Consider the following 72,089-nt stretch of genomic DNA (forward strand, 5'->3'; position numbering starts at 1 on the left):
GTGAAATTTGAGCGGTGACCGTAACAATATATGGCCGAGAAATTAAGATAAAGGTGTAATGCAAGATCCTTAAGTGCTTTGAAGAATCTGTACTGGTTGTTTTACGCCAAAAAATTACTCTGAAAACACGTCTTTTAGCCATTTTAACTCTTCTAAAGATAGAGTTTAAGAACTTAATCCGAAATCAATAGTTCTTTTCGGCCCTCAGAGAACTCTTAAATGCTTTACGTAAGCAAGATCCACTCGGATATCTTGAGTAGTTTGCAATCGCGTCGTTTTTGCTGAAGCTCTGCGCACCGCGTGTATGCCCGCGTAGGTAGGGGCCTTAACACGAGACAGACCTGCTGGCCCGCAGTAGCTTGAGCACCAGTCGCGGACAGGATTCCCGGCACAATCACACTCTTGCTTTTCATGAGCCATGCAATTTTGTATCGCATAACGTAAACGTTAATTAAACACCAAAGCAAACACGCGAGAGGCCGTCTTCATCGGCCCGTGTTTGCCACATCGCGTCGCGACCAGACATGTTCATGCGACCGTGTCCCGTCTCAAGTGCCCTACTCCTCCTCCAACGTACAGCCAAGCCCACTCAAACCGCGCGCAAGCTAAAAGTCCGTTAACGAACTTCATAGTGTCCAAACATGAACATCTTAAACCATTTATATAGCTATCCTTACTAATATTATAAATGCGAAAGTAACTCTGTCTGTCTGTCGCGCTTTCACGCCAAAACTAATACACCGGTTGAAATTAAATTTGGTACATAGATAGCATAGAGCCTAAGAAAGGACATTGGATACTTTCTAATGCGAAAAAATTGTTGAAAGGGGTTGAAAGGGGGGTATAAAAAGTTGAATGGAAGTATCGTCATTTTTAGAGCTAGAAGATTGCAACTTATTTTTTAGGCTGTTGATTCGCTATAAATATGACATTCAAAGTTTGTAAAAGTTTTACTCTCAAGGGTGTAAAATAACAATAGGGAATAGGGGATGAAAGATGGTATGGAAATATGTAAGGTTTATGTGAATGTTTTATAAGTTTGCGACAAGAGACAAAATATTAGAGCTATTCTAAGGTAACTTTCACAGAGTCATTGCAAAATGTGAAACTGAAGTTAACGCGAGCAAGAAACTTGCCAAGCAACACGCCGTACACAATGAGCGCTGTGCAGCCCTGGGGGGGGGGGGGGGGGGGGTGGAGCGCGGCGTGGTACGGCGTGGTGTAGGTGGGAAAATATGCCTAAGTGAGCTTACCCGAACGGGCAGACACGTGAAGGCAGACGACTGTGCCACACACATGAGAATACTAATTTTTTTCCGCTGCAAATTCTTTATTATTCACTGCAAATTGATTACAAATCGATTTGCTTACACGATTTTTTCGTTTATTTAATAAATGTTCTTCGTGAAATACAAATAATTTTAAGTTTATTGGTTAGGTTATTAAATATATATTTTTTTTAAATGCGTCATTTTTTTGTTCATTTCATTTGTTAAAAGTAGATAAAATTCGAATTTAGTTATATGTTATTACGTAATTATTATTTGTCATTATAATTATTCTTTATCATTGGGCATGACGCAGCTCAATTTAGAATTTTTCTTTATACCTTATGTACTTATATACTTAAAGAATTAAATAATCTCTTTCTAGTGAAACACTGCAAATACCTCATTAAAGTATTTTTACGTATGTGTCTTATTTGTGAAATAATTACTCTAAATAATTAAAAATGTTACCCAAAGACACTATTCCACGCGGACAAAGTCGCGGGCACGGATAGTTATAAATGATTAAGCCTTTTCTTTGAAAATAACATTAAGTAAATAACTGGTTTCACATACGGCCGATTATTCTCAAAAATTCTGGAATGGTGTTGATAACTCAATGCTATAAAGAAAGAAATTAAAAAATATTTAAGAAATTACAAATTGAAATAGAAACTAAAAAAAATTAGTATGTGGCAAGTAAGCCACGAAACATACAACAATGTTTTTTCCTTGCAGGGTAATTGCGACACGTAGTAAAATATTACGTGAGAAAGGATTTTAACCCCTACCCCAGAGTTAAGGTCATTAGAGATTTTATCAATTCCTCCCTCCCTTTCGGGACACTTACGTAGTTAATGACCGGCCCCTTATGGAATGGAAAGAAAGAAAAAGAAATATAAATTTTTTACATGCTTTATATATGAATTTATGAATAAATGAAAAGAAAATTTTATATGTGTATGCTAAATGTTTTAAAAATGCTTATTATAAAAACAAAATTTTGTTCAAAGTAAGATAAAAATTTGATTATTATATTTTTTTAGTAATTTATTATAACTTAATTTAATTTAACTGGAAACGTGGAAGTAATTATAATCTACATTCGAAAGAAATATATTTTTATTTACAACTATTTAAAAATTTGTGGGAAGCGAGTTTAATACATTTCCGAATACACTAAAGAGGGAAATAATATATTGACACACGTGATATTAGTTAAAAAGAAAAATGCGTTTAATCCTTTACCATTTGATAAATTCAAACTTGGAATTATTTTAAGTCACTGACACCTTGAATACAATTAGTATTTTATTGAATAAATAATTTTGCTTAAAAATGTATTTAATAATCTAAAATAATGATACTAAAATGATAATTTAAAATTTTTTGCGTCGGTCAATACACGGAGGCATAGCTATAATTAAATTTTTTGGAATATTTTGTCACAAAGAAAACGATGTCATGTGCTGTGCATGGACAGAATTTAATTTTATTGCACAAGCTATACACAGGTGTGTAAACTGATTTTTTTTTCTTCAGAAAAAATGGGGGGATGGAATCTTTTTGCCAATTGTATGACTTTAAATATTTTCTTTTTGTTGTTAGTAATGAATTTTTTATTTCGGGGTGGGCACATATCCCTCCCCAAATGCGTACACCCCTGGCTATAAAGCATCTAGTATATAGATTCAAATACTTCCTAAGAAGTAATGTTTCGCCAAAAATATTAACGTTATACTTAAGTGCAGTAAAATAGCAGTATTGAATACATCGTTTATATTTTGTATTTTTAATTAAATTCAAGGGCAAACATTATAAAACTAACAATATATGTACTTATATTAAAGGTTTTGTTATTATTGCATACCAAGTTTGAAAACTGATCCTTTATTATACACAAAGATTTTCATGGCTTCATGAAAACATTTCAATCAAAGCATGGAAATTTTCCATTCTAAAGAAGAATATACAATGAGTATTTATATATTTTAAATCCGGGTTTTCTGTCATGAAAACCATTAAAGAAATATTAATTATTTGAACTTTGAATCATTGGCCATGGAATGATTAGACACAATTAGGGGTAATAAAATTAGTATCGTGACACAAACATGTCGTTTGCGTTTCCGACTTACAAAAACTCGTGTTTTGACCCCGCAGGAATAGTCCCCTGATAACATTTGTGGGAGGCAAGTGATATGGCTGCTCAACCACAGACGCAACCAAAGTTGTGTTGTTTTTATCCGTCCTTATACACGTTCCTGTCAATGTGACGTTAAACTCGATACAAAAATATAACACTGCCTCTTTAAGCTATCCATTGCTCGCAACACCACAACTTGATCATGTTGTGCAATCCTCTCCACCCATCACTCACAACCCCAACCCCCTACCACATTTTTTCTTTTATATCCAAACTCATGGATCTGCGGTAGTTTTTCTTGTAAATCTTCAGAAACGCAACAAAAAATTACATCTCTATTTCTCTGGCACTCACAAGCAATATCTCTTTCCGAACTCTATCATCCTTTTCCTGCTTGTGACGACATGAAAAATATTCCACTATAGCTACTATGTAGAATTGTTATTGAAAATCATTTTTAGACTATGAACTGAATGAAGCCGAAATAAAATTATAGTTTTGTTAATATCTCTTCTCGAAACTTGATTTTTTTTTCATTAGAGAATGATCACTTTAAGTATTATATACTATATCAGACATGGGCAAAATTTTAAGGGAAGTGCTAGAAAATAAAAATAAAAATTATCTAGGCAGGCCGAAAATATTTAAACGAAACTCCTTTCTTTATAAGTTATGAACTTTATTTTTTGTTTTCACATTTCACAAAAATTATATTATATGCTACTATTTAAAAAACTTCGAAAAGTTCACAAAAATTTATTAATGTTTAGGAAGAGTGTGAAGGCATTTGTGACATATGAAACTGTGACTCAGCTTCTAAAAGTTGTTCATAATCTGGTAGAAACTGAGATAGCTTATTCGCATTAGTGAAGCTAAAAAGTGGTCAGTCAATAAGTTTCTAACGCTGTTTATGCGAAGCTTCATAGTAGAAAACACCTGTTCACAGATGTAGGAAGATGCAAACATCAGAATTATCTTCTGCGCGTGATATTTTAGGGTTTGGAATGTTTATTTTGACCGGTCCTTCTAGAACATTTACATTTTATAGACGTTTAGAAATAGTTGCTTCAATTCAGTGTTACATTGCAATTTTATCAGTTTTAACTGCAATTCTGGTTTGAGTGATTCACAATTTACATTAAATGTGATGCTAAAAATGTCCAGGTACTGTTTGATAACTTTGAAGTTATGGAATCTTCGTTAAAATTTTCACGAAGACATTTCACGATTTTCTAATAGCACGTAGTAGATAAATTTGTCTTCCCTAAATGCAATAGTTTTTAGACTTGGAAAATGGGTAAAGTTTTTCTTGACAAGTTGTTCGGAAAATATATTCGATTGGAATGTGAAATTCCTGATATGACCCCAAATTTCATAATTAATTGATTTCTTCCCTGGAGTTTAAGGTTCAATTTATTTGTGTGACTGAAAAGATCTCTAAATACTGCAAGGTCCAAAAGCCATACAATATCTTTCAAATGTCCACACTCGTCCATTCCTTTTTCTTCCATGAAAAAGATTATTTCGTCTTTTAGATCCCAAACTCGTTAGAAAACCCTTCCTACGCTGAGCCACCTTACTTTAGTGTAGTATAGTACATCATAATATTCAGACTGCAATGACTCAAGAAACTATCGAATTTGTCTCTGATTGAGTGCTCGTGAACGAATGCTATTAACAAGCTTAATATAAACATCAAGCACACATTAATATCTAGAGCAGATTTACACAGAACGTTTTGATGTATGACACAATGAAGAAATAAAACTTCGTTCCGTGGAACTGATTCGTAAAAATATGCCTACAAAACCAGATTTTGTCCCTGTCATATTCGGTGATCCATCAGTAGTAATGTTACAAATATTTGTCATAGGTACTTCCAAAGACGTAATAATTTCTTGAAATTCTTGAAAAATGTCTGATTATTTTGTCATTCTCTTTAACAAACCCATGCAAACTAATTAAATAATTAACACAAAAAATGTCATCATCACCGCTTGCAAATAGTAACTGAACTGTGTCAGTTATGATCCTATTTTCATCCAAACCAAAACAACAGAATTTAAACTCGCTAATTTTTGACTCTAGTTGTGAGAAAAACTGCTTATAAATTACTTCAATTATAGAGGTAATTGTTTTTCGAGACAAACACTGTCTCAAAATCATTTGTTTTGTCAGGACACAAAATTTCACATACTTGGATCATACAAGTTTTTACAAATTCGCCATCAAAAAATGCTTTGTTACTTTTTGCAATGTTGTATGCTAGAACGTAACTGGCTTGCTTGACAGTTTTTTTACGTAGAGCTCATGCTTTTGCTTCCGTTCTTCTTCGTCATAGTTTAATAAGTGGCGTTGTTATGTTTTGCCATGAAGTGTCGTGAGATGTTGAATTCCTTGAATACGGCTACACCTTCAATGCAAATGAGGCACATTGTCCAAAATTTGCATGAAAAAGTATTTCCTATTCCACTCGTCTTTAAAATCACGACATTCTGAATCAACTTTACATTTTTTAATTGCCATTGTAACGATCGAAAATTTCAAAAACCACTACCAACACAGCAAAACTATAGAAAAACAAGCCAGACACACAGCCACAGAGGTGATTTTACACTGACTTCGTGACTGAACTGCAGTGACCTTGAGGACAGACGAAACTAAAATGGTGGCACCCGATTCGTCCCGAACTTAGCCGAGCAACACCGTGCACTCTACATGCCAGGCACTGTAAATACACCAGTGTGAACTCTGCCACACGCATTGCACTCCACATCGCAATGCTGCCGATCTACAGACATCTACATGCCAGGCACTGTAAATACACCAGTGTGAACTCTGCCACACGCATTGCACTCCACATCGCAATGCTGCCGATCTACAAACATCTACATGCCAGGCACTGTAAATACACCAGTGTGAACTCTGCCACACGCATTGCACTCCATATCGCAATGCTGCCGATCTACAAACATCTACTAGCCAGTAGTGATGGGCAGAACGGATCTTTTGACCGAATCGGTTCTTTTGGATCAGTTCCGTGAGATGATTCGTTCATAACGATTCGTTCATCTCGGTCAATTCGTTCTTTTCTGTGTATCGGATCTGGCTCTTTTATCAGGTGTCGTAACTCGTTCATCCTTTAGAGTATTACGTACGTGTTTTTGTATTTGAATTTGAACATTGCTTTCCGTAGCCAGTGAATCACAGTTGCGTATATGAAACAAGATTATTTATATTTTATTACTTTTTAAGTTACAATATTAATATATAGGCTATTTACACTCTAGTGACAGTAAAGTGTTTACATGTAGACCAACACATTTAGAGAAAAAAGACAAAAATTTAATACTACTGCAATTCAGTATGAAGAGAAACAAATAAAGTACATTAATTAACCCAAAAATGGTAAGTGTGAACATTTGTAGTTACTTTCCCTGTTATTTTTTAATTCATACAGTTTTTTTTTTGTTTTTTTAGTTTTTTATTTCCAAATTTGTGTATGTGAATGTGAAAAAGCAATTTTAAACCACTACTTAACAGTTGACATTTTCAGGTATAGATACTTTTCATTTTACCCTATTTTATTTGATCAGTTATCGTTTGCTCTTGTGAACATGCGCACGCTGTGATTGCTAATTCTTCAAACTCCTGACGTCATGAATCATTTTACGAACGAATCAGACCGGGCGCGTGACCGGTTCTCTCATCTCGTTCTCTCGTTCTCTCCGCGTTTTCGTTCTTCCGAATCTTTCAAGGTACCGGCTCTCAAAGAGCCGGTTCTTTACACCGCGAACGAATCGCAAGATTTCGTTCTCTCAAAGATTCGTTCTTTTTGAACGAATCGTTAACGAACGACCCATCACTACTAGCCAGGCACTGTGAAGTCACCAGTGTGAACACTGCCACACGCATTGCACTCCACATCACCATGCTGTCGAGCTACAGACATCTACTACTGCACTACGCCTACACGCGGTTGCGTGCAAACTTAGTTAATATATATTCGGTAATACCATACTTAAAACGCAATGAGAAGAAAATAGTTATGCTATTCTAGCTACGCAGAAAATACATTTCATCATATGTGTAATTGTAGTGGTTATCGAAACCGTGTCGCGAGCTGGATTGACTAGCCCGAAGAGCCACACTTGGCCCGGGGGACGTACTTTGCCAATAAATTCACTGGATAATCACCCGTTACTTCGCTTGTGAAAATTACAGAACATTAATTATATTTTATCTGGTCAGCTGAGTGAGGTACGGGGCTGAGGCGGAGGCTATGCTGGGTTGGTGGCCCCAGCCGCTGGTCATTGCCGAAGCTCTAATACCCTCCCGATCAAACAACAGGGAGCGATCCCTAACAGTTCTGTTTTAAATAAGTTCTGGAATGTATGTCAAACGAACTGGAAGTTTATCCCACCCTACCTTGATAGGGCGCATATGTGGGAGGGGATTGTAAGAATTCCGGCCGTAGGTCGGAATAAACTGGCATTGTAGAAAATAATCTGATCAAATGCAAACTTCCTAATCAATGCAATATATGTATTAAAACGAAAGAGATTTTAAAAATTGTATTTATATTCAAACCATTCGCAGTTAAGTTATTCAAAAATAGTAATGCGTAAGTATTTTCACCTTTGATAAATAATTATTAATTGCGCTGATTCTCATCTCCCGTATAAGTTTATTTAGAAAATATTAAAACTTAATTAATTTGAAAATAATTACACCAATTCACTACCTATATGGATGACAATATTTTTACAATGAATAAACACAAGCTTATTTGGCATTTTCGAAAAAAAAACTATTTTTAAATTTTGTTGTATTTTTTTTTAGCTTCATGCTTAGAAAAATAAATATCAAATCTCTCTCCATTTTACATTATTTTTAAAAACAAACTTGTCCATGACCAAACCGTTAGTCATATTGTCGAAATTTCCGTAAATGGTAAATAAGAGAGAGCAGTTTTAGTAGCTACGCTAATTATTATAACCAGACCCAATCTCAAACATCATTTTGATGTATTTTTTCTTCACCTATTATATTTGACATTGTATATGATAAAACAATATTGATACACATTAAAACTTTTCATCCATTTAGGGATAGATTATGGGAAGTTAGTAACAGGTAATTGAGATAATTTATGTTTATTGTTCATACCGAATGTTTAACTCCCATTTTAAGATTTTCGGAAATATTTCTTGAAATAAAACCAAAGTTACCGCCTGCATACCTCTATTGTGGTAAAATATCGAAACAAAGAGCTACATTAATAATTGTAAAATTATACACAATTTTAACCCTTTATGTGTTATTTAATAACGAAATGTCCACTAGTTTTTAAGATGGTTAAATCATTACTTATAAAGTGTTTCATCGAAATGCACTTACTTTTTTGAATAATGCTAAAAAAGTACACAAACCTTAAAAACTATATTTTTAAGTATTAATAATTTAAATAAATTTTTTCCATTGGTTTTGCCATAAATCCGTTCAATGAAAATACTTTTTAAGATCAGTATATTATATAAGTTTTAGTTAAGTTTAGTGTAAAACCAATATGTTGAATACTTTTTTTTTTTTTGTTAACTGCCCTTAATTATGTTCTAATAACTATGTGCTGTTATGTTTTGAACAAGCAAAAATAATAATAATGTTTAATATTTTACTACTTAAAATAAATACATATTCGTTAGATAGCTACAACCTGTGTAATGAAAGAGAGAGAGCATTCTTAATATTGGGTTTCTTGGGGAGCTGTAATGCTGTGGAAGAGAACGTACAGTACGAAACTATTTTCATTTCTCTCCAATAAATAATTTCCATAACAAACAGCCACGCATGCAAATGGCTCGCCTTTATAAGTCATTCATGTCGCTCAGGCAGCCAAGCTCTTCTTCTGAAAACAAATAAGAATAATATGAAGGGTAAAATAGATGAATACTGAAGGAGCCTACCCTTTCTCGGCAGTATCACGTAAGCAAGACAAAAAAAAAAAAAAAGAAATGATAATGCACAAAATTATATTTGCATCTCTCAAAGGAACATTAAGTCAAGCCGTAAATTTCATAAGTATTGAACTGTACTTACTTTGTATTATTAGCAATTGACAAGGTTGAAGTGTTGATTGAACTATTCAAAAAAACATTCAACTATAAAAAGTTGAGGTAACAAAATTAGTACAGTGGCATCAAATACAGTAAATATACGACATTTTCTATGATGAATTTAACTCCAATAAACGAAAATTATTCGTAATTTCAATTAACTGAATCTTCTTAGAAACTATGACGTTTTCGATTTTCAAATTATATTTTTCGAGTAATATTTATCGTTTTAAACATAATTAAACACACACGTGTACAAAAGATTGTTATTTCTGTATAACCAACCATTTTTTGAAAGGTTTTCTCTACATTCCTAGAATATTCTTTTGGATTCATGTTCAAAGTAAGTTAATTCAGGTTCCGAAAGTTAACGAATATAGTTGTAAATTTACGAAGATCCCAGGATAACTTGTAACCGGGCGTTCTTGGTAAATTGAAGTTGCACATTTTTAACAGGTTTCTTCTCTGAAGGCGTAATCTTATTCGTGATGTGTCTGCTTGCTTGTTACTACATATTTTTTTTTACTTTAAAATTTGTAAAGGAATCAAGAACTATTGTTGTGGATCCGTTTAAAGGAAGATTACTTTTAAATACCTCTTTGTTAGTACCTTGTTATGACCAACATAATGTTAGTATCATATTATTTTTATTTATATGTAGTAAAAACTGCTGTACCGTGACTATATTTTTAAATATATGTGTCCGTACTGTTAATATAACTCTAATATTTTCCAATTATTATTGACTGGAGAGCTTTGAATAAACAAAGTATAAACAATACAACACTGATCAATATAATAGTGCGTGTGATGGTAGGCCAATGTACTGTAATAGATACAGTAAATAACAATTTATTTAAATTAAAAATTAAAAAAAAAACATCAATTTCAATGAAAATATTTTATATTAAGATTTTAAATTGAGCAAACAATAAATTAGACACTTAGTGTAGTACTGAACATCAAAATCAATTACTGTAACAAGATTTGACATATTGTCTTTCCTAGATCATTATGCAACATACTTCAAATGTAATATATTTAACCCATAATAGTAATACACAAAAACGGAAAAAAACATAAGTATCCTATTGGCTGAACTACGGTTTTTCATAGTTAAAATTCTGGATAAATGTTAAAATGCAATCGTTTATTTAATGCAATAAATTTTATAAGGCTTTCAAAATAACACAACATTGGTAACGTTTTACAGAAGTATCAATAATGGGGTTTATTAAGCTTAGCTAAGGGTCAGTGGTATTTACAAAAAAGTTTAAAAAGGACCACTGAGTGAGAAACTGAATATTACATATAGTGTTCGACTCCAAAGATTCTTTAATTAAGTCGTTTAAGAATGTGTTAATTAAGTCAGATTACTTAAATAACCTTCTATGAGTAATGTTTTCCTTTCGTAATACACATATAACAGGTAATGCTGTTTACCCAAGTAGTGTTACTTGTAGTCTATGTCCATATAAGTGAGGGAAAGCTTTGCAGAACATTGTTCTCACTTAATATGACACTCACTTTGAAGCAGTGTGGGCACTGCACAGCATTCCTTCCCTTCCTTTCCCTCCCCCACCCCTTTCCCCTTCCTCACAACCTCCCCTTATAACCGCCCCTCTACCTCCCTTCCTAATCGCATGCTCTGACGAGTGTTTTTCCCGGCCTATATATACCCGGCTCCCAGCTTATTTGTCTTAGTCGTCGGCAATCGTCTCTCGGGGCGTGCGCATCTCACTCGCGGGCCTGCGGGCTGGGTTTTCCAATTTTTCCCAGCATCTTATACCTTTGCTGGTAATACATTATTTTCATTCTTTGCTTTATTTCCCCCGCTCGTAGCAGTGTTTACGAAATAGCTCCAAGAGCTGGAGCGTTTGAACCCAACTGTTGGTGGTGGGATCGTGTAACTTACACGAGTGAGTACCTTGCTCAATAGGTGATACTTGACTTGTCAAACCTTTTAAAAAAAAAAAAAAACACCTCTCGCGGGCTGTTGGCTGGGAGTTCCCTGCGCCCTATTGGGTGACCGAAGGCTGGCAGTGAGTGCGGGATTTTCCTGCGTACGGGAGGCGGCCTAGCAGCGCCATCTGCTAACGACCGCGTCCCGCGGGTGGCGGATACGGGAGCCCAGCTCGAGAGTTGCAATATCGCTGGGGTGGCTGTGAATAACCAATAGCAGTCCACGGACCAATGGCCGGCCTGTGGAGTCGTTATCACGGCTGTCGGGGAGTAAAGTAGCATGAATGTAGCTCGGCGCGCGGCAGAAAGCAGCTTCGTCGGCGAAGGCACCGCAGGGGAGCTCGATGTGCCTTAGTTGCGAAGTGTAGAGAACTGCGGGCTGGAACTTGCGGAGCTGTGGACTGCCGCGCGCGCAACGGAACTGAACAGCATCGGAATTCTGAAGGAAGAGATGGCGGCGCCTTCAATTTGGGGCCCTGTTGGAGCCAGTGTTAGCCTGGGCGGCGTGACCTTCAACCGACCCGGGAATTTGGTGGGCAAGAGGGTCCGACTCGCAAGATACTTCATTCGCCTGAACGACTTACCCCCACCCTGGCTTGAAAGGTCGTTGGCTGTTCACTGGAAGTTGAAGATGGCACAATGTCAGGCTGCCTTTCGCTCCGAGAGCCAGCAGTTCGAGCCGGTTTACTGGCTCGTCTGCCCACTTCTGTTTTAACTGTGGCTGCCTGGGCAGCTGTGGCTGGGCTAACGCGTGAAGTCGCCCGCCCCTGGGGGCGCATGCGCCCCTGGTTAATAATAACCCAGGAGCTCCCAACTTTAAATGCGGGCCGCAAGGCCCAAGCACCCATGTTATTTGATCCCCGCATGAACCGGCCCAGGGTTTTCCCTGTGTCTATTCAGGTTTTACCTGGGTCACATTAGCTGGCTTTTAAGCTAGGCGACCAATGGGGCGTCAGCCATGGCGCCAATTGCTGCCATGGCTGGCCAGTAAACCCCAATAGCACACGATGCAAGCGCCCTTGTCCCGCATGGTTTAAAACCCGCATGTTATAGTGTATAGGCTTCGGCCTGAGACACACTTAGGTCCTCCCTTAACCTGGACCCTCCCCTACACACTTAGAATTAACTTAGGCTAGGAAAGAAATTGTCTCAGTCGGCGGTTGTCTCTCGGGGCGTGCGCATCTCTCTCGCGGGCTGTTGGCTGGGAGTTCCCTGCGCCCTATTGGGTAACCGAAGGCTGGCAGTGTGCGGGTGATTTGTGGGCGTACTGGGGGCGGCCTAGCAGTGCTAACTGCTACCGACCGCGTCCCGCGGGTGGCGGATACGGAAGCCCAGCTCGAGAGTTGCAATCTCGCTGGGGTGGCTGTGAATAACCAATAGCAGTCCGCGGACCAATGGCCGGCCTGTGGAGTCGTTATCACGGCTATCGGGGTGAAAGGTAGCCTGAATGTAGCTCGGCGCGTGGCAGGAAGCAGCTTCGTCGGCGAAGGCACCGCAGGGGAGCTCGATGTGCCATAGTGGCGATGTGTAGACGAACTGCGGGCTGTAACTTGCGGTGCTGTGAACTGCTGCGCGCGCAACGGGATTGAAATGCATCGGAACTCTGAAGGAAGACATCAGGAACCTTCAGCTGGGGCTACTGTAGGTGTGGCAGTAGTAGCCTCGAGCGGCGCGACCTTCAACCGTCTCGGGGATTTTGGGTGGCGAGGTTGGTTCCCTCCCCCCACCCTGGCTTGAAAATTACTGCTGTTAACCTGAAGAAGGAAGATGAAGATGGCGCAACGTTGGCTGCCTTTCGCTCCGTGCGCCAGCAGTTCGAGCCGGTTTACTGGCTCGTCTGCCCACTTCTGTTTTAACTGTGGCTGCCTGGGCAGCTGTGGCTGGGCCGACGAGTGAAGTCGCCCGCCCCTGGGGGCGCATGCGCCCCTGGTTAACAATAACCCAGGAGTTCCCAACGCAAGGCCCAAGAACCCAACTCCAGCATGGTTGATTTTTCAGCCCCTTCAACTCTTCTTACCTGGACCCTTCTTCCCTCTTGTCCAGTAGTTACTTGCTTGCTTAATGCATGATATTTGATCCCCGCACTAACCGGCCCAGGGTTTTCCCTTTGTCTATGCAGGTTTTACCTTGGTCACATTAGCTAGATTTTAAGCTAGGCGACCAATGGGGCGTCAGTCATGGCGCCAATCGCAGCCATGGCTGGCCAGTATACCCCAATAAGCACACGATGCACGTGTCCTTCTACCTCATGGTTAAAAATCCGCATGGTAGAGTGTATAGGCTTCGGCCTGAGACACACCTAGGTCCTCCCCTAACCTGGACCTCCCCCTACACACTTATAATTAACTTAGGCTAGAAAAAAAAAAAAATTGTCGCAGTCTCTCGGTCGTCTGATTCGAAGGCTGTCACTGTGGGACCTGGCGTCGCGTTCTGGTATGTACTCGGCTGTGAAACTTAGCGTCTGTAATCAAGTTTGATGTATTATTCTTGCCTGCGCGTTGTGGCCACGCTTTCACCTTTGTATCTCTGCCATGAATTGTAATGAATTGTATCTGCTATCTCTGTTGGAACCTTCAGGTCAATTTTGAATTTAGTTTCCTTTGCTCACGCCGAGTACTGCCTGTAGCCTTGCATAAATGTTCTGCGGTTGTATATGGGCACGCCACGATGGCATTGGACACTTCTTGTCACGCAGCGTCGTATTTGTAATTTCTTTCTTGCTGTTGCCTAGCGGCCCACATTATTTGTGCTACTTCTAACGCTTCGCCAGCTTCCCCACTTTATCTCCACATTTTTTTAACTTTCTATGAATGATTGTCTTGTACGTATATTCCGCGGGAATGCCTGAGGAACGCATAATTATTATTTTTTGCTAATTTGCTTGTAATCAACTTATATACCTATGCATGTTATATGTTTTGGCTCTATATATTTATAAATAAATATATATTTTTGCACATGATTTATTTGTTACAGCACCAGTCCACCATTGCCGTGGGTTTTATAGGAAAAACCCCCTCCCTTGTTTTCTCTTTTTCAGTTGTTTAAGGCCGATACAACTTTGATATATTGAAGATAATAACACTGTGTTTTCATAAAAACACTTTAGACGTTTATTAAATAACTGCAATATTTTTTTTTTTTGGAATGCAGTGGATTTAACACCACGTTGCACAGTCTTGCTAAACCATTTTTAAAAGGTAAAACATTATTTTTTAATTAATTTAAAATATTCTTAGATTATTAAATGCTGGTTCCAGAATGGCTGGAATTCCGTGAGTTTAAACGTTTTCCAGTAATACAATATAACAATACAACCTGTCAACAAATATGAATTTAAGTGTACACAGATTTTAAATTAAAACATACATTTCATAAAAAAAAAAAACACTTTTTTTCAATATTGTCATTACCAATATTCTTTAGAGGTGTCTGTGAATTGCGTTGACATTCGAACAAAAACAGTCATAGAGATTAGAGTTTTGTGTATGAGCTTAGATTTAAATTAAATTACTGTTTACAATTCTAAAAGTATTAGAGGATGAAAATAAAATCCAAATATTTAAATATCATATTTGCTGATAGTTCAGATAGCCATTCCTGCTAAGTATGAATATACAGCACTGTCTCTTATATGTGCTACTGTTTTTTTTATTTGGCATGGAATCAATTTACAAATAGTCTATTAATAACACCGTTTTAAAGGTTTCCAGGGGATAAATGTGTGATCGCGCGCGAAGTACTCTCTCACCACTATACTAGCGAGTTGGCAGTCACGGAGACAGGGTCTGTGTCATACGTCACCGTGTATTCTTTGGCTTTTCTCGTTGCCTTCAATGCTGGAACTGTCTTCTAATCTCCTTGTGCAGCTGCAGATGAGAGGGATCATGGTAGCACCAGACACGATGGTGAGTTTACTTCCAAACGGTAAAATTCAAATGTGTGTACAGTGATGAGTACAAACAATAAACGATCAGATGTTCTACATGGAGCATCACGACATCAGGCAGAGGGTGACTACTCCCTGGTTGATGTTATCCCGCCAGCACCACTCCGGAGGTTACCTTCTCGGATGGCCGCTGCGGTGGCTGCTTCCTGGGTCGTCATCGTCAATATAACAACAGACACTGTCAACAAAAATGAGAAATGGGTAAAATAACAGAGATAAAAAAAAATCATTTTTAAATTGTTACATTAAATAACATAAAGCTATTTCAGTTTACAAATATCATAACTAATTGTCATTAGAGTGGTCTGTGCATTGCATTGAAAATCGAAAAACAATAGTCATAGAGTTCTCGGTTTTGGAGATTGTATTACATTTCAAAGCAAAATACTGCTTATGAAGTCATAATTAATAATATGCAGGAAAAGAAAATTTAAATAATTAAATAACATCTGTGCCAAGACTTGTTTTAGTGTATCAGAGACGATGTCTCCCTGACCGCCTGCTCGCTAGTGTGGATTTTTAGTGTGTGCTTTTTTTTACTAAACTAACTAATAACTAATGTGTTTGGGAGGGGTCAGGGTTAGGGAGAGACTCTTAAGTACGTCTCAGGCCGAAGCCTATACGCTCTATTTATGTTGGGTTTAAACCATGCAGGAGACGTAGCATGCGTCATGTCTAGGAGGAGATTGGACATACATGGCTGCGATTGGCGCCATGACTAACTTACCTCACTTCTAAACTATAGACTAAAGCTAGATAAGTTGGGCACAGGTAAAACATGCACAGACACAGGGAAAACTCTGGGCAAATACATACGGGATGGAAAATTTCATGCATTAATTACAAGCTGGTTGGTTACAGGAAAAAGAGGGATGGTTCTGGAAGAAGAGTTGGATAGAGTAGAAAGTCTACCTTGGGGAATTTGGCACTTAAGTGTATGCTTCGCGTGCTTACACCCTTATATCGTTTTGTAACGATGACAATGGTGCTTTTAATACACATTTTGGGAAGGGATTTGTGCCGCCAAATAGTATTTTTGGCATAATTTTAAATTTGAATTTTTTTGACGTGACAACATCTAATAAATCGATGAATGCCGCCTGCATGCACGAAAAAGTGTCCCGTTACGCACATTTTTCCGTTACGCTAGGTCCCGTTCGGCTCATTGTTCCGTTACGCTGTGTTACGTTTCGCTCATTGTTCCGTTATGCTGTGTTACGTTACGCTGTCGGCGAGTGCAGTAATAATAAGTTGTCTTACCATTGACTAAAAAATTATTGTGATTCATATAATTGATGATAGAAATTTGATTACAGTTTATTTATATGAAAACTTGTTTAAAATTATATTTAAACCTTATAGCTAAACGCCAGTTTTTAAAATTAATAACAAGTCATCTACACATGAACTGTTTCGTCGACTGTTTATAAAGTGAAGTGAAAAGTTAATGTGGTTTTCATTGCTTATTACAACAACAATTTCGGCAATAAAGTTTAATTATTCTTGCATTTTACAAATCTGATTACTAGTATAATTTCAAGTATTTATCCTTTTATTATAAAAATAATTCAATTTTATTCATAAAAGCATGCATTCATTTCATCAATGTTTTGTTATGACGTCACGTTAAACTATCGTCCCTAAACCGACTTCACAAACGACCAATTATTTTTAAATTAAATATAGTCACCAATCATTCTTTTGCTGCAAGAACTTAAACTTGTTCCTCCTTCTGTACACTCCCATTCAACCTTTGTCAGACCTGTCTCCCAAAGTTTTTCCAGCCCTAGATCCGATTTTTGCCAAGTCCTTTGACAGTCTGACTCAGTATCGTTTTATCCCTGCCTTGGCGCACGAACGTCACCTATAATTCGCCTCCTATCCGTGACGAGAACTGCTATGCCTTTAAGCTCTCAGGGCACGCTACTTCCAAGACCTCGCCTGGCGCGAGCCATTTTCACCAACGTCCAGTCACGCCTCTGGGCTCAGAAGAGCCTCTTTCCCACTACCACAGAAGCCCCCACAGACACCCCTCGCCAAGTTTTCCCGGGAACACTGGCCCAGAGCGATTATAGGCTAACCCCGGCCAGAGTCGGCCTGTCCCCAAGGCCACGACTCTAGTCCCAAAGGTACATGCTTATACCACCTGGCGGTAGTTTTGCGAATCACTTCCCCTGGGTGTTTGAATGCTCGATAAATGCCTGCCCTCTGGCGTCTCCCGCAGTAACCAGTACCCCTTATTCCCTTCCCAGGCCACCAGAGAGCTGGCCTAGTCTGCTCCATAAGCCCCATGCTGCTAGCAGTCGCCTAATGTGAGTCGACCTCTACTCGGTTCAGCCACACCTCAGTAGGTCGCGCTGACATCGGTCGGTACCCCCAACTTCGAGATATCAAAGTCAGTCTTCCTCGACAAGCACCTCGGTAATCTTCGGAACCTTTCTGTCTGAAAGCCAAAGCCTCCCCCCTTTTTTTCTTTAACATCTCCTTTTAATTACGAGTCTCTGCCGCCCCATCTTTACTGCGTGCCGCGATTCTGGACTGGCTACTTCGCATCTACGTCATCAGGACGCCTCTCTGTTTTTCTTTTAATATGTGATCAACTAGACAAGGGATGATTTCTGAAACAGTAGTGTTTAGGCGTAATTCAGTCCGTGTAGATCTGGCTCGAGTAGTCATGTTATAGTCATCATTAAAAATTAATTTTTTTAAATCACGAAACATCCGTGGCGGGTCCGTGTGCTCAACACCCAGACAGATCCTGGAAGACATCACCCTGTTTGGTGAGTTTTTACTTCCTTTACTCCCCGACCATCATTTTGACTACAAGACAATTTCTGACTATTTCACCAACTGTCTGTGAATCAGTCCTGAACATATGTGTTTCGGATCTGTTCACAGACAGGGTACAAGTGCCGGACCAGGGTACAAATACCAGACCAGTTAACAAGAACCGGACACACTCCAAGGACCAGATCAGTCTCCACGGGATGGATGACTAAGGCCTTCTGACGTCGCGCCCCCTGTTCTACTTCGTCCAGCATCCTTAAAACCACCAGCCCTTCAGTTTTTAAAACCTTTTCGGACTAGCATTCAACCACAACGTTTCTTAGATCAGACAGCCAGATGTTTCCTGCGACTCCTTAACATGTTTATTGTTACGAACTTTATTTAAATTGTGTTAAAGTTATATTTTATTGTCTAATAAGGGCCAGTCCATTCTTTTAATAATATGATTATAAATCCATGTTAATGTATATTTTTTAATCAAGTAATAGAATATCCAATGTGAAAATAATCAAAAGTAAAATAAAAACAGAAGAACCAATAACTATATGAAATCCTTATTTTGCCTTCTGAAATCATAAGATCCACTTGTTACCACCAGTTATCAGGAGAGACTGAGGACTGTAACAGGTTTCCTGCAAAATAAAAACACTGGAACCTCCCATAGACAGTACAGTATTTTATTAATCAGCAGGGATAGCTATCTGTACTAAAATATGGCAATGACGCAACAACTAGCAATGTAACTAAAATCTTGTCTCTAAACATGCGACTAATATACACACAATTAAATAAGCTGACGGCTCTGATTTTCTAATTGTCATAACGAGGGTTACAGCTAGCTCTTTTTGACTTTAAACTCTATTTACGGTAAGCTTGTTGCAGGCTTTTCAGTTGTGATGTTGTACCTTCCATGGTGCGTTGTGAAACCGCTTCAGCCAATGTGTATCAGTTCTCATCTACAATTTCAGTCACTATGTAAGGTCCTTCAAAAAACAAAAACAGTTTCTTAGTAAAATTCTTCCATTTATTGCTTACTGGTGATGTTTTCTGCTGCACTATGTCACCTACTATAAATCATTGAATCTTAGATGCTGGTTTTCTCCTTTTTCGAGTATCAGCTTCTGACATTAGCTTCTCTCTGACAAGTTGCCCTACCTCTTCATCAGTGGGTAATTCGTTTGTATCCGGGTTGTCATCTAGTTCAAATAGGTAATGAAGTCTGTCTTTGTATGCCGCTTCTTACATTGGACTTTAAAATTGCTTCCAGACTCAATTCCTCCTACATTCACAGTCCTCTTCCGAGGCGTGACTTAGGATACCATTAATCATCTCGGTACTGTGTTCTCGACTGGAGCTGTTTGTAGCGATTCTGCTGCAGTTTACAATGGCTCATTTTGGGCAAAATAACCCACATAATTACTCGAAGATGGTTGCGTGAAAGGTGGTAGTAATGAATATGTAGGTGGTTGGCTGCTGGATACTCTGCTAAGTAGGGCGTTGCCGCATTTATTTCGTTCAGCTGGAGCTTGTTTAATTGGTAGTCAGCTGTCTTTATAGCTATCAGCGCGCTGTCTTTCGCTTGTTCTCCGGTATTTTCTCGAATCTTGGAATTAGTCTTCGGAATACGCTCTACACCGACTGTCATGGGACATCCTGGGGGGACCATCGGTCTGGAGATGTTGACCTTTAGTAGTTCTCTCTTCTGGAGTCACTCTGCCTGCGTTGTCTGCCTTCATCTTCCCTAAGGTAGTGTCGCATACTATACAACCATGGGCACTTGCTGTGAGGCTCTCCATGTCTATGCGGGAAACCGTACTCTCATTTGATCCTCTGCATTGACCACGGAAACATTGTTTGAATGTGGTGTTCCTGACTTTTTTTTCCCCAGATGACTTTTTATTTACTCCAGATTGACGATCCTCGTGCTGTTTAATGTCACGGTTTTGCCAGTAGTTGTGCACTGACACTTGTTTGTGGAACTGGGGCTGGCTTCGTTCAGTGTCTTCCTTTTGTGACTGTGTTCTGTTCATATTCTACAGCTTGTCTACAATCAATACATGTTCCCTGAATTCAGTAACATCCTCGTATGTGTGCCGTGCAAGTTGTATCTGATAATTGAGAGGTAGTTGTGTCAAGATGGTGACCACAAACTCATTGTCAGACATACAGAGATCCAAATATCTTCTACATTCCTAAATTTCTGACAGATGGCCTTCTAGGGAAGTTCCTCGCTTGGAGTGATAATTTTCGGTATGCGACTTGCCTCTGAAGTTATCCTTATCTTTAACCTCCAAAAATGCTGCCGAAATAATGTCCTCAATTGTTCGTTAGTGAGGATGATGGTATTCAACATTGCCCCAGTAGTAAGGTGTACTTTTAAGTGCAGTTCTCATGCACTTCATCCGCTCTGTATCACTCAGTCCAAACGTAGCTGCATACTCATCAAATTTATTAAGAAATATGATGGGATTTTCGTGGGTTTTGCCAGTGAGAGTAGGCATGGTCTCTGACCAATGCCTTGCTTGATGGTTAATTAAGGCTGCTGTATCTAATTTTTTTTAATTTACGAGTGGATATGTTGATGTTCTGGTGTATATAGAAATGATGATTCAGGCGGTCTACTGCATTCCTCACTGTGACTCTCATGTGTAGAGGTCGAAGGTCTGGCTGACAGGCTGGAACCTAGCTTTGTCACTTGCCCTTCCACCATCCTAACCCGGTCTTGCACCTGTTGGCAGGTAGCTGATGTACGAGAATCAACCATTTTCTCTGCCACTGCATGGCCTCTGATTCTATGTGGTCTACTCGGTGGTTTAGAGCTGCAGTTGAGACCTCACCTGCTCTAGGCGGTCACCTAGCTTTTGTGTTTGGTCACAGAGTTCTTCTTTTAAACTGGTCTGGTTCAAAGGAGCTAATTTGTCGCAACTTTTGTCGTTCCTGGATAGCCAAAAATTGAAGAGAGTTGGTGTAAGATTCAAGCTCCTCAATCTATGTCTGGCTATGCGCTACTTGCTCCATCAGCTGTCCTATGGCCTGACACACTTCGGTGAAGCGAGCTTCTTTTCTGTTCTTCAGGTGCTTCAATCCTGAACTTACAATGCATATGACTGCTCTACCTTTTTGCTAACGTCAGCATTATGCTAGTCTACCTTTAAGTTAACCTGGTCTACATTGGTGTTGGCATGTTCGATTTTGTACCCAGATATGCAAATAACTGCTTGAGTAATTCACATGTGATTGGTGATTTATTTCCACCTGATAAAAAAATTTTAATTGATAATTTGGTAAAAGTATTTCTTAATTTAAATGTCACTCCCAAAAAAATTGCGTGACTCATTAAGTTAAAAAAATGTTTGTGCAGAGATTTCTCATAAATAACTAGAAGCACTCGGAGAATATTAGTAGAATACTAGACAGGAATAATAAGCAGCACATGAAGTAAACCATCAAAATATTAGCTGGAATAATCTTTAGCTCACGGAGAATACAAACGCACGTTTTCCATAAAATAAAAAAAAACAGAAAAATATTAAAGAAAATACTAAAAATGATAATAAAATTTATTAAATATTAAAAAAAATACATAATTTCTGGTTCGTACTAGAACTCGATCTTTGCTCAACAAAGGAGAAGTTCACAAACTTTCAAAATAGGTTTGTGTAAGTATTTATTTAATTTTTAATTTTTATTATGTTCATTATTATTATTTATGTTATTTTCCGTCGAGACTTCTGCTGATATTCCCCAAGTGCTTCTTGTTATTTCTGAGAAAACTCTGAAAAAAAATGTATTAAATGTATTTAATAAGTCATGCAATTTTAAGAAATTCTGCTACCAAACTATCACTTAAAATATTTATTATAAGTTGGAATACAAACAAAAACAACCATTGCATTGTGCATTGCGGAGCCACGGGAATGCTCTGGAAATGCCGCCTGCCCGCGACGGAGACCGGCCTCACTCGTCTTCCTCTGGACTCAGGGCCGTCTGCGGGCACTGTTTGATTCCCTTGGGACGCTCGCGGGCTCCCGCCAAGCCTTGGTGGCGGTAGGGCATCCGCTTGGCCGCTGTCCCCGGGAGCTGCGCCGTCCCGTCTCGCGCCGCTGTCTTGCGGGCTGTCGACTCCCAAAGGCGTAGGCTGTCACTGCGCCCGGGAACACGGCTTCTTCTGAGTACGACAAGATCTTCCGACGAGTCGCTGGTAGCTGGATGCAGGTTGATGGCCGCAGGACGCTGTTGTCGGTTGCCGCCGCCCCTAGCTGCGCAGCGACGCCGATACTCAATCAACCTTCAGAAACTATTTCGTCAGTGCTCGTGCAAGGAGGTAAGTGCAAAATGTATTTTGATCCAACCGACCTTCTGGTTCATATCAAGTTGCTAGTTCCTGAGGTGCTAAGTACTTAAAGGTGTGGTTGTTCCACAATAAAAATAAAGTTATTTTTTTAAGGGGGGCAGAATTTGAAGCGTCTTGTTTTCGCACGCCATCCTTCCCCTCCTTTCCTTGAGTCTTGGTAGAACCCCTCCCCATTCCCCTCTTCCATCTACCCGCCAGCCATTGGAGTGGTCACGAGATCGTTTAGCGCCGTGCGCAGATTCCCCACTCCTTCGTCCTGCGCACGCGCACTGGTTTTTGGCCAGTATATTTAAGGATCTGCAGAATTAATATTAGGGCTTATTCGCCTTAGTCGCCTTACTTGTCTTACTTCAGTCATTCGACCTTCTCTTGGTGAAGCGTAAGTTATGTCAGTCCAGGGTGATCAGATTTTCTGGAGATTGTGTCATCTGCCAAACTTGGGTTCGCGTAGCTGCATAGCCTTTAAAATTTCATTTCTGCAAGGGCAGAGCTAATTTTGTCGTCAATCTTACGTGCTGCACAATTTGAGCCTTTTGCCAGGTCTAGTAATGTTGCATTTTTTTCTGATTTTGATATGTCGGGTTTTTGAGGAGACCTTGCCTTGGGTACCCGCGGGTGCTCTCAGAGTGACGTTCGAGTTGGCCTTAAATGTGAGTCCATTACTGCCCGTAACTTTCCTTGAATTTATGCAATTGATGACTCGTGTCTAATTGTCTTTTGCAATGGACATTTTTTTTGGGCTTGGGAGATTTCACGTTTTATGAGTTAAGTTGTTGTGGGGATGCATAAGTTCTTTACGTGTTTAGTGCCATGCTCGCGTCTAGAGACAGACTTTAGTAACTGTTTTAGGTGTTGGTCTCATGTAAGCCAGCCCTTCTTAACATTTGTGCATGTCACTTTGCTTGGGTTATTGTGCCATGTTGAGGCATGCTGATTAATCTTGCTTAAATATTCTGAGATATTTTCACAGCTCACTGACGTAACATTACGTAGTTTTGGCCTTATGTTTTTTTTTAATTTTTTTATTTAAGGAATTGTCTTTTTATGGCACGAGCGGGCACGTTAAGGTAGCTTGCTTGCTCGTCTTTTCTTTAAGAGTTGTGTATTCTTTGGCTGATATATATTTAATCACGTGTTCCGAGTAATCTTTCATGTTATTTGCTATAGGCACCGTGCACGGGTCTGAAAATCGTACTGGTGGCGCTGCTTAGTGTTTCTATTCGAAACAACTTGAGGGACTGCCGCGCGCGACCTGCCTGCCTCTCCGAGACACGCAGCGCGCTGACAATCAGTTTGTAACAGTTTTGTGATATAGAAACTACATGTGGTTTCCTACCGATTAAAAATAGTAACCTCGGTGAGAATAAATTATCGAAAGGGAAAAATTTTTGTATCAGTGGCCATGTGAATAATGTAAAGAAAATAAAGAGAGGTGACCTTTCTCTATTAAAGGCAGAAGTGATTCGGCAAACGTCTGTTAATCTTCCACCTTAACTTGTCACTCTTGAAGTAAGTATTTAATTTCCTTACGTTTATACATCAGTGCCTCTTGTTTAAATTTTAATGTTTATTAAACGTTCATTTGTTTACATAGGTTGACGGCGGAAGAAATATTATAAACAGAAACTGCCCATGCCCGGCAGGACTTTGATGCGACTGTAAACACATTGCTGCAGTTATTTACTATGTTAATAATGAACAAATTACTTCGAAGACTGACATTCCACAAACATGTTCCACTAGGGCTGCGAAAGAAAAGTATTCAAAGGGAAAGCGAATAAGTGAAATATTTCCTACAAAAGAACTAAAATATTCTGTAGCCGCTTCTCCTGTAGAATTGGATACTCTTGGTAATACCGCTTGTCTTCTGTATCAAATGTTACAAGCAGAAAACAGAACAGAAGAGGAACGTGACTGTAAAAGTGTAATTAATTATTTATTAGAATCAGTGGAAAGCTCAGTAGTTCTAGATGAGTGTAAAAATATAACTAAAGAAATCCTACAAAATCAGTGTAATAGTTTGACAACAAAGTTAGCGTTTAGACCATTGAATGAGGGCGAACAGTCATTCTACGAAATCTATGTGAGTGTTAGTAATGAGAAGGCACTCAATATTTCTGTAGCAACACGGAAGCTGGCAGAATGTTCAGAATGGTTCACTGAAAGAAAACTCCGCAACAAGGCTCATCGCATAAAAGTAAGAAGAGAAAGTTTTTACTCTTTAGCAAATACTTTTTTGGTAGAGTCTAACAAAATTCTAGTTGGTGTAGCCGCTAGAAATGTGAAATACGGAAAAGACATGGAATCTGAAGCCATAGGCCATTATCAAAGAACATATGATACGAAAGTGTTACGTTGTGGACTCATAGGTAATTCATAAACTGAAACCATGGCTTTGTGGAAGCCCAAATGGCATCGTAGTTAGTGGATGCAAGGCAAAAAAAGTATTAGAAGTAAAATGTTCAATTTCATGTAATGATAGGTGCATAATTGATGAGGCAGACGAAAGGGAAAATATTTCATTAATGAAAAATAATATTTATTACTCTCAGTGTCAGATATTAATGTATGTAATACATGTGACTTGTATGTTTACATTAGAAAACAACATATGTGCATAACATCAGAAAAGAACTTGACGTACATTGAGAAATGTATTGATAAAATAGAAACATTCTATTTTAATCACTTTTTACCTAAAAGTGTTTCAGTAAATGTCTAATCAAACAAATGTTCATTATATTAACAAATGATATTCATAGCAGATTGCATTTCCTCTGTTTATCTGTTTTCGTGTAGACATTCCATGTCTTAACTAACTTAAATTTATTAACTTTGCAGTCATACTTATTTAATACATTAAAGTACTCATTCAGTGTGTTTGCATAGTAAAAATCTGTCTTTGTGTATTATTTTTAATGATAGGAAACTGCAAATTGACTAAAACACAACACATATGAACAATATCGTCAATAAAGGGGAGAAGTTCAATTGATAGTTTGTCTAAAATGTGAAAGATTTTAATTCGTTGAATGCACATCTCAACATGAATTCTAACACTGGCAATACTGTTAGTAGTTACCACTTCTTCAGCTGTTAATTTTCCATCATGAAGGTATGGCGTAGTTACAACAACGACCCCTTTGTCGGAGAGACTTGTTTTTATTCCTGAAAAACCTTTGTCGGCCATGACCTCATCGCCAACTTATAATAGAATCAATAATCCACAATCATTTGTAATGAATGTGTCACTCGATCTGCCACCATAGCATTTTTATTTAAAGTTCACTATTCCACTAGGTGAAATGCCTACCAGGAATTTTATTGTTTAAGTACCCTTGTAATTAGAATAAAGAAAAATTCTTTGATCAACAATAGGTGGCTGTTCTACTTTAATTTCCGTACAATAAATTATAACTCGGCAATTAGGGTACTTTCTTTTTAAAATTGCAGGCATTGTTTCCATTATACTTTCCCTGCTAGGCCAGAAAACATAATTAGCCATTGTAGATGCTAGCAACATTAGAGTAGTGGTGAAAATACGTGATATAGTTGTACGGTGAACTTCGAACATCACCCTCATAGCAGAATATGACAAGCCAGTTTTCATCTTCATTAAAAATATTAGCAAACTATTTTCTTTACTAATCTTGCTGTAAGATTGTGTTTGATTAAGTAACAATTTTAACAATAGATTAAAAACAGCAAATGTCACGCCCGTTAAGTCTCGTTGTTCTGTCTCATCTCTTATTGAGGGGTATCCTTGAAAACCTTGTATTTCATTACACATATCACTTGTTCCTGAGCTCTTGTCATAACGTTTCTTATACGAATTAAGGCAGACTTGCAATGGAATAGAAGCTTGAGTCAACAATTCATCCCCATGAGTTGTACAAGAAAAAACAAAATCGCAGACAATTGTTTCATTTACATCCGTCTGTATTGCAACTTCGTGTTCCTTAATAGCAGCACTCGTTGAACATTCATAATCTATAATGTCTACATAGCTACTGTTTTTTTAACCTTTTCGCGGATCTTTCATACCTCTCGGAAGCGTGTGTGAGGCAGCTGTCTTTTTATAGCTTTTGGAAATAAAAGGGTATGCAGGATTGTTAGGGTGTATTGACCTTTTGTTTCCAATAAAGTGAACACTGCATATTCTTGATGTAGTTGTTGGTTCCCAAGGTGAATTATCAACACTGAAATAAAAATGTAACTTTTACCAAATAATACATTGATAGCCTCTATACAAATAGCAAATTAGTAAATGTACTAAAATAAAAGTAAAATAATAGAGTAGTGCTGGCGAATATTTTTCTTAAAACCTCCGCAAGTTCACGAATCGTGTGCAAAAAATATAAAACTGTAAAAGCAAACATTATTTTGTTGTTTTATTTTATATAAATGTTTATTTATTTAGAAAAAAATGTTCAAAGCACATAAATTTCACCACTTTTATGCAAAACTCTGATTAATATTTTTTAATGTGTGTCACAGAGCTTACATTTACTGTCGCAGCTACAGATGCTAGACATAAATGTAAATAAACCATGTGATTACCGTAATACTTAACATAATTTTAGCATACTTTGTGCAGAAATTAACTGCTTTTATAGCATTATATGCCTACATATTGTTTAACTTTGGCATATGATAGTTTATAAGCAGTGTACACCTACTTACTTTTGTCTGCGTACCGCTTGAACCCACAACTTTCGTCGTTGTTCTTCAGTTTACCGCTTTGGAAATGAATAAAACACTATATCAGATGATGTGTTTCTGTACGCATTACTACACCCAACCACACAGCAATTTTTGTTACCTTTCCGCTTTTTAAATACATTCATATTGCTAGTCGTTTTGAACTGTTTAGAAGTGACACACTAGCGATGCGCAGTTACTCAATTCCTGCCGTCCCGCAGTTAGTTACACCGTTGGCCGCCAGAGTGGCGCGCACGGTGCCTATAAATGACCCGTAAGCATGCCCGAGTGGCTGTAGGAACGTATTTCGTTGGAGGGGTTATGAATATAAATTATTTATCCTGTTGGACCCTTACTCTGTTTAATATAAAGGTAATTGTTTTACATGCTAGTGTTTGACTCTTTGTTTGGTAACCTGTATTTAATTGTATTGATCTGGCTGACTGCCTACGAAACAAATTTTCTAAGTATGTCAAGAATTTATTTTATTATTTATTCTCAGCGATTAAGGCCTTTCTGTTTTGACGTTAAATTATTGCCTTTGAGCCTTATTAACATTGTAACTGGTTGTGAAAGAAAATAAGGAATAGAAATTAAGAAATTAAATCTGGCTTGCCAGTCACCTTGAAACTTCAGCCTTTGTTATGTTTTGTAAGCATAGACACAACTTCTACTCCAATACTCCGTAGTGGAACGGAGCAACGTCTCTAGTCTATATTAGTGTTATCTATTTGTTCCCCCTTGAGCGCACATGGTTTGTAGTCCCTTAGTCTCCTCGGGGTCAGAAGTGGCTACAAATATATATAAATCTCCATGGCAACGACCTCTGAGCTTCCCCATCCCTTTTCAGACTGTTCAATGACAGCATGACATCACCAGAACAGTGATATATGCATTTAGTATGCGAGATAAATAATGGAGCTTAAATGGATCAGACACTAGACATTAAGAGTATAAGAAAGGATGCATCGTGCATGGATGGCGAGAATATATAAACAGTAATAGAATCTGTACGACTAGTCAGATATCAGTGGGGTTTGTTTTTCCAAAGAGATATTTTTATAACGGCGACCTGAATATACAGAAATAGTCAATACAGTGTATAGTAAAAAAAAAAAGTTTATTTTTCATAAAATAATATTTTGAAATATATTAGGCTGGAAAATAATTAATATCACTTAAAAAAAATTTACATACAAACCAAATATAACTAAATATAATTCAGTAATTTATTTCTTAATTGTATTGTGTAATGTTGTAACAAGTTGAAATAAGTTTAAAAATGTTAATATATATTTATTTTCAAAAATTTGGTTACTATAGAGAATTTTCGTATGTGAGTTTAATAATTTTAGACCAAACTGTTTTTCATTTTTTTATTATCGTTTTATTCCATTATTTTATTAAAAACCTTTTGCATTATTTTTAACTGCATAATTTATTTACTTTTAATACTTTAAGTTGACCGTAATCTGCAAGCACGCGTCGGACACGGAGTTGATTACCGCCGACTCCTGGAACTCTCTCGTCCAACCAGCGAGCTCAGCGTCGGCTTGGTTACAAGAATATATGTCATGTATAGAAGTCGCGAGCCCAGGTTAAATTTTCTGACCGGTTTCGCAGATGAATTGTTGTAGTAGGAAGCTCCGTCGCAGCGATCGCTTCAATCGCTGGGTATCGACAGCGCACGCCCCTAGCGGTCTTAGGGCGTACTAGGTTAACCGGACAGTAACCCTCCCTGAGGGTACGCGCACAGTGCAGGCAGGTTTTCAGATTCCGATAACCAGCGCCGACCGGCGCCGACTCTCGTCTCAAGTGGGGGCTCACAGTGGAGGCAGATTACAAGCACGAACTGCGCAACCTCAGCAGGCATGGAGCTGAGTAGCGATGAGGCGGTGTGTATGCTTATTGCTACAGAAAACGTTAGTTTAAAATTAAAACCACAGCAACATGATGTTCATGAAATTAATCAGTTTAGAGCTACATATGGCGAATATCATCATCTATTTCCTCAATTCAAATTAGACGACCAACATTTCGTGAATATTTTAGAAAGACGAAAGAAACTTTCTATTAAATTTTCGACAAAATTGAAAATTGATTGATGAAGAGTTGGTGTAACTTCCATCAACAAAAGATTCTCACAGAAGAACGGTTTGTAATAACCTTGAGGTAAGATATGAACCAATTCCAGTCTCTTTTTGTAATGATAAGTGTTGCCACCGTTTTAAAGTAGATATAATTTAAACAAAATTAAAGTTCACAATTTAATATTACAATTTACCTGCCATCAAGATAAAACATTAACATGTAGGTTTATAGAAATAATGTTCGAATAAAAATTAAAGAGAAATTTACTTTCCAATTGGGAAATGCATCTAATTACAAATCATTAAATATTACAATATTATCGCCAAAGTAGTCATATGATATCAAATGGGGTGTCTGGTGCGTAGATAACAATTAATATGTGTTAGGATAAGTCCTGAACTTGGTAGCAGTCGGAAGTCAAGTACTCTTTGTTGGGATACATGCCCACTGCAATGGGAACTGGAGGCAATACTATGTGGTCTGTAGTTATAGTAGAGGTGTAAGATGTTGCGCTTGTTGAGGGTGATGCAAATTGAAGCGAAATATGACGAGAAGAACCTGAAGAGTAAGCGAACTCGTGAACCAGATCTTGAACGCTGCTCCTGAAGCGTAGTTTCTGATCATCAGGAATGTTTTTTACGTAAGTTAAAAGGCTACGAAAAAACAAGTCATCATTATTTTCAGTTTGACGATTTTGTATAGTATTTTCCAAAATAACTTGTTTGACCACTACAATTATGTCAACAAATACAGAGATCAGTCAATTATCGTGCCGACCTCGCCGATGTCTGAAACCAGAATGTAAATTTCCGGCAAAAAGTCTGACTCAACAAGCCGCAGATACGCGCCGATGTCTGCCGGCACCGTGAGCACTCGTATCTAAACGAGGGTTTAATTTCTCGCGCGGGTCAGTGCTGGTTATCGGAATCTGAAAACCTGCCTGCACTGTGCGCGTACCCATATACGGGAAGCTGGTATCAGAGCCGTTGGGTGACCTTGAAAAAAAGTATTCCTTACCACTGCCTTTGAGAGCCATGAAACCCAGGGAGAAGACAGTCATTGGGATCACTGCATGGAGGGAATGTGTACCGTAGTAACGTGAAAATTATATATATTCAATGTTGCATTCAATGGTTACAACCACCCTCCTCTAACCACTAAAACACCTCCACGGCACACAAGTTGAGCCCGCCTCAAAACTGAGAACGCTTTTAAGTGGTTCGAGGACGCAGTCAGGATGGGTTGATAAGTGCGACGCTCACTGGTGCTTCTTAGCGTGCTGTCGCCTCTAAGCGCAAGACTGTGGACTGGCAGCGCAGTATTTTTGTCGTATAGGTCATCTGTGAAATTTTATCGTTAACCATAACATTATATGGTGAAGAAATGAAGATAAAGTTGTAATGCAAGTCCTTTCTAGAAACTGTTTCGGGCATTTCCACGTCTAGATATGTTTCTGAAAACACGCATTTTAGCCAATTCCACTCATCTAAATATATAAAACACATTATGAAATAGAAATATGAAAACCGACCTAATCGCCCACCTTTGACGTATTGTTAAATGCTTTTCTTTAACAGGCACCACTAGGATATCTTGAATAGTTTTCAAATCACGTTGTTTCTTCTGAAGCTCTGCACACCGTATGTATGCCCAGATAGTTATGAGCCTTAAGGGTCCCGCCTCGTCAGGGATGTGTGTGTTTGTTAGTGAGGCGGGATGATAAGCGCGACGCTCGCTGGTGCTTCTAGCACGGTGTCGCCTCTGGACTGGCGTGTAGTCTTCTCGTCGTCACATGACAACTGTGAAACTTGAGCTGTGACCGTAACATTATATGGCGGATAAATGCAGTTAAAGGTGTAATGCAAGTCCTTAAGTGCCGTCAAGAATCTGTATTGGTTGTTTTACCCCTAAAAATTACTCTGAAATCACGCGTTTTATATATTTTAACTCTTCAAAAAACACAGTTTAATAACTTTATCCAAAATCAAAAGTACTTTTCGACCCTCAGCGAACTCAAATGCTTTTCTTAAAAAGGCAACACTAGGAGATCTTGAACAGTTTTCAAATCGCGTTGTTTCTCCTAAAGCTCTGCACACCATGTGTGTGCCCGGAAAGGCATGAGCCTTAAACGGTGATTTCGTCCGGACGGAACGGAGGCGACACAAGGACGACGAGGTGAAATGGCGGTGAGTATTCAATATGAAGGTCGCCTGGAAGTGAGAAGGAAAATGGGAAATTTTGCAGTGATCTGGCAAAACCCGAGATGCGTTTGCGATCATGATGCAAGTTCCCAAGTCAGTCCGACAGCGCTAGAATGAAGTCAGCCTGAACTTAAAAAAACAAAAAAAAAAAAAACAATTGGTTCTCTGTAACGTCGGTTTACGGATGATAGTTTAACGTGACGTCATAACAAAACATTGATGAAATGATTGCATACTTTTATGAATAAAATTGAATCATTTTTATTGAATTATCACTATTTTGTATGGATGCAAAGAAGGAGTGAAATGAAATTTCATTGATAAATTTACTTTTATTAAGTTTAATGTGCCTCGAAAAAGTAAAAACTATGGTTGTTCCAATCGAGTGGAAGAGATACAGATGCGGCGCAACGTACAATGAGCGTAACGGGACAATGTGCGTAACGGGACACTTTTTCGTGCGTGCAGCCAGCATTCATCGATTTATTAGACGTTGTCACGTAAAAAAAACTTATATATTCCTCCATACAATGTGTCTTTATCCAAGCAGAATCATAAAAAAAACACTTAATTTTAGGGTTGTTATCAGTGTGTAACTAGCCGTGTAACAAAATGGAAATTCTTTCAACGCTTTCACATCAAGGCGTATCAACAAATAAGTAATTTTTTTGGGCGATAATTTATGTTTAGATATTTTGTACATCACATTTTAATGCAAATTAAAAATTTAAAAGCATCAGGTTAAACTTTTGATTCAGGTTAATGGTACGTTTTTACCAAAAGATATCGCCACACACCCCTCAAGGTATAACAATAATTCCGAAAGAATGCATTTGGATTTTCATAAAACTTTAGATGGCCAACAAAAATCTCAAACATCCCTTAATACTTTAGGCTTGAGAGTAAATTAATAATGTATTTGAAAACACTCATTGTGTGCGCAGTAGCAGAGTTTTCACTTACGTCTCTGTATTTTTACGCTTTAAAGTTCAAAAATTTTTAACTTAAAAAAGTAAATAAAATCTTACTGAAATTTATAAGTACAAGTGTTACAAATTTGTTATTTTCTCTTAGCTCTTCGTGTATTTTAATTCCAAGGCACATAAATTTACACATGCAGCATATGTAAAATTTATCACTAATGCTAGTTAATTTTTCGGACAATAATTAGCTAGTTAATACAAAATATATAAGTCAAAATTGATTTTCTGTCTAAATTTAATTTCGTACCCGGGGCCACAATTGCATATAATTTTAAGCACTGAAGACATAAAAACGTAAAATATTCTCGATGAGTTTTAATCTGTGGTTTTCAATGCTTATTATAACAATTTCGGCAAAAAATGTTAATTATTCTTGCATTTTTAAAACCTGATTACTACTATAATTTCAAGTATTTATTCATTTTTTATTAAAATAAAAATATTCAATTTTATTTTTAAAATTATGCAACTATTTCATCAATATTTTGTTATGACGTTGTCACGTTAAACTATCGTCCGTAAACCGACATTACAGACAAACAATTTTTTTAAAAGTAATATAGTTTTATCCTCTTGAAACAACGACATTTAACACTAACGTTAATTAAAAACAGATACTCAGACGGACACCTACAATCTGGATTTGCCGTGATGCGTTTTCTCTGTTGAAAATTAAGATAAAATAAATAATCTAGGTTGGTTAGGTTTAAGGGGGTGTAAAAATTAATAAATGATTCATATCGCTAATATTTCTCAATAAGAACAAACATTAAGTTTAATTATTCAAATTTAAACAAATGTTATTACATTTTTTTATACGTGCGAGCTTAAAAATTAAGATTTACATTTATTATTTATCAAATACGGTGTATGTCGTCAAACATATTATTATTTTTTTGATTTCTATATGCACAATTTCAAGATAAAGTTGCACCATAACTGACATAAGTTATTCTACAGTAAACCAAACAGTGGAATGTGCCGAATTTTGCTTATATCTGATATTGAGAACATAAAATAAATATATTTTAATACTTCTCTCCAAGCACTCTCTTCCAGGCAATTTCAATGTATGTTTAAATAAAACTCTTGTCATTAACTTATTACAATAAAAAAAATTGTGCATTATAAAACTTAAATTTCAGACATACTCTTGACCGTTGTCTTTGTTTAAAAATTTTCTTGGACAGCTATAAGCTATATCTTTGTATCCCCAACATCTTGTAAAAACTGGGTACGTTCACTTCCCGTTCGTGTAGTTTCATCTGCAGTTTGGAACACACACTTGTTTAACACTGAAACCAGATGGGGGAGTGTTCAGGACGGGTACCAAAGAAGCATCCTGAACCCCTTCCCTTCTGGTGAAGTCTTAAGTAAAAAGGAAACAATCAGAACCTCCAGAATGGTCTCGAAACTGCTCTCTCAAACGGTGTTGAACCCATGTCGGGATGTCAAAATAACAAAACAATAATAAAATGCAGGAATTGAACATGCTTACGTTTAAATACCAATTAGTAATACACACTTGCCCATGCAGCAGAATATTCACATTGCAATATAAATATATATATATATTTATATATATATATATTTATATATATATATATGATGACTATCATGCGATTAATATACAATGTCACAAGAGATTACAAAATCACAAATATTTCGCGTGCTGAATGCGATTCTAATTATTATATACTGATTACATGACACAACAAAATATCAATAATAATAGTAAGTGTATGCAGAATAAAGTGTCTTAAAGTAGAGATAAAATCGTTGCCACCAACACAAACGATTACAAATTACAGTGACTAGCATAAGGGCTAGCAAGGTGAAGCCTCATGTGAAGGTGCTTGTTCTAAACGAATCATCAACTATTCTGCTAGCCTTCAAGCGTTCCCACTTCCCTGTGAGTTTCCTTTTACTTCCCAAAGCTGAAGCCCGTCAGTAACATAAAGTTCAACTCACAGTACAGTTACTCACATGTAAGAATAGCACATGAGTCCCGATGGGATCCCGGCATTGAGCATGTGCTCATTCATGTCTTAAATACCAACTAACTTTATACATGGACATGATTAAATATTACCATGTAAACATCTAGCCCCGTGTGACATGGAGTTATACGATCAGTGTTTCTACTCACAGGCTCATTGTTAGTACAAATAATCAGCGTAAAATGAAATAAGACAGTCTGGTAAGCTCTTTACAGACACCACCATAAGGACGTGCCACTACCTCATGCACATAATGATTAAAATTAATCATGCCGGATGTGCAAACCCTAACCTAATCTCTAGACATGCGAGGACCGCCGTGAAAAACGCAATAATAGGCCTAAACTTAAGTAAGCGTGCATCTCCGCGTCAAAATGCAAAATCTCAGCTGAAATTATGACCCAACGTAATTAAGCCAAAAAAAATTCCAAAGGGCGGTGCCGAAAGATAATTTTTACCAAGACCAAGAAGTTAGCTCACTTGTCTTTAAACTTAAGTATCTGCTGCCGACAAACGTAACTGACTCTCAATTCATGAGCATTTTGCTATACGGTGATCTATCGCAGAAGACGTTTCCAAGCTCGCAATTGCTGCTATTAATACCCACAAATAACACGGGCGTGGGTGGACAAATAGAGGGGAAAGCACGCATCTCTTGTTCAGCGCTGTGTTCAAATCCTAATTACCAACGGCCCACTACCAACTGAACACTAAAAAAATAACTTTGCAATACAGTATTGACACAAATGCACACTAAAAACAGCTAAACAAAAAATTAAAACTGCCGACTGCTACAGAAATCACGACACAACAACGCGTCTAGGGAAGGACAAGATGACTGCTTTGTTGGTTTAGGTAGCAGGGCTGAGGGTCGACCTACTATGCGTGACGTCATGCCTTCCCATTTCCCCAGTGCTCAAGCCGTCTACTTAAAAAAAAAAAAAAAAAATTTTTAAGATAATGTTTGGCTGTCTGGTGATTTTCATAAAGTTCTTATAGTTCGAGTGTTTAGTGTGACAGTTGTATTGACTTTGACAAATCGGTGAAAAATTTAAACGTTTACAAATTTGCACCCATGCCTTACACGGAACTCGGACCAAGAACCCCTCACACGGTAAGCCAGTGCACACCCGACTACGCTACGGAGGTCGGCAATCTACTGAGTTGGTGTTGGCTGTGTACGGAGGAAAGCCATATTTTCACAGACGAGAGAGCCACACCCGAAGTTCCCCGAAGTTCATGCTCGCTTTTTCTTTTCGTTCTATCTGATTGTACGAACCGGAGTGGCATTAGATTTTGCGGTCGATTAGGATAAGTATAGCTACATTAAAAACACTTAGCAAATAATTTTTTAATATGTAGCTATCCGGGGCTAGGATATCGTTCACATGATTTCACAGTATCTTTAATGAAGCTATCCTAACAAAATAAAACGTCCACAATGTTTTAAAATAATTATAATGTAGCTAACCTAACCTAATTGACCATTAGTTATCATGAGTTACAATGAACCAAAAAAAAACAACCAAAGATGCACGATCGGGCGTTTGGCTCTCTCGTCTGTGAAAAGAAGGCTTCCGATGTACGGAGGGCTGGCAGTTTGCAACGAGGTTTTGGCGATTTGACTGTCGCGTCTTTTGAAGCATGTTATAATATAATATGTTTTCTGGTTTAAAAGGTGTTTGTGCGTGGAAAGCACATGGAAGGGTATTTTGAGCCCTTGTAACCTTCTTTGATGGAAGACGAAACAAAATGTTATGAATATTTTTGAACACATTTTAAAGTTGGATTTTTTTTAACAAAATACTGACCAGGATATAGCAGAGAAATTAATTACGAAATGTAGTGTTAAGAAATACATTTATGTATAATAATATACCAGACCGAAAAAATGAGTGATTAATTTACATGATCGTCAATCTAATCTCACAGTACAAAATAAATTTTTACCATTCAGCCTAGTAGTCCGCTGGCAGATTACAAATGAAAAAAAAAACTTATGTCGGACGTGCGGAGTTTTGCAAATCGCTCGGCCAGTTGACGGATGAACGAACGAAGGTTTGACGGACGAATGACAATCAGATGAGTCAGATTATTGTGAATTCACCTTTAGTTGCTCTCTACTAGGTTATGTTATCAAAAACAAACTTTTGTTTAGAGCCGTTTAGTCTCTTCCATGACCTTACTGCATTCTCAAATATTCGAAAATTTTTTTTGGGATATCTAATGGTCAGGTACATATAGTGTAATTCCACAAAAGTCTACTTCCATCTTTAAAAAATATCTGTACTCATCGTCAGCGTCCTTATAAAGGCGAAAATCGACGTCTCTTCAAAGTTTTCATTCAGACCGACAGGAGATAAAAATGCTGTGGTCGTGCTCTCTTATCATTCACAGTATTGCCAACATTTAGCTTGGACTGGGCGTGACCCTACTCAATTTTTCTTACAACTATAAAACTAAAAATAATTATATATCAAAAATCCTTATAAGTAAATGTAAATATTTTCGTTTATTGTTTTGTTAATTATTGCTACAAGATTTTATTTGTAGTTACAATACTGTGTGCTGTAATGCAAAATTTAAAGTAAAAAAGAATGTTTATTTTTTTTTGCGTCAGTAAAATGTTTGAAACATTTTAAGCAATCTAGATCGTGTGCTTTCGTGACCAGAGTCACTTATTACTTCTGCGCTTCTGGATCGTGGCCCCGTCCTTGTGAATGATAAAGTGCCCACCGTTTCGGTGTAACTTGTTGCAGTCATCTTCAAGGGCAATTAACAACAGTTTGACACATCATTTACAAGAACGTGACCTCTAGCCAAGAGAAAACAAGTATTCTAAGCATGGTTTTACTGCCAATATTTAGGTGTAAAGGTGGATTAGACGTCGCCATCTTGCGATTTCGAATATTTTGATACGTTTTCCAATGAAGCTGTCATGCGAAATCTTTTGGGTGGACATGGCATTGGACATAGCTTTGGCTACTTGCTGCAGTCAACACTTGTGAACTGGTGTGATTATCAGGACAGGTTTAGTCACCGACGTGGAATTATAAACATTTTACTCGCGAATTTACAAAATGGAGCCTGTTTGTAAAAATGAGGATTGCAACATGGCAATATAAGGTCTGCAATGTATGATTTATTTCTTGAAATGCCATAAATTGGGATAAATAGTTCAAATTTCTAATTATAAAATAGGATTAAAAAGATCTAGATTGCAGGACCTAGTCTTCTTTAAACAAAAAATATTGTCTGCGATAACGTAACTTTGGAGAAGGGCACGTTCATCCGTTTTTTTTTCTTCTTTTGTCGTAACAAACTATTCACCGAGGCGAAGAAATTGTGTTTTTATAGTGTGCACGACAGAGCACGAGAAGTAAAACCTCGTCGCTTACCGCCGCAAGACGCGAGCTTTTAAGGGGGTTGGGGGGTAGTAGAGCTGGTATCAATTTGGCTACCGCCCAACACGTAATCCCTTGCCCATAAATCCCTCGCAGAATGGGAACGTTGTAATCCCTTCCCCCTAACAACCCACCCCCCCCCTACTATACTCTTCAGCTCGTGGCTATGCGTTTTTTATTTTATTTTAATCTGTTGCACCGTTATGTATTGAATGTTGTATTAAGTATCGATCAACGTACTGCGGCAAAAATAATTATTATTATGGCTTTTAAAGTTTCCTACATAACGAAAACTTGCGTCTGTCATCGTTCAAATTTTACGTACCCTTACACTACATTCGTGTTGAACACTTATGTGTCAAAATGAAAACTTTGCCTGCAAAATTTTTAGTAACGATAAATTAAGGCTCAGAGGTAATTTTTTGTACAGAAAATATTAATTACACATGTTTTAGTTTTAAATAAATATAGTTTAAAAAACTAAAGAAACATGCTTTTAAAGATTATCAAACTAAAAAGGAAAAAATAATTTTAAAATTTAATTTATGACAATAGTATATAAGCAATACTAGTATAAATGAGAAAAAAGCTTGAGGCGCTTTGTGCCATATTTTTTGTATATTAAGCGCCCCATGCTTTTTTCTCATTTATACTAGTATTGCTTATATACTATTGTCATAAATTAAATTTTAAAATTATTTTTTCCTTTTTAGTTTGATAATCTTTAAAAGCATGTTTCTTTAGTTTTTTAAACTATATTTATTTTTAACTTTTTAGTTTGATATTCTTTAAAAGCATGTTTTTTTAGTTTTTTAAACTATATTTATTTTTAACTTTTTAGTTTGATATTCTTTAAAAGCATGTTTTTTTTAGTTTTTTAAACTATATTTATGTATAATTATCATAGGGAAATGAGTTACCGACACTACCTATTACCATCTGAGATAACTATTTGGAGTTGCAACGTCACAAAGAAATAGTAAAGTCTCTCCGAAACATTTACAGTTAGATGTATGGATATAATCTTAGAATTTACCGAAAAAAAAAAAATTTTATTTTCGGCGTGGCCGGGAGTAGAACCCACGATCGTTGAATCCGAAAGCTGACTACACAGAAATCGCGCGCCTTAGACCACTCGGCTAACGAACGTAATGAAATTGGTGGGACACTTTACAGTGATGTGCCACTCACTCTTAGTCGAAAGAGTTACAGACGGACAGACAAACAACATACAGGTGAAGCTAATATAAAGCATGTAACATGTAACATGTAAAAATAGTTAAGCAAGCTGAAAGGCTAGCACAGAGGAAGGAAAAATTGAAACTGGTAAAAGTATGTGCTTTGCAAGAAAAGAAAACTTAGTCGAAAGAGTTACAGACGGACAGACAAACATACAGGTGAAGCTAATATAAAGCATGTAAAAAGGACATGTTTGCTGGGATAAAAAGTAAAATATAGTTACTAAAAAAAGCATTTTGCTTATCTTGTCTACTAACTGTCTTGCTCAACGATAGAGTAAGATTGATATTTAGATTTAAAGAATTCTAATCATATTAGATATGTGATAAAGACTATTTTCGTATCTATGTTCCTATTTTAAAAAAAAATATATAGTCAATTTATTACCCGCGATTGTACATATTCTAATAGTTGATCTTTTTCGGTCTTATTTGTTTAGAATCAATTTAAAGAATTCAGCTAAGAAACATTTTAAAATATGATTTTATATATAAATATCAATGTTTGTTTGTTTGTTCGTGTTTTATGCGCTGCGATACCGTTTAACAACATATTGCTTTCACTTGCGCGAAGGTTATAGGCATAGTTACATTAAATTACAGTAGGTGGCACGCATTTTTTACCAGCAACTGTATTCGATGGATCATATCTGCAATTCTACAGTAATTTATATCAATTAAAATAATTTAAAAATTGACAATTGACAATAGGCAAAGACAAACCGCAAATGTGAAACGGCACATGTCAATCTCAGTTTATCGTACATATTGTTACGATCGGGTTCGTAAAGGATAGCCGTTTTAATGATTTTATCAATACCCAGTTTTGTTTATCGCCAATATTTACATCACTAACAAATAGTTGTCTACAATGCTTAATAATTAATTACACTTAAAAATGTTGCTTCCCCAGTATCTCGTTTCTTACACACGGCACACCTCACTGGGCCGCACCTCCGGCGAAACTCTCGCTGCAGCACCCCTCGTGGGTCTCCGTCGTGGTACTCCATCGCCGCACTCCGCCGCCGTCGTCGCACTGCCCTTCACCGAATATCCACTCGACGCTTCGCTCGGAACTTCGCTCGGAACTCCCCGACACTATCGCCCGGAACTGAACTCTCCACCCTGGAACCTTCGTCCGGGGACTTCACCGCTCTATTGCCCGGAAACTCCGCCGCGGGAAAACTCCCGACTCCACTGGACTCCCCGCCCGGAACCTTCGTCCAAGGATTACACTTCTCTGCCACACCCACGGCACTATCGCCCTAGAAACTCCGCCGAGAGAAAACTCCCAGCTCCCAGCTGAACTCTCTCCGAGGCCGGCGTCCTCGGCTTATATATCAGCCCAGGCCCCTTCTAGAATTCACGAGCGCTGCTGGGGCCAGTCGCGTCATTCCACGCCGACCCGACGGCAGTAATGTCTGAAAACACACGTCGGCGGCTCGCGTAACTCCACAGCTGGCAGGTTTCAGATGACGTGTCAAAGGCATAGCGTCGCGCGGGGAGTGTTGGGAAGGAAGGGGGAAGCGACGACCCAGGTGCGCGCGGTACGTCTCATGTTGCGGCGGCAGCGTGACGTCAGTGGCCGTGTGGAGCCGCCAGCCAGCTCTGCACCTGCGCGCCGCGGCCGTGCTTACTTTTCGTAACAATATATGAAAAACCATAAAATTATCATCTTCGATGCCAATCAATGGGAGTGAAATAAAAATTGATATAAATTAGAGCAAGCGCTGATATTTTTTAGAATCTATATCGTGTTAGTTAATCTAACAGCTCAGCAAGTATAAATAAGCAAATTCTAACTTTTCAAACGAGGAATGACAAGCGTGCAATGAAGCAGATCGTTTACGAATCGCTTATTCACGTACATCAGAATAAAAAGATCGAAATACCGCAAGAATCGAAAGAAAACGTTCACGAGCCACCCGATCGCGCGCATCAGAATCAGAAGACCAACATGCAGCGAGAATTAAAAGACAACGTTTACGAGCTAGTCGATCTCGACGAGCAGTACATGTTGATTTAAGTCTTGCTTAATTTCAATATGATGTTAAATATGATTACACTGTGCATCCCAGTATATATATATCGGCCAAATGGATAAGTTGTTTGGGCATTGCGGTTCACTTAACTTCAACAATGAAACACCAGGAATGTGCTGCGCAAATGGAAAAGTTAAATTTCCCACATTGCATCAATCACCTGATTCACTGTTGTAAATTGTTTCGGGTGACTCACCTGATTCCTAAAACGTATTGCAGAACATTCGAAAGTATAATTCAGTGTTTAAAAATACATCCTTTGGAGCCGACAAAGGTTTCCATGATCAGTACAACCCTACTTTCAAAATCCAAGGACAAATATATTACCGTTTTGGTTCGTTTATAGCGGTTTCCGACGCTGAACATAAATTTCTACAAAACTACTTTATGGGTGATGATGATGCACAATTTGATGAACGCTGCAATGCAATTACAGGCACAAAACGCCACATTATATCCTATTTGCAAACATTTTCCCACCAACACAATGCATTGATAAGATTATTCAAAACTTCAATTGACAACTTACGGATGTATTTCTAGGCAGTTGAAATACGAGCCTACAAATTTTTATTTTAAACCCACCTTAAATATAATTACGTAGCAGTTGAAAGTAAACACTGACAGTCTCCAACTTGAATTGTAAATTATAGGTAATAAAAACGTTTTTTACGGTAACAAAAATATCATAGGCCAATCATATATTTTGGTAGCATTCGCTATTTCCATTCAATATTCATTAGAATGTTTTTAAAGATAAAGATAACATCTGCAAAGCGACTTAAAGAAACTTTTTCCAACAAAACCTTCCATTTTATTATGAGCTAGGTTTAATATCATGGTTGCGAAAAGTTATTTTTTTTTAATACTGAAGTTGTTGCTAGGCGTAAGTACGTGCTCATGGACAAGTAGCCACAAAAAAGAGTGTTTAATTAATTAATTTATTTCTCTTACAAATTAATATCATAAAAACATAAGTGTTAGTTTATTTATGTTCCTAAATAGGTGGTTATGAATATACTTGAGGGAAAGTACTGGACACCAAACTAATAAATTAAGTAAACACCAATATATTTTGGCCAGTACATTCGTACATTCCAAATGAAGTAAAGTACTTAAAGATTATTGTCAATTTGTGAAACTATGTTACAGTTGAAAACATTGCAAAAAGAATTATTTGTTTCATATTTACGGAGAACGGAATAGATTTAAACACAATTCGTTATAATGTAATAGCAAAAATAAATGACTGTTTTAAACCTGAAAATAAATAAACATAAATCTGACATGTGCCATGCTCTATTTTAATTAATGTTTTGTTCAAGCTAAAAAGTCTAAAAAATTTTTAATTCAAAAAATTATTTTAACAATATAACCACAATTAGTGGTCTGCGTTCAGCAAGGAAAATTGGCTTATCCTACAAAAAGTATGAGACTTAATTTGTTTACATTGTTTTATTTCCCCAAGCAGAAGTACGGAAACGAAATAACACGGACTTTCATTACTCGTAGTAAGCTTTTGGTGCTTTAGAGACATTATAGCAGATGGCAGTCGCATTAAAAATGTTTTGGTAAAATTTCTACAAATATTGGGTGAGAATGAATTAAACCGAGAATCTTTGGCGGCAGATTAATCTACGAAAAAATACTATTATAAGTACGTATGTCTTATGGTCTAAGGTGCTTTCCTAGGCGGGTATAAGATTTAAAGTAGATCTGAAAAATGGTTTTTTGCTTGATAATAATGAATTATCTCAGAATGTTTCACAACTACTGAAAAAACTTTGTCACTGTCATAAAATTATTAAATTAAGTACGACATTATTCTTCTGCATCCAAAAAATTTATAAGAAATTAAGTTTTCGATGTAAGAAATTTCACCTACAATTTAGAAAAACACTTGTTGAAAAATTATCTAGTAATCTTCGCGAGTCTAAGTGTATCCTCTATTCTAGGATAAACGAAATCTTTAAAAATGTAATTACTCAAAAACAAAAATAATAATTCTCACATGTGCATGTATATAACTTTTTACAAAGGAGCAAAGAATTGGGAAATTGAAATCCAGCGTATTTTCTACAATGATCTCGACGTTATTTAAGACGAACGTTAACTTACTGCAATTTCAAAGTATTTTAACTAAGACCAAAAAAAACACAAACATTAATTTTGTGTTTTTGCTGCGAAGAAAGTGTATCTGTAGTGCATTAACGGATGGTAAACATCCAAACAATTTTCAGACGTTAAACCTATATTAATGGGATTTTTTTACCCAGCACGGTCAAGCCGATATTCTATGTTAGTCTGGCAGCTGAAAGTAACGTTTAAGCCAATCACGGGTACGTTGAACCTCGTTATTACACATTGCCTCGTTAGACCATTGCCAGGTTTCCTTCGCCACTGTGGTCAACGACGCTATTACTGCGCTGCCATAAAACCAACTACGTGGTCAAACGTTATGGCGAAGCTCTTTCGACTCGATTATCGACCCTGTCCTCTCCACGACATCCTTCTCAACATAACTGCTCCCGGACGGAATTTAAAAAAGAAGTCAAATAAGGCTGTTTCCAAAAAACTTGGAAAAAATTCCTTTGTGGCTCAAGGTATCTTTAAAAATTGTTATCAAAAAAAGTGTCAGCCATATTTGTTGGAATCCAAAAAGTTGTAAGAACACATAGAATTACCTCTGCATCCTTTCATAAAACTGATGAGTCCTCGCATTCTTCCATTAATTCTTGAGGTTATTTTTGTCCCTATAATTTATCTTAAAATGTAACTATAGTCCACTTTGTACGTCACCTAAAGTTTATAAAAGTTCCTGACTATATATAATTTAAAAAGTTAAACAAGGGTCCACCGTCTTCGTGTCACATTTTTTCGTTCATCAGATTTGGAACTATTTTCACAAAATTACTCTTTTCAAAAATGTCGTATACAACACAGATCCAAGACATGTAAACAAAAATAAAGATGTTGAGAAAACAAATATAAAGTTGTCGATGTATTAAATAAGAGTTAGTAGCAAATAGTTATAGAAATGTATTCATGTTTCTTTATTACATTTGCGGTGAAATCATTTTAAACCCTTGGAAGCTAAAAAGATTTTAAAATCCTACAAACCTATTATATATATAAATAATATATAAATTGAACCTATTACACAAAATTAACCCTTGGACGCCCATAAGCTAACTTATTAAAAATGATGAAAGGTTGAATTCTAAAAGTAATGTAAACAGCTGAAAACAAACTTAATGACTCAGGCCTGACTCTTGAAGAATATGCTTCATAAAAAATACTAATTTAAAAAAGTTTAGTTCCAGTTCTACTCATAAGTACGCCACAATTCACTCATTCCCAAGTAACTCAGTAACCCAGAAGTAAGTTAATTGTGATTTTTAATTCCTTATTACAACAACAATTTCGGCAATAAAGGTTTAATTATTCTGGCATTTAAAAATCTGATTACTAGTATAATTTCAACTAATTATTCTTTTATTATTAAATTAAAAATTATTAAATTTTATTCATAAAAGTATGCAATCATTTCATCAATGTTTTGTTATGACGTTGTCAAGTTTAACTATTGTTCGTAAACCGACTTTATGGACAAACTATTTTTTTCCTACCAACTTGAAAACATTAAAAAAAATATCTTTTGGAGATTTAAAAAAAACTTCAACAATAGAGCTAGGACAAACCCGTTCGACTGAAGGTACACGAATTCAGTCTTTTTATGGTCGTAACCAATTCTGTGTCGAAGCCAACTATTGCATACTAAAATCTTACCCTGACCTCTAAGATATATTATAATCAATATTTACAATATTAACAGGGTAATTAAAATTACTTGTATGATATACCTACATTTATTGGTCGAAGACAACGTGCTAAATGTGATCCAATTCAGGGAAATAGTTTGTATTCGCAAGCCACTCATTTTAACTATTTAACTCCGGAATCCTACTGCCAATAATTCCAGAGTTATTCACAAAAAACCGTACCCTGTTCCAGCCGTACCCAGTATGTCCCGCTTTTTGATTGTTGCAAACTTACCAACAGATACAATTTTTTGAAAATATATATTTGTGTTCTTATAATGTAAATAATTTTTTGCTATAAGTTTTTATCGATGTTTAACATTTTATCTCTCGGTATCACTGTGCCTGTAGTGGATGGCACGAATTCAAGTTTAAAAACTTTATTAACTGATTATGAATTTCAACAATATGGGCACGTTTTTAAAAAATGTCCTTGTCAAAAACCAAGTGGAAAACAGGGGCTTAGTATTTTTTTCAAGAACTTTTCGCTATTTTTCGGAGCTATTTCAACATATAGTTTAAAATTGAGTCTGCTAATCAAATTATTCAATAGTTGCTCCGGCAGCGAATTCTAGCGGTTTGTTCGGAAATGTAGTTGAAAATGTCAAGAAATGTAGTTGAAAACACAATTTTTGAATATGTGTACAACGCTCGCCATTAGTTTAAAGAATTCTGCGTTAAACTTCGTGTCCGAGTCTCGTACTGTAAGTGTATTTGCAACATGAGAACACTTGCATTTCCTCGTTTACCAAAGTTAGATGATGTATTTATCTGGCGAGTACTAAAACAGTCGCTCACGTGGTTTTATTTTTCATAACATCAGCAACTTACAGATATTTTACCGTCAATAGTTTTAAATTTACATCGGTTTCTAAAGTACGTCATCTATATTTAAAGTCTACCAGAGTCCCTCTGACTGGAATATGGCCACTACTGGTGTGCATTGCATAGCAGAAGTGATGGATTATCTAGATAGTAATCTGACACGCCTCGCATAGCATTAACCCAGCCGCGATTTTGACGCAGCGATCCAAGCTGACGGTGTCGTCGGTCAAGGTCCAAGCGTGCTCCATCATCATTACAGCTACGTGAATCCATGACTACCATCGCGCCTTCCTTAAAAAATAAATACGTGACAGAAACCCAAGGCATTGCTTAGGCCTCGGTCTCACACTCCTAGGTAGTGTTGGTTATTTAAATAAGACCATCGAAATTTTCATAAGAAATAACAAATGCAATGGCTTATTTACAAACAATTGTACTAAATAAAAATTCCCCCCGTGAATGAATCGTTTTAATAACGTAAATAACCTCCAAATATATTTCGTATGCGTATTTCAATGGCTTTAATTAATGCTTATGATATATATATATATATATATATATATATATATATATATATATATATATATAGGCTATACCATGCAATAATGCTGTAGATAACAGCATTGAAATTATATATATTCGATGATAACATTGTGCACAAATTCCTATGAATATATTATGTAAGCAATCTCTAATTATTTATTTCTCTCTCTTAAGGCCCAGATTTTCTTATCGTTACAGAGATGAGCTCACACCATTCATATTATTCTTTCCTCAAAAATAAAATTACCATTAAACATGATTTTGTAAAATACGACTTACCGCAAAATAATATAAAAAGTTTGGTTATAAATATCGCTGAATTTAAAAGAACGCTGGTATAGTCAAAACAATAAAGCGTTTATTTTGCTATAAAGAAAAAATTATATAAAATTGCATAAATATCAATGCAATAAAAACCAAAATACCTAATTTTTCGAAATTCAAAATGATACATCCGATTCCACAATGATCCAATTTTAAATAAATAATGACAGAACCTCGTGGCAGATGTGAAACCACACATCGAATTCGTAAAGTTTTCCGTGGCGCATGCACAGCGATGCAGGTTCGCTTGAACGATGATAGGTTTCGCCCCGGGCCAGGACTACAGGTCATGCAAGCGCGTCAAGTTAAATATGCGTCTCTATGACGACGATACAGCACCAGATGTTTGGCGTTCTCTCTGTCTCGAGAAATGTTTATCATTTACAATCGATAGGATTATTTTTTACTCCGTCGACATTATGGCACTGAACCTCCAGCCGCTCTGAGTAGTTTGAAAAGGCTAATTGATTGTCCTCGCGAGAAAAGATACACAGATTCATTCCCGCGTGACTATGCAAAACCTTTAAGCAATCCTAACGATGGGTCAGCCGTTATTGGAGTACGGATCGCGCATTGCCACACTGGCCTCCAACGTTGCCTGAACTCAGCTCTATGTGATTGATTCTTGGCGTTTGTCAAAGACTTTGTCGACGTGCCTCCCCTTCCTACAACAGCGGGTGAACTGCTTTGTAGCGTTCGAATGGCAGTGGCTGCATGAACACCGGAAATGTTCAAACGATTGTGGGACGGTTTTGACCACCATTTCACGTAGCCTATGCCATGCATTGAACATTTACAAAATGTTAATTATGTAAGCAGTGTATTAAAATCCACTAAGTTTCTATCTGCTTTAAAACCAATACTAAAGTAGATATTATGAAAAAAATTAATATTTTTCAAATAGTCTTTTATATGAAAATAATTTTACTAAAATTTTAATTAATTTTAAATTAAGTTTTAATTTAAATTAACTTCGATTTAATTTTAAGGGAGATTAGGGCCTACCGTCCTGAATTTTCCATATTTTAAATATAATATTAATTATAAAATATTCATACAAATTTATGGCATATCAAAATATCTCCCAAACGTTATTTAACTTTTTGCAACCACGTATTTACTAGCAGACTCTAGTCTGTAAGAGTTGCGAGGAAATAACTTATTGACTCCAACTGTGAAGTAAATCACGTACCAGTTCACAAGTGTTGACTTCAACAAGTAGCCAATTCTAAGTCCTATGCCATTTTAAACTATGTTATTTATCAAGGAAACTTTATTGCAATAAGTATCAAAATATTTTAAATTGCAATACGCCAGAAATTTTTTTTGCGATAAATAAAGTGATATTAAAAAAAGCAGTTACACGCTGTCGTAAACGGAAAACGTTTGATCCCGTTACATTTCAGGCATTATTTTTTTTATCCCCTTCCCCGAAGCTGAACCGATGTGGCGAAGATGAATAGAAACCAAAGCAAATAATGTGGGTTCGAGGGATCAGGAGGGGATCTGAGAACTGGGGGTTTGGAAAGGGTTGGACTCGCACAATTTCTCTCGTTCCCCGCGCTTTTTGTACGCGGTCGTTGGGTGGCGCTGCTGTAATTATGGTTGTACAGAGGGGGAGGGGGTGGGAAAAGGACGGGAGATGACCCCCTCGGGGCTGTGAGGGTTGGGGGTTTGGCAAGCGAGAAGTGAGCTCTCTTGCTCGTGATGTTTGCACTCGCGGTCACTCGGCAAGCTTCCTACCCCCTGCTCCCTCCAACTGCTCGTCGAACCACGGCGTATCGACGTTCTGGTTCTCGCCGCGGGTCTCTTCAGGGCGACCCGCGGACCGAGAGTGGTCGACCGCGCATGTGTTTGGTCCGGGAGTACAACTGGCACCACCACCCGCAACCACCACCACCATCACCATCACCACCACCCGGAGCTACTGGCAGGGCACAGAGTTCATCGTCCCTCTTTGGGAAGCCTTCATTTCACAGACGAGAGAGCCACACCCGAAGTTCCCCGAAGTTCAAGCTCGCTTTTTTTTCTTCCGTACCACAACAAATGTATGTATTTGGGATGTAGCTTACTCATACGTCATACGCCGTTCTATCTCATTGTATAAACCGGTGTGGCATTAAATTTTGCTGTCGATTAGGATAGGTTAGCTGCATTATAAATCATTTATAACATTGTGGATGGTTGGTTATATTACGTAAGTATAGCTACATTAAAAATACTGTAAAATCATTTTATGGTTGCTTAGCAAATAACTTTAATGTAGCTATCCTAAGCAAATCGACCGTACACAATGTTTTAAAGAATTAATAATGTAGATAACTTAACCTAATTGACCATTAGTTATCATAAGTTGTCCAAAATAAACATTAACGAACACACGGCAAACGAAAAATATGGCGGCGTACAAATAAATACCGTCTTATGGTCTTTCCTTTTATCAACACCACCATATTTATTTACAATGAACAAAACCGAAGATGCACGATCGGGTGTTTGGCTCTCTCGTCTGTGAAAAGATGGCTTCCCTCCCTCTTTCCGCCCGACACAAAGCACCGTCTCCATCGAGACGAGATCGTACAGAGGAAATGTTTGAAAGCTTCCGCTCCGACGTGATCGTCCCCGAGCCCGACTTCCGTTTCCGCCCGCCAGTGCTGAGTGACCCACCTCTGCCATCGCCGCAATTTCACCAGTTCCATTACAAGTGGCCTACGATACTTGTACGTGCGACTCAGGTTGGTGCTGATAACAAGGTGCGCGGAAGGAGTGTCCGAACTGCGTCGGATGTGCGGGAGTGTTTCGATGCTGTAGAGATGTCAAGAGGTTTGGTCCAAGTAACATGGACATGAAAGACCGAAATAGCTGTTATTGAAATGAAAGTTAAACATTTTGCGGTGTAAGTCTATACTACTTGTACCAGCACATTTAAGCAATATTGTTTAAAGGCTGCACATTCATATTTGAAATTAAAATGAACAAGCAACTGTGAATACTCTTTCGATTTATTTATTTTCAGTGCAAAATGCAGGTCTCTCAAGAATACACTAAATAAATTTAACAAATCAAACGCAAACATATTATCAAAAAGAAACTTACAGCCACTCCGTTTACAGTAGGTGGATTCGTGGTGTTCTGGCGAAAAAAATTCGACCGCCTAGCTCATATGTGTTCGTCAGAACATAGTGGTTTCACTGCAGGTGTGTTCTGACATCAGCTTGATTCTTTCCACCAGCGAAGATGGAACCCACAGATGATGCGTATTTCCTAGAAATTCCGATATTGAAGTTGTTATTAATGAATAGCAATAAACCAAAAATGTTAACAGACTGTTTGCTGCTAGATGCAATGAAGGAATGCTCTTTCAATATCTTGAAAGTCAACTTATAAAGTTGTTTGAGTAAATCCGATTTTTTTCTTGCATATCCAAAATACCAGTCTAATTTTTTTTTTATCCAATTGTGACTTTTTAACTAACCTACAACAAACCCGCTGATGTCACAACTAAAAGCGAAAAATTCAAACTGGTTTGAACGATCAACTAGTTATGACGTGTTCGTGCGTAGTATGCAGAGGCGGATGCAGTCACTGTAAACACTTCCATTTCATTCGCATTGTTTGATTTTTCTCTCAAACCCGTCTGTACATCTTTTCGTCAGAACACACATCCACTATAACCGAAGCAAAAGGGCTGGGTGACATCCGAAAGCTTTGATGTCGTATGTCGATACCTATCGCGTTGCCTGTAAAAGTCAGACTCTTCAGTGTTAATGATATCGTCCTTTTTAAGTTGATCTTAACATTGTGTCTATATTTGCATTTAATTCACTACACGACCGTCCCATTGAATAATTTTTCCGCCCCGACATGTCGTTTTCATCATACCAGTCACTTTTGATACAATCGGCCTTGAAATTTCATTCTCGAAATGTCACACTTGGCAAAGTCTGTTTGAGATACCAGCATTGGAATATTGAAGTATTGAGATATGTAAACCTCAAAATTTTGCTCTCGACATGTCAAGATAATTCTAAAAAACACCGTTCCAACCATATGCTTATAAATTATGTATTTTTGATGGACATGTCAACATCTAGCAAAGCTCTCGTACAAATTTTCACCGCAAAGAAGAGAACACACATTCTATAATATTTAGTACCGAATTTTAGGATACACGGCATTTTAATTGGAGTGATATTGCAAATTCTAAGAGGTTCCGGTATAATATTAAATGGCGCAGCATTGCTACATACTAAAACTAAAACATAGATTTAAATAAAAAATTGAAATGATGATCCCTGCAATATTCTGTTGACGGACTGTTTGTTGATTAAAAAACAAGTATAATGCAAAAAAACAGTGCTTAAGGTATTGTAATTCACTTCGATATCTGAAAAAATAACTGAAAAAAATAAGTTTATATACGTCAGTAAAATAACTCCCGGAAACTAGCAAACTTACGTGAACAAATTTTCACAGATTTGCATTCACATTTGGCATTTTTAAAGTATTTTCCTTTACTTATATTTCATATCACATTGCATGGCTGATTAAGAATACTTTTTGTCATGTACCTCTGTAAACTCTTCACGTGGTATTACATGTATATACGTAAAGATGTATGGGTGTGTGCATGAAAAAAATTCTGCACTACTAGTGTGTGATAGGGTGTAAAAAACTGGGTTGCTCACACTAACATATACACTCTCTTGTTTACTTGAGTATTCAGACTAAAGACAACAGCAATAGTTACTATTACTGAGATTAATGATATGGATACGTTAACAAAATTTAATAAAGGGTTCGGATTTCTCATACAAAAACAAAAGCAATCTGGTTTAAAAATAAACACTCAAAATACTTTATATACTGAATTGAAAGAATAAAAATCATATAATTATTCTGTTTGTACAATATGTTCTTAGCATTAACACTGGCACAGCTTTAAAAGTCTGTTATACAAATATTCTCAATAAAATATCGTTTTTTTATCTCATTACTTTATATCAAATTATAGCATACACTCTGCATAAAACATTAGGTTAATAATGGATTGAATGTAAGTAAGCCACATCAGGCAGATGTATTTGATAATGAACTAATGTCACTCAAAATCAACTTGTTTTAGCAAAAATATATTGGAAAATGGTTTAAAACTGAAAATTCTGGTGAACTAGTTCAGTTTCAGAGCTCGAGGTTTTAACCAACGGACCTCTGAGTATCGAGTATCTCGATCGTCTGTGAATGTCAATTTTTGATAATAATTTCATTACGACAAAATATTTAGCTGTATCCCACAGATATATATTAATAGTTTATAAATATTAAAATTCAATACAAAACACTAGTTAATAATTTTTTTATTTTGACGCTTTTAGCGTCACTTCAAATGTATCTTATAATAGCGTAGTTTAAACAAATACTTACTGTGGAATTTTACACATCCATTAGCTGATTCCGTAGGGGATAGCCCTGTTTAAATAAGCAATCTTCACGTTACTCCAAACACCTATAAACAAATACATAATATGCCTGACTCCTCAATACAATGATAATTTAGCAGGTGTCATACAGAAATCTTGTTCAAACGAGAGTTAGTAGTAGAACAATGTTTTGGATAGTTAAACGTTTAAATTTGCTTAACTTTTAAACTCAGTATTCTGAATGGTCCTCCACTGTGCTGAATACCTGTCAACAGCTACAGCAGAGGAAAAAAACCAAACGTAAACATTTACCACAAAATAAATAATGTCATTAATTTTAAAATAAAATATTTGAGAAAGTTTCTGCATCTTATTCAATTGCAGAAATAAGTCCGTGGCATATTCAATTGGTCCTTGAAGGTTCAGATAAATAGCTGTAATTTGCCGCTTAGTAATCATAGAGTATATTGCTATGAAGAACAGTCTACTATTTTTAACACGCTTTTATTAGCTTAACTTGTATGTATGTATGTTTGTATGTAACGGAATCTTTGTACTAGATTTTTACCCACTTTAAAAGGTCAGATTAATTCGAAATTTGCACACTTGTCAAGGACTGATGACCATAAAATAATTAAATAATTTTTTTTTGGTCCTGATCAGGATCATCAGGATTAACGATATCCTTCTGGAGAGGGAGCCTGAGACATGGCTACCTCATCAAAGGAAGGCAGCAGGCGCGCAAATTACCCAATCCCAGCACGGGGATGTAGCGACAAAAAATAATTTCCTGGCAAGAGGGTGACTGAAAATGTTATGTCGCTAGCGTCAACCTCAGGGAACCAGGCACGCCTTCTATCGGACCGTTTAATTGTCCATTACTCGTGGGAACAATAATGGGTTAAGAAATGATTAATATAAAGATGAAGAAAAAAGAAACTACAACACATAAAAGGAGGAGATTGGAGAAAAAAAAGATAAACGTTAATAGAAAAAAACATGAAAACACTCAGTTGAGAATTAGGAGAGAAAATGAACAAAAGACGACTCTATATATAGTCTATATATAATCTATATATAGTCTATATATATATATAGTCTCACAATCGGACGAAGACAGGACAACTCGTTTTCAGCAAATGCGTCAGTATAATGCTGAGTATCGAGCCTCGCAGTCAGAAGAAGACAGAGCAACTCGCTTGCAGCAAGTGCGACAGCACGTAGCTGAGTATCTGGCCTCACAGTCAGAAGAAGACAGAGCAAATTGCAGCAAATGCGTCACCATAATGCTGAGTATCGAGCCTCTCAGCAAGAAGAAGCAAGAACAATTCGTTTGCAGCAAATGCGGCAACATAATGCAGAATCAAGAAGATCATCTAAAGTGAGCATGACGGGCTTTATGTAGGCCATTAACATGTTTTGTGATAAGATATGTGGAATTTTCACTAAACGATGCTATCCACATCAGATTTCTAAGTGGACTATGAACAATAAACCAGCACCTTATTTTCCTAATGAACTTAAGCAAAGAAATTGTTTGGTTGTTTGTAACGGTTGCAAAACTATTTTAAATTAAAGACAAATATTGTACCGTCTAAATCATACTGGAATAATCTGGATCTAGACTCTATTCCAGAAGTGATAATATTGAATTTGTCACAAGCAGAACAAAGACTGATTTCACGCATTATTCCATTTGTTAAAATTATCAATTGAAGTGACGTATTTAGGCAATATAGTTTCGGAGGTCAGGCGGTATTTTTCGCCCCAAAATGTTTTCGAGGTTATTGAAAACGTTCCGAACATGCTTCCAAGAAAATTAAATAATGCTGGAATTGTTGTCGTTACTGAGAGTCTAGATAATATAAACGTAAGTAGGCTAAAAGTGTATGATGCACTGTATTGGAGAGCAGCAAACAACCCTCTCTAAAAAGATGTCACTATCGACGAAAACATTGTAATCAATGAAGAGGATATAAAAAAAGTAGCGAAGCATTAACAGAGATGGCTTTGTAGACAAATGGCAAGCCTACAGAGGATACTAGTGCTTACATGAGAATTAACAATTTCTTAAGAATTGTACGTGCGTCATTACATCAGTCGTTTATATAGGTTCTCGGCTGTTTGCTGCTGAACAAGCTCATGTAGCACTTAGCCACGGACGGTCTCCAGACGGTATCCGAATAGAAGAACTTGATTGCTCAAAATTACCAGGCAGAGTTCCATGTAACGGTGAAGCATTAGATGAAATGATTCGATTACGAGATAATTCATAAGACATCTTGATATCCTGGTCAGATATGATTAAAAAACGGAGAATACCCTACAGACCCGTAATTAAGATTCATAGAAGAGCGAGTCTAATTCCAGTAGCCACGTAATTGCGGCTCCAAATATCGAAGTGAAGGATAAATTCATCAATGAATAAATTACAATTTAAAAAACTAAAAAGCAGCTTTTACTGTAGATCAAATTAAAAAATGAAAAATAAATAATAATTAAAACACTAACTAAAAGTAAAAAAAATATTCTTAATATAAGAATAAAATATTAAACGAGAAAATTAATATAACTGTGGTTAAAGTATAGTGGGTCGAAATAAACCACGGTTTTTTTTCCCGAGCTTGTACATTGCAGAACCGTTTTCTCCTATAATAGAAATAAAACACAGCCAAAAAATATAAATCGTTTGACAATTTTTGTTAGTTTATCACAGTGTAACATTGGTGATTTTTTTTTTTACTTTTTAAGAATTTTGTTTCTAACAATAGTTATTTGCAACAACTGGAATTATAATATTTGCAAATTAAATAATTTTTTATGGTACATAGGTGTAGCAGGGTGACTACATGTAGATGATTAGAACTATTAAACATGCAAATAAGTATTAATTACACTTTTTTCTAACACATTGCTCTACCAGAAAACATTGATAATTTATTATCCCATGCCGTCACTTAATTTTTTGTTTAATTTTAATTTAGCAAAAAAAAAAAATATTTCACGTCTATTTTCAAATAAAAAGTTGTATAATTTAACCAACATAATTTTTTTTAATGTATTCTTTATTTAAATGGTCTATTCTGCACCATTGTGGTACCAAAAATATTTTGACGTGATAATGTCTTATAAATCGATGAACGCAGGATGCACGCACGAAAAAGCATGACTCATTGTCACGTTCCGCCTGAGCCGAGCGTGCAAGAACCGGCCAACCACCGAGCGAGAAAATCTTTTTTAATATAAAAAAGGTAGAGGCTGGCTTTTTAACTAATTGTTTGTGATTATATTTAAACAAATTATTTAATTTTGATTCGTAAAAACTGTAAATAATATGTAAAAAATTTAAAAGTATTCAATTTTTCATAAATGTTTTCTTATGACGTTATCACGTAATATTATCGTCCGTAAGCAAACTTTACAGACAACCCACTTTTATTATTTACATTTTTTTACCGAAGGAAAATTTAAAAATATATACATATATATTAATTGTAAAGCCCTCGTACCATCATGACGGGACACAAAACGCGATCCTTGTGGTAGAATTCAGGAGAATAAACGGTTCAAAATGTTCTATGAATGACGTGTATCGACCAGAAGTTATCCCGCCGCCGATGGACCGGGACCTGTTAGCCACGCGTCGCCGCACGCAGCCTCCGCTCTCGCCGCGTCACTGGACCATCATCTTGCGGTGCGGAGTCGAGCGGCAGATGTTGGCTCTGTGACCGGCCGTACGCGTCGTCAGCCGTCGGCGACAGCGGGGCGTGTGACTGACAGCTGTGTGACGGCCAGGGTTGCCAACTCCCAACTACCAAACTACCATGCAAAAAAAAACACCAAATTAAAATACCCAGAAAATGTTATATCAAAAATATATTCACAAATACATAATACTTGCGCCGATTTAAAAACTAAAGAGATTTTAGAAGAAACCTAAAAGATAAAAATTTACACTAATTTACGCACCTTTCAAAAAAGAATGCACTTGTAATAAATAAAATTTTTTACAGTTTCCAGACAATTTTTTTTCCAAACAACAAATGCTTCGTTTCTTTGTAAACAGTGAAAAACCGAAACTTAATTTTTTGCTGGCTACTTAAGTGATTAATGTGATAATGGGTTCAAAAAACGAAATGGAATGTAAGCTATAGAGATAGTCATGTTTTAAATGAGTTTACGCAAGGCGATGAAATACTAATTAGGCATTGTTGTATTGGATGGCTGGGAAAACATACTGGCCTTGAAAAATATTTCTGGCAAACTTTAACGTCCGCCACGTTTCCCACTTTAAAAAAATTTTTGTCTGTAAAGTCTGTTTACGGACGATAGTTTATGAATAAAATTGAAAATTTTTTATTGAATTATCACTATTTTGTATGGATACTGTTTGATGTTGTGTATCAATAATGGTGATGGACAGACTGTACTGGCAGAAGAGGGTCAGGCAGGGGAGGATTGAAACCGGTTTTGAAGGGTAGCGGACAGAGGGGTGCCGTGAAGCGGGAGCGGGAGAGCTCGCGAGGGGACAGTGTGTCTGTAGGCTCTGCGTGTGACTGCACACAAAGATGCCCAGTAAATATTGCAGTGAACAATGTTGTTATCATTTCACAGCCCTGCATTACAGTAAGCTTGCAACATTTTGGTCCTCCGGGCCGGATCGGTACGACAAGTGAGTGTTTACCGGTTCCGCGCACTATGAAAACACGACTAACAATACAGTGGCGTAATTTATACAAATGTAACGAACAGTCAATGTGTTTGTGTAAGAGACTTGGTGCAGTTTGGGAGCTTCCCGTGTTACGTCATCACAATCATTCCCGGTCGCGTCCGCGCATGTTTCCGGCGAGGCACGAGCGGTAAAAACGCAACTACGCGCGCATCTGAACTAGCGTTCATCCGCGACAAGTATTCCCAGCAATAAAGTGCAAATGCCAGCAGACGAAGTATAATTTGGACTACTACTGGGGTTCTTCAGGATCAACATTGAACAGAGACAGGTTAGTCAGACATCATGACAGGCCTCCCTTGTCCCTACTAATCCTCCTACTCATATCCATTGTATATTGTATGTCGATTTTTGACCATGGATGAGGATCAGTGCAAACGACTTAAGAAACAACGCGCTGTGTACAAGGGTTCATTGACTCGTATGCAAACCTTTGCATCCAATTACAGTGAATCTCAGAACATTGGTGAGATTCTAAGTAGATTACAGGCACTTCCCGACTTATGGTCACGGTTTGACGATGTACAATTAAAATTGGAATTGGATGATGAAGAAACTGACCATAGTGAACACAGAGCGGAATTTGAAGCTATGTTTTATCATGTTAAGGCCCACTTAGAAACATTTATGACACTCAGTTCAACAGATAAATCTACCCATGGCAAACCCAATTATTTACATCTCCCTGCAGTCAATCTGCCTACATTTTCTGGTGATTTTGCAACATGGGTACAATTCAGGGACACATTCAAGGGTTTGATCGTTGGCAATAAATCTCTCCCAGAAGTACAGAAACTTCACTACTTGATTTCTTCATTGAAACGTGAAGCACTTGAAATGGTGCAAAATTTGACTATTTCCGACGAAAACTTTCAAGTGGCATGGCAGTTACTAAACCAGCGTTATAACAATCCCAAGCTTATTGTGGCCAAATATGTAACAGAACTGTTAACACCACCAAAAGTAACCAAAGAGTCAGGACCACAATTACGACAGCTCGTTAGCCATGTCAGGCGTAATCTAAATGCTATAACTAGTCTCAAGACTGACACACCACTTCATGAAACCCTGCTCATACATATATTGCTTGATCATACAGATATCAATACAAGAAGGGAGTGGGAACACGAAACTGCATCTTGTGAATTTCCTTCCCTTGAGAGACTGTTGGGATTTCTGGAAAAGCGATGCCAGGCACTGGAACTTATTCAGTCAAGTCAAAATGCAAGGTTCAATAATGCCTCCAGTGTCACTTCAAATGATTCCAAAATCAAGTATGCTAGCACTTCTAGAAATACTAACACTGATAATTGCCCATTCTGTAATCAGAATCATTCACTTTACAAATGTAGTTCATTCGCAGAAGCCAGTGTAGAAGAGAGGTACGAATATGCAAGGCAGCACAACTTATGCTTCAATTGTCTTAGATCATCTCATCATGAAGCAAAATGTTGGTCTGGCCATTGTGGAAAATGCACAAAAAGGCACCACACACTGCTACATCGAGAAAATCAAGAAACCCGCCAGAATCATAACAATAAAATATCATACCTAGAGAACAGCACTGCATCAACACAAGAATCTGGCATTGGCAATGCAAATAGCCTAAGGGGCTCAACAGCAAGTTATTGTAGCTTGAAAATCAGAAGTACCACTCATGTTTTACTGTCAACAGCCATAGTTAAGGTATGCGACAGTTCAGGAAAGCTGCACCTGTGCCGTGCCCTACTTGACTCAGCATCACAAAGCAACTTCATAACAGACTCATTAGCCAAGTTACTTAATCTACGGCGGTCATACGACAGAATGCCCATACATGGAATCGGTAATGTCCTGGCTCAAGCAACTCATAGTGTAAACATTGAGCTGCATTCTAACACTAGCAACTTTAGGACAAATCTCAACTGTGCAATTCTGCAAAAAATAACTGACAATGTTCCAGCAGTATCCATAGACACCCAAGGCTGGAACATTCCTCATGATGTTGTGCTAGCCGATGATAAGTTTGATCAGCCAGGAAGAATTGATCTTCTGATTGGAGCTGAGCTTTTCTGTCATTTGTTAAAGGGGGATAAAAGAACCAGGACAGGTTATTATCCAGTACTTCAAAACACAGAGCTAGGCTACATCCTATCTGGACGTGTTAAATCACATAACACAAAGGTTCCATCTTCACATTCTAAGTCTTTCCTTTCCAGACGTGACTTAACACTTGACAGGAGACTACAAAAATTTTGGGAAATAGAAGAAGTTAATCAAGCACTAGGCTCAAAGGAAGAAATTCAGTGTGAGGAGCACTTCATAAACCACACCACTAGGGACTCCAATGGCAGGTACACAGTCAGATTACCACGTTGTCAAGATGAACTTAAATTGGGTGACTCGCATGATCATGCACTTAGAAGGTTGCAGCAATTGGAACATCGTTTACACAAGCAACCAGAACTTCGTACTGAATACAATAAATTTATGGAGGAGTATGAGATGTTAGGGCACATGTCAGAAATAAGGGATACGAGTAGAAATGAAAATATGGCATATTATCTTCCCCATCATGCAGTGGTAAAGGCATCAAGTTCAACAACAAAAACACGGGTAGTTTTCGATGCATCTGCAAAAACCACAACAGGTGTATCCCTCAATGATACACTTCTGGTTGGTGCAACCATACAGCAGGACTTGTATTCAATAATCGTGAGATTCAGAACACATGCAATAGCCTTTACAGCAGATATTGAAAAAATGTATAGACAGATCAACATTCATCCTAATGACACCAGACTTCAGCGAATCTTATGGAGAAAATCTCCAGATGATCTAGTCAAGATCTATGAGCTTCAAACTGTAACTTATGGCACAGCTTCTGCGCCATTTTTGGCTACAAGGTGCCTGCAGCAGCTTGCTGCAGATGAATGTCACCAGTACCCTAAAGCAGCAGAAATATTGAAGAGGGATTTTTATGTAGATGATGTACTCTGTGGGGCTAACACAGTAGAAGAGGCACTTAGCATACAAGATCAACTGATCAAACTTCTTAACTCTGGTGGCTTTCCCTTAAGAAAATTTTGTTCTAATCACCCAGCTGTTCTAGAAGCAATTTCACCAGAGTATAGAGAAAATCAAGCACTGCACTCATTTGAAACTTCAGATGAAGTAAGAACTCTTGGACTATTGTGGCAGCCAGTGACTGACACATTTCATGTAGCAACGAATACTATAGGACCAGCTATGAGGACACATGATCAGTTAAGTGGTACAACAAAGCGCATGATATCTTCAGCAGTTTCATCCATATTTGATCCTTTGGGACTGATTAGTCCAGTGGTCATTTGTTTCAAGATATTTCTACAAAAACTTTGGTCCCTCCAGTTAGGTTGGGATGAAATCATTCCACCAGAATTTACATTGCAGTGGCAAAAGCTCTATGTGAGACTAGCAGCTGTCAGAGACATCGAAATCGATAGACATGTACTTGTCAGTGGTCTAAACTGTGATGTGCAAGTTCATGGGTTCTCAGATGCCAGCGAACAAGCATATGGGGCCTGTCTGTACCTAAGATCTGTTTCTAGTTGTGGTAACGTGGCAGTGAAGTTACTGGTTTCCAAATCTCGGGTTGCTCCAGTTAAACACACAACTCTTCCTCGATTGGAATTATGTGGTGCAGTACTACTTGCAGACCTATTAAGCAGGACATTGCCAGCTCTAGAACTCAGTGTTTCCAGTATCACACTTTGGTCGGATTCCACAATTGTCCTGTCCTGGTTAGACTCACCAGCTGCAAGATGGAAATCATTTGTTGCAAACAGAGTAGAACATATTCAGGATTTAACCAATGGATGTCAATGGAGACATGTAAGATCGCAAGACAACCCTGCTGACTTAATCTCTAGAGGAGTTGATCCAGTGACATTGCATCACTTACATCTGTGGTGGTATGGTCCATCATGGCTTCTGCAGCAACCAGATGCTTGGCCCTGTACAGCCAGCAAGGATCAAGACAAAAATACTCCAGAACAACGAATGCCAGTGATCTCTGCAATGGCAACAAAACCAACCATGAACTGTTTTCAAAACACTCTGAGAGACTTTTCCTCACTAGCTAGACTGAAAAGAGTAATTGCATACGTCCAAAGATTTGCATACAATGCAAGACATACAGTGAACAAAAAGACAGGCTTCTTGACAGCTGAAGAGTTACAGAAATCTTTGCAAACCTGCATCAAGATTGCACAACATGAGGAGTTTCTAAAGGAAATAAATGATTTAAAGGAAATTAATGTAGTCAACTCTAAAAGTGAGTTAAAGGACTTGAATATCTTCATTGACACAAAGGGGTGCTTACATGTGGGTGGACGTTTACATCATTCGGAGCTGCCTTTCGGTAACAAGCACCAACTTATCCTGCCACCCAAACACCACATTACAAGACTCATAATTACAGCTGAACACAAACGTCTGCTACATGCGGGGCCTCAACTTTTGATAGCATCATTGCGCCAGGAGTTCTGGATACCAAAAATTCGTCAAAATGTGCGCTCTGTCATCCACAAGTGTGTGACATGTTCAAAACTGAAGGGAGTTGTTACCCAACAACTGATGGGCCAATTACCAGCAGCAAGGGTTCGGCCTGCTCGTGCATTTCTGAACACTGGTATTGACTATGCAGGACCCCTGGCAGTAAAATCTGGTAGTGTCAGGAGCAAATCTGTGGTCAAGTGCTACATAGCTGTTTTTGTCTGCTTGGCAACAAAAGCGATCCATTTAGAACTGGTCAGTTCTCTTACGTCAGAGGCTTTTATTGCGGCACTCCGGCGGTTTATAGCTCGCCGAGGCAAGGTGTTAAATCTTTATAGTGACAATGCTACCAACTTTGTTGGTGCTAACAAGGAACTACAACAACTTCGGAAACTTTTCTTTAACGATGAATCCAGCCAAATGCTACATGGGTTTGCATCATCAGAGGGTATCACATGGCACTTTATTCCCCCAAGTTCCCCTCATTTTGGTGGGCTATGGGAGGCTGGAGTGCGATCATTGAAGCATCATTTGAGAAGGGTGGCAGGAAAATCCCTTCTTACCTTTGAAGAGCTGACTACATTGCTCGCTCAAATAGAGGCATGTCTCAATTCCAGGCCACTGACAGTGTTGTGCGACGACCCTAATGACCCTAGTTACCTTAGTCCTGGACATTTCCTAATTGGTTGTCCACTCATGTCCTTTCCTGAGCCTGATGTGTCTGACTTACCAATGAAGCAGCTATCCAGGTGGCAATATGTTCAAAGGTTATCTCAACAGTTGTGGACCCATTGGTCTAAAGACTATCTGAACTCACTACAACAAAGAAGTAAATGGCAGTCTAAGAATGCCAACATTCAGTCAGGAATGGTGGTCCTTGTCAAGGAAGACAACATGCCTCCTCTTGGATGGCGACTAGCAGTTGTCCAGGAGACATTTCCTGGAACTGATGGTGTAGTCAGGGTGGTGAATGTAAAAACTTCCAGTGGCATCTTGAAGCGACCTGTTCAGAAACTTGTGATTTTACCTACTGACTAGTTTTTGTGAGTTTGTTCTCAACAAATTGTGTGTGTACTTAGCATTTTAAATTTGAAACCAATGGTTTCAAGGGGGTGGAGAATGTTTGATGTTGTGTATCAATAATGGTGATGGACAGACTGTACTGGCAGAAGAGGGTCAGGCAGGGGAGGATTGAAACCGGTTTTGAAGGGTAGCGGACAGAGGGGTGCCGTGAAGCGGGAGCGGGAGAGCTCGCGAGGGGACAGTGTGTCTGTAGGCTCTGCGTGTGACTGCACACAAAGATGCCCAGTAAATATTGCAGTGAACAATGTTGTTATCATTTCACAGCCCTGCATTACAGTAAGCTTGCAACAGATACAAATAAGGAGTGAAATGAAATCTACAATTTAATTGATAAATTTACTTTTATTTACACTCATTAATTCAAATATGTTTATTAATTTAACAAACATATTATTTTAACTATAACTTTTATACCTGTTTGCTATTTAACTTCAACCAATCTGTGTTATTCTGTTAAGGATAGGACGATGATAGGAAAAGTAGGAAACGAATGGTAGTGTTCCAATTTTAATGTGCTTCGAAAAAGTCAAATAGATGGTTGTTCCAATCGAGTGGAAGAAAGATAGATACGGCGCAAGCGTACAATGAGCGTAACGGGACACATTATAACGGGACAATGTGCGTAACGGGACACTTTTTCCTGCGTGCAGCCGGCGTTCATCGATTTATTAGACTTTGTTACGTCAAAAAATCTGTGTTAAAACACCACCGGAAATCAAACCCGAATAAGCTTCATGGGAATTCAGTTGATAGGAAAAAATTTTATTTAAGAAAATAAAGGTTTGGCTAATTGGTAAATATTTTTATCACCAAGGAGAAACCTATGTTCCCATTATCAACTTATTGACAAGTTTGACATACAACTTCAATGCGACAACGTTTTGACTTTGTGGCAGGGTTGTGACGAATATACCTAAACATAAAAAAATTTACAGGATGTCTTACTCGGGACTCGAACCAAGAGCCCCCCGATTCAGAAAACTGGCATGCACCCAAACGTTTTTAATTTTTTGCGTATTTTATTTTTTTAATTTTTTGATATAAATTATTAATATATTTTTTATTTAAGTATATTTGACAGCCAACTGTGAGCCAATCTTCTCCCCCATTATTGATGAAATATTTTAAATATAACCCCGATTCGTTGTGTAATTGTGGTTTTTGTTTTTATAGTCGTTTGAGTACGGATAAGCGCCAGTGAGACGATTAGGACAACACAAATTCATTCCATGTCTTACCTAGGATTCGAACCCAGAGCCCCGCACCGAAATCCGGAGCGTTGCCGAATACGCTACGAAGGCAGACCGCTGCGCTACAAAGGTCGGATAAATAATTTGCCTAGTTTCAAACTAAGTAAATCCGGGTCCCATCGCTCGAAAACGTAGGAAGCGTACTGTAACTCAACGAAAATCTTTGGTTGATATGTAACCATACTTCAACGTAAATTACATGGTCAAAACAAAAATACTATATATTTTTTTCATGTGTCACTCACGTCAATAACTTACTGTCCCTACCAAACTACTTTACAGGTAGAAAAGTGTTAAAGGATGACTTGCATTCCTGTATAATAAATTCGGGGCAACCCGTAGTCAGTATTTTTATTTGTATGAGATTCAATATACAGCCAAACCATCAAGAATGTTAGCTACCATGATCCATTACACTCTGAAGACCAACGAGTGGGCAACTTGGTGAGGCTGGATGCAAACTAAATAATCTTCCCTTATATAAAACCACTAGCAGGTATTAAAAGAACAAAAAAATAATAATTTTATTTTTTGATAAAAATTCAACTTCATAGAAAAATATGCGTTTGAATATGTTAAATGTCTACAAACGCAGACATAGCGATTTATATACTTCATTATTCATGGTTCATTAGTGAACAGTGGTGACGTCATTTTTTTGCCGTTTCTTAAACCATTTCGAAATCTCACAAATATCTCTCTCTCCTCTCTCTCTCTCTCCCTCTCTCTCTCTCTATCTCTCTCTTGTGAACATTGATTTTTAATTAGATCTCTCTCATTCTCTATATAGGCCTATTGCTTTAAAAAAAACCGGCAAATTATAACTAGAGACTCACTTTAAAAATTTTAGGCATCTATACATCACATAGATAGCAATGTTCAGACACAAATATTTCCCATAAGCAAATGAAAGCGCTCAAAAATGAAAACAGTTTAAGTTGGAAAATAGCTAAGTTGGTAACACTGTCCCGACCTGCACGACCCAGCAATTTCGATAGGGTTCGCGAAATGTCCTCTCCGCTGCTTTAACTTTCGCTTTCCTCCCCCAGCCCCTCCTCACACACCTAATAATATTCCATAAAGCAATGTCATAGAATACATTTTTCGTTTCCATCAACATATATTTTACAACAGAGTTGGAGAGGTAAAATATTGAAAGAAACATGGCTTTAAAATTTCTACACCAATTAAAATTAGACAAATAACCTCAAAAATTATTATAATCAGGTCACACTAACAATGTTTATTTTTAATCGAGTAACCTTAAAATTTAAATTTAAATCACATTTTAAATAAAATAATAGATCACAGTGCAGGATGAAATTTTTTAACTTGTAATTCTTTTTGTCCATTTTTTAACTCATGAGAAATTTACATATTTAAATTTTTCATATTTACATTAACTAGTTATATAAAAAAATGGTCGGTGGTATTAAAAGACATAGACACATCATTTGAATTGTTCATATAAAATAATTTTGCACATGACATACATTTTAACTTTATTTTAATTTTTTCATCTTTAAACGCCAATGTTTTTATATTTTTTAATATTTAAAAAATTCGTTGAGACGGGAACAGAAGAAAATATAGTTTTTGCTAAGTATAATTCTGATTGGTTGATTCCGTCCAACAAGCAACATATTTAAGAACACGTCCTTTATGCATAATATTTGATGGAAACTCAAAAAATCAAATTCGTCAAAAAAAAAAAAAACAATGACTGCACTAGTGACCTTTTTCGGTGACATCACAACTCTCCAACGTTATTTGACAAAACATTTCAGAAGGTGTTGGAAGCGAAAGATTGATATAGAGCGACAGGGCCTTAACCGAACATCCATCCACAGCCGACACAGTACGAGGGACTGCTAGCCACGTCATCGCGTGACGTGGCGGGAACTCCCAGTTGGGCAATAACGCCCATGTTTGCATTGCGCGTCCTTGCTGCTGACAACCACATTCTCCCCCCTTCACCCCTTCCATGACCCAGCCCCACTCCTTTGCTCCGTGAATCCCAAAGAGCAAGTAATATTAATGGGGACAGATAGGAAACAGAAGATGCATAATTATTGTACTTAACACATTTTTAGGCCGTAATCGCTCTCACAACTTTTACTTTTGTTTACTTTTAGAAGAGATCGCACATTAAGGATTTTTCAGAGACCTAAAGACAGTGTCTATGGAGAGAATTATTACAGTTGTAGGTAGTTATTCCTAAAAATCAATCTCATATTCAAGTTCCTTACACTTAATTATAAATGAGGTATAATTGAAGCCAAATTTCAAAATAGATACAATTGAAATTTTTTATCGCCTAATTATTATTGAAACCAATGGTGTGTATTTTTGTTACATATCCCTCCCCGTTAAATTACACAGGTATGCAAAACTAGTTACAGCTGAATGGGATATTTTTGCTGAATAACATGTTTTAAAGGGGTATTAAGACCTAATATTAAAGTGCTCAGAGGAAGCTCTTGTTTCTTAAAATTTTTCCTCACGTTATACATGAAAGTTCCCTCAACAAAGAAAAAAAAAATTTATTAATATAAATATTGCATTTTTTGTACTTTTTAATTTAAATTGGACCATGAATTCAGAAACTTCAGCATGACACAAATACAATAATTTTTAAGAACTTTATTTTTAATAAACAATAAAGTATATGAAATCCTATGAAGTAATTTTTATTAAATATTCTTTAAAAGCAGAATATTAGGATTAAAATTCCAATGCAAATTCTTTTTTTTTTACATATTGTATATGAATATTAATAAAAACACTTGTTTATTACAATGAACTTTACATATAATATTTTCTTACAACTAATTTAAATATTGTTCCTGATATTTATACACATTTTCAGGTCTACTCTTTTACTTTTGAACCGTTTTCTTCTTCCGTTTGATGTTTTTCTGAACTCATTTCCTAATTTACTTTCTGGTTTCTCAATTGTGCATCCAATAGTAGTTAGTTAAAATATTGACATCAAACCTTCCTTGGTATTTTCTTCGATATCACGGATATCCTGGTGAAATCTTTCACCATGTTCTTCACTGTATGCTCCCAGGTTTTCAGGAAATAGTAATTATAACAGTGTAAGAAATTAACGTTTAAGCTTATCTTGCAATTTTGAACTTCATATACTGCCAGAATGTGTTGTACAATGGTTTTGTAGTCATAAACTTGTTTAATACATTCTTGAAAGTGTCTCACGCTTCTTTTTTCCTTTTATCCCATTGTTTTATAAAATAGGGGATGAGAGAAACGTTTTCTTATGTTGGGGCCAGTGAGAACTCAGTTTTACGTGAACTTGGAACACAAACATCTGGAACAATCCCCATCTGCTTGACAGTGATTTGATAAACTGTTTATAAGACCCAATTTAATATGAAGAGGTGATAATACACCTTTTTCTGGTTGAAACAAGGTCTTGTTGATAACGTTTTTCTCGCCGGAGGTTAAACTGTCTCGTGGTGGCAAGTCAATTTTTGTCCAGTGCAACTGTCGGGGTTCTACTATCCTATAAGCAACGAAAACAGTGATATTTTGTATAACCATACTGCTGACCCAACAACGCGATTATTATTTTCAAATTTCTACAAAACCATTCATTAATGCTATCAAATATTTAAATTTCACAAAAATCGTAGCCAATTCCTCATAGCTTTCTTCCATATGAACCAAGTGTCCCATAGAAAGTGATGTAAATACATTTACATTGTGCAGCAAGACTGTTCTAAGGATAGTTTTCGAAGAATCAATGAATATGCGCAATTCTGATGAATCATTTTCTATGTGAAAGAACTTCATGAGCCCACGGACTGTAGCAACAAACCACGGTCGGATTACCATTTTTGTGCTGGGTGGATCTTTAAGGTTTTACAATGTTATTAGTAATGAACAGAAACAAGGTGTGATTCCGTCTGAAATATAATTACTCCATACTGAGTAAACTTATAACAGATACACGAGAATATTAACGTACAATATTAATTACATTCTTAAACAGCTCTCAGGTATATTCAGAAAGAAATAAAAAAAATTGTGGGTCGACTCTACATTCAATTATAAAAAGTTTCATTTACTAAAAATACATAAACCAATTAAAAATTACAAATATGTTTAAACTATCTCAGTATATAAACTTAAGTCCAGAAATTATGTTTATCTAATGAACTGCATCTGACGACGTAATTTAAAGAAAGTTCAGAAAAGGGTCAAAAGATACAGAAGCACCGGAGGTCGGGGCTTCGTTTCCCAGAGATCACGCGGGAACATGATGCCAGGGCGCCTGTGTGCTGTTGAGGAAGGGAGATGAAAATGCCAATTCGGCGTCCGGCTCTCGGACCCTGTCTGCCAACAGTCCAAATCAAAACTGATCAGAACTTGTACACAGACATTATACGGGGCAGAAAATGCCCGAAAAGTTAAGGGGAGGTTGAGGAAAGTCGCGGATCGTAACTCACCATACAGGGAAGTTGGCTTCTATTTACTGATGCGTCGCCCACCAGGAACTGGATCCCGCGAATGCGCGGATGGACGCGGATGTTTTCTTCATTTCAGAAGAAATAATTTAAAAGAAAAATAACTATTACTCTTGTACTAAGCAGACGGACTAAACTACTTGAAAAAGATTATAGGGATAGCATCCCTTATTTAGGCGACTACATAGTCGGTTGCGGCCGGATGGAAGGCTTGCAGTGTCTCGTCGACTCGCCGATAATCGCAAAATGGACCGTCTGCAGTCGCGACGCGAAGTGTCTCTCGAAGAACCGCGTCTCGTAATTAAAAGTAGGGTAGGTTACCCAAATATGAGACCCGGCATTAATATGAGACCCTTGGTTATCTTGACAAGTAAGTGCTACTACCTATCAGCTGCTCTTGGAACTACCAGCAGCCTCCATTTCTCGACCACGGATAGAGTGAGACTTTTATCTGACGCGCGCGAGATCCAGAATAACAGTTTATACGATATCCTTCATTTTGAGATTTTGTGAGTGGCATCTTGCAGCTTTATTATCAACATAGATGTACGTTTATATTAATTATCCATTCACACTCTCTTATGAGCAGTGAAGTAAGCTTCCATGTGTATAAATAAGGAACTATAGCAGTTTAAAATTTCAGCCTTGTTGTTGTGTTTTGTAGCGGCCATTATAAGGTGCCTAATATGAGACCACTTACATGTCCTAATTTGAGATAGGGTCTCATATTAGGAGTAAGGGTCTCATATTAGGTGATTTAGATTGAAATTAATACTGTCGCTGTAAGAACAGTAACTAATAAGTTTAATTTTATATAAAATATCTTAAAATTGTATAATATAACATAGTTATATATGTAGGTCCTGCTGAGAAGGCCAGGGAAAGCCACGTTTCGATCATCTGCTTACCTCCACACTCATCTCATAAGATTCAGCCGTTGGACGTAGGTTCCCTGTTCCCTTTCAATACATATTATGCTCAAGAAGTAGAAGACTGGCTGCGCCAAAACCCAAATCATGTTTTTACAAACTTTACATTGGCTAAACTTTTCAGTGCTGCATACCAAAGAGCAGCAACAATGGAAATATCTGTTAATTCTTTTAATAAAACACGCCTGTTTCCATTTAACCGAAACATATTTCGTGGTTATGAATTTGGTGCTTTCTCTGAATCATTAAATGGCCAAGAAACTAAAGAAGAAAATGGAGCTCAAGAGAATTGAGATACAGCCATTTGTAGAGAAGACCAGACCCACCCAAGAGAAACTTCGATGCAGACAGATCAGCCATGTTGCAGCAGTGCAGTTAGGCCCTTTATCAGACCTGTGGATATTTCACCACTACCAAATTTTCCTTCAAAAGAAACATCCAGTAGATGTGGCAGTGCTAATGTTATCATATCATCGCCATACAAAACAAGCTTGGATGAAAATGTCGCAAGAAAAAAAAGGCTGAAGCTCGTAAGACATTGGTTCTTGGAAAACAGAAAGGAAACGAAGCTAGTCCTATACAAACCAGATCTCGCAACACGGACACATTACGGATAACTACCAAATCATTCATCGCTATAGTTTCTGAGGACTCTAGTGACAAAAATATTTCGCTGCATGACAGTTCAAATGAATGTGATGGATCTGCAAGTGATGATGATGCAGAGTGTTTGTTATGTTGCTGCCGTTTCTCAGAGGACAAACATGGCGAAAAATGGCGGCAGTGCCTCAAGTGCTATGGGTGGGCTCATGAAGGTTGCGGAGCTGATCCATGTTTTGTGTGTCCTATGTGTAACAAACAAAAGTGCAAAAAGTGACTAAATGATATCAAATATGAAATTTGGAACATAATGCAGGGGATGTCTCATATTAGGAACACGTTTTTGTTTTCATAAAATTTCGCATTTTTAAAATTTATTAGTTTAATAACTTTCTGTTTTAATACAAGTGCTCAATCCTGTTTTGAAGTAAAAGTGCATTACATAATATATCATCTAAGATAAATAAATCTATCAATAGTGGTTTTAATAACAACATATAAATATTTTTAAAAAGGGGTCTCATATTCGGTACACTTGCCCTAACTGTTCTATCAAAAGTGGAGTGGGGGGGGACTGGGAGTCCGGACCGAAAGGTTCCGAAGTTCCCCGAGTGGGCATCATAAAAAAAACTCTGACTGATGTCTCGAAGTTGGTAGCACTGGCCGACCTTAGTGCTACCTGTTGAGGGGTGTCTGAAATAAAAAATAATCGACTCGTCCAAGGCGTCTGCTTAAACCAAGGGTTAAAGGGGCAGTCAGGTGCTACACTCTGGCGGCCAAGATAATAAGTTACTGTTTCTGCCGCGAGATGTCGTGGGGTGGTCTATCTTGGCACACACCTTTTTTATGCGAGGCGTCCTTGGAGACGGTCGCTGTCTGCTGGGGTTTATGACCGGTCATTGGTCTTAGGCGAAGTCTTAGAACTGAAGGGAGGGGGGGGGGTGGAGTATGGGGGGGGCAGAAAACGCAACGACGCTGGGAACTAGCGTCCATAACGTGACTCCAGGGTAGTGAACCTAATACGTATTCGTGACGGTAAAGGCTACGGTCAGCTCGTCTCTGAGAAATTGTAACAACTCGTCCAGAGCTGCTGTATGCAGTTTTAGTCATGAAGTGAAGTAACGTTACAGGCCAGGGACGTGTCTGTAAGCGAGGGAAATTTTAAGCGAACTGTAAACAAAGTATTAGATCTGCAAAAGATCCTATAGGTCTCTGGGAAAGGTGCTTCTGTCTACTGGCACAAACTTTATCTAAGGGGGGTACACCAGCCTAACATAGTGTAAATTGCCCTTTAGTAACCAAATTATAAAAAAAAAAAAATCCAAAAAAAATTTAAAATTATAATAAAATTTAAAAATAAAACGTGTTGAAATACCAAATTTCCGGCACAGGACATCACTTCAATAAACCAGATTTCCCTCTTTAGAGTAAAACTGATTAAATTCTCTCTATCAGTGCCTGTACCACTAAAATTAAGGTCATAAATGATAGCAGGTTTATGTTTTTTTTAGCCTATATGCTTGCAATTCGCCTGCATTTTTGAAAGACCTAAGTCTCATATTATGTCGTTGAGCTCACTTTGAGAAAAAGTTGTGCTACCTCCCAAACAGGAAAATCTGGGCTAGATTCGTCCTGGGAAGGTAAAGTGTCTAATTTCTCTGACTCACTCAGCATGTCATCTAAATTAGAAAGTGGATGAAAAACTGGTAATTCTTCGCACCATCTGCACACCTTATGTGGAGCCCGTAGTCCAAATTACAATTTGAATTACTCACATAAACTTTCTTGAAAAACTCAATTATGTTTCTTTGTTGACTTTTGACTGTGTATTCACCACGAACATAACAGAAGCTGTAAGGAGATATGATGATTTAAAAATATAAAAAATAACTAGCTGTACCCTGCCACGCTTCGCTGTGGCACATTGTGATTGAATAGTTGAGAAATGAGAAACAAAACAAAGAATACATTTCATAAAGGTTTAACTTTCCAATACTTGTGGATATAAAATATTTTTTTGTTTTTCCACTGTATGCGTAGATAAAAAGACTATCTGGTTTTCCGACTCGGGAACACGCAACATACAGTTGTCCATGTGAAAAGCAATCCGCATTTAAATCTAAAACACACAATTATAAATATTGACCTTGAGATTTATTGATTGTGATTGCAAATGCCAATCAAATTGGGAATTGCAATCTTTTAATTTGAAATGGTGTATCGGTCGGGATCATGGGTATTCGAGGAATGAGGACATCTTCACCTTTGAAAGGCCCCGTTAAAATCATTGCTTCCACTATGTTATTCATGAATTTCTT

Source organism: Bacillus rossius, chromosome 14 (genome assembly GCF_032445375.1).
Source record: "Bacillus rossius redtenbacheri isolate Brsri chromosome 14, Brsri_v3, whole genome shotgun sequence".
Taxonomy (NCBI): domain Eukaryota; kingdom Metazoa; phylum Arthropoda; class Insecta; order Phasmatodea; family Bacillidae; genus Bacillus; species Bacillus rossius.